This window comes from Triturus cristatus, chromosome 3_1, assembly GCF_964204655.1.
Source record: "Triturus cristatus chromosome 3_1, aTriCri1.1, whole genome shotgun sequence".
In the NCBI taxonomy this organism is placed as follows: Eukaryota; Metazoa; Chordata; class Amphibia; order Caudata; family Salamandridae; genus Triturus; species Triturus cristatus.
In genome coordinates this window covers 615,403,310-615,475,398 of record NC_140583.1, presented here as the reverse complement: position 1 = coordinate 615,475,398, position 72,089 = coordinate 615,403,310, and the positions used below count along the sequence as shown (strand labels likewise).

At 43.4% G+C, this 72,089-nt stretch overlaps 1 protein-coding gene across 1 annotated transcript; it reads left to right on the top strand.

Annotated features, from left to right (window-relative positions):
* The first annotated feature begins 14,687 nt into the window (after positions 1-14,687).
* On the top strand, positions 14,688-64,033 carry SNRPA1 (small nuclear ribonucleoprotein polypeptide A'). The gene is made up of 9 exons (XM_085644549.1): positions 14,688-14,850; positions 28,030-28,177; positions 38,238-38,316; positions 41,037-41,083; positions 44,227-44,329; positions 54,558-54,637; positions 55,051-55,126; positions 56,964-57,057; positions 63,804-64,033. The coding sequence occupies exons 1-9, from the start codon at positions 14,769-14,771 to the stop codon at positions 63,860-63,862; spliced, it is 768 nt and encodes a 255-aa protein (XP_085500675.1). The 5' UTR covers positions 14,688-14,768; the 3' UTR covers positions 63,863-64,033.
* The last annotated feature ends 8,056 nt before the right edge of the window (positions 64,034-72,089 follow it).

The following is a 72,089-nucleotide window of genomic DNA, read 5'->3' as shown; positions in this document are numbered from 1 at the left end:
GAAAATGTGTTTTTTTTGTCAATTTTTTACGTTTGCAAGGGATTCTGGGTAACAGACCATGGTGGGAGGCAGTCAAGTCACCCCATCCTGGATTCCCCTGGGTGTCTAGTTTTCAAAAATGTATAGGTTTGCTAGGTTTCCCTAGGTGCCGGCAGGGCTAGGGTACAAAATCTACAGCTAGTCACTTTGCCAAAAAAAGGGTCATTTTTCACTGCAAAACCACGTTGCGTTTTGCGCCGTTTCCTGTCGCGGGCACTAAGCCGACCCGCACAAGTGAGGTACCATTTTTCTCGTAGGACTTTGGGGAACGCGGGGTGGGTGGAAATTTGTGGATCCACGCAGGTTCCAGAACTTTCCATCACAGAAATGTGGGGAAAATGTGTTTTTTTTGTCAATTTTTTACGTTTGCAAGGGATTCTGGGTAACAGACCATGGTGGGAGGCAGTCAAGTCACCCCATCCTGGATTCCCCTGGGTGTCTAGTTTTCAAAAATGTATAGGTTTGCTAGGTTTCCCTAGGTGCCGGCAGGGCTAGGGTACAAAATCTACAGCTAGTCACTTTGCCAAAAAAAGGGTCATTTTTCACTCCAAAACCACGTTGCGTTTTGCGCCGTTTCCTGTCGCGGGCACTAGGCCGACCCGCACAAGTGAGGTACCATTTTTCTCGTAGGACTTTGGGGAACGCGGGGTGGGTGGAAATTTGTGGATCCACGCAGATTCCAGAACTTTCCATCACAGAAATGTGGGGAAAATGTGTTTTTTTTGTCAATTTTTTACGTTTGCAAGGGATTCTGGGTAACAGACCATGGTGGGAGGCAGTCAAGTCACCCCATCCTGGATTCCCCTGGGTGTCTAGTTTTCAAAAATGTATAGGTTTGCTAGGTTTCCCTAGGTGCCGGCAGGGCTAGGGTACAAAATCTACAGCTAGTCACTTTGCCAAAAAAAGGGTCATTTTTCACTCCAAAACCACGTTGCGTTTTGCGCCGTTTCCTGTCGCGGGCACTAGGCCGACCCGCACAAGTGAGGTACCATTTTTCTCGTAGGACTTTGGGGAACGCGGGGTGGGTGGAAATTTGTGGATCCACGCAGATTCCAGAACTTTCCATCACAGAAATGTGGGGAAAATGTGTTTTTTTTGTCAATTTTTTACGTTTGCAAGGGATTCTGGGTAACAGACCATGGTGGGAGGCAGTCAAGTCACCCCATCCTGGATTCCCCTGGGTGTCTAGTTTTCAGAAATGTATAGGTTTGCTAGGTTTCCCTAGGTGCCGGCAGGGCTAGGGTACAAAATCTACAGCTAGTCACTTTGCCAAAAAAAGGGTCATTTTTCACTGCAAAACCACGTTGCGTTTTGCGCCGTTTCCTGTCGCGGGCACTAGGCTGACCCGCACAAGTGAGGTACCATTTTTCTCGTAGGACTTTGGGGAACGCGGGGTGGGTGGAAATATGTGGATCCACGCAGGTTCCAGAACTTTCCATCACAGAAATGTGGGGAAAATGTGTTTTTTTTGTCAATTTTTTACGTTTGCAAGGGATTCTGGGTAACAGACCATGGTGGGAGGCAGTCAAGTCACCCCATCCTGGATTCCCCTGGGTGTCTAGTTTTCAAAAATGTATAGGTTTGCTAGGTTTCCCTAGGTGCCGGCAGGGCTAGGGTACAAAATCTACAGCTAGTCACTTTGCCAAAAATGGGTCATTTTTCACTGCAAAACCACGTTGCGTTTTGCGCCGTTTCCTGTCGCGGGCACTAGGCCGACCCGCACAAGTGAGGTACCATTTTTCTCGTAGGACTTTGGGGAACGCGGGGTGGGTGGAAATTTGTGGATCCACGCAGGTTCCAGAACTTTCCATCACAGAAATGTGGGGAAAATGTGTTTTTTTTGTCAATTTTTTACGTTTGCAAGGGATTCTGGGTAACAGACCATGGTGGGAGGCAGTCAAGTCACCCCATCCTGGATTCCCCTGGGTGTCTAGTTTTCAAAAATGTATAGGTTTGCTAGGTTTCCCTAGGTGCCGGCAGGGCTAGGGTACAAAATCTACAGCTAGTCACTTTGCCAAAAAAAGGGTCATTTTTCACTCCAAAACCACGTTGCGTTTTGCGCCGTTTCCTGTCACGGGCACTAGGCCGACCCGCACAAGTGAGGTACCATTTTTCTCGTAGGACTTTGGGGAACGCGGGGTGGGTGGAAATTTGTGGATCCACGCAGATTCCAGAACTTTCCATCACAGAAATGTGGGTAAAATGTGTTTTTTTTGTCAATTTTTTACGTTTGCAAGGGATTCTGGGTAACAGACCATGGTGGGAGGCAGTCAAGTCACCCCATCCTGGATTCCCCTGGGTGTCTAGTTTTCAGAAATGTATAGGTTTGCTAGGTTTCCCTAGGTGCCGGCAGGGCTAGGGTACAAAATCTACAGCTAGTCACTTTGCCAAAAAAAGGGTCATTTTTCACTGCAAAACCACGTTGCGTTTTGCGCCGTTTCCTGTCGCGGGCACTAGGCCGACCCGCACAAGTGAGGTACCATTTTTCTCGTAGGACTTTGGGGAACGCGGGGTGGGTGGAAATTTGTGGATCCACGCAGATTCCAGAACTTTCCATCACAGAAATGTGGGGAAAATGTGTTTTTTTTGTCAATTTTTTACGTTTGCAAGGGATTCTGGGTAACAGACCATGGTGGGAGGCAGTCAAGTCACCCCATCCTGGATTCCCCTGGGTGTCTAGTTTTCAAAAATGTATAGGTTTGCTAGGTTTCCCTAGGTGCCGGCAGGGCTAGGGTACAAAATCTACAGCTAGTCACTTTGCCAAAAAAAGGGTCATTTTTCACTGCAAAACCACGTTGCGTTTTGCGCCGTTTCCTGTCGCGGGCACTAGGCCGACCCGCACAAGTGAGGTACCATTTTTCTCGTAGGACTTTGGGGAACGCGGGGTGGGTGGAAATTTGTGGATCCACGCAGATTCCAGAACTTTCCATCACAGAAATGTGGGGAAAATGTGTTTTTTTTGTCAATTTTTTACGTTTGCAAGGGATTCTGGGTAACAGACCATGGTGGGAGGCAGTCAAGTCACCCCATCCTGGATTCCCCTGGGTGTCTAGTTTTCAAAAATGTATAGGTTTGCTAGGTTTCCCTAGGTGCCGGCAGGGCTAGGGTTCAAAAACTACAGCTAGACTCTTTGCAAAAAAAGTGTAAATTTTCAGTGTGAAAATGTGGTGTGTTCACCTTAGGTTTTGAGCCACTTCCTGTCGTGGGCACTATGCCTACCCACACAAGTGAGGTACCATTTTTCTCGGGAGTCTTAGGGTAGTTTAAATGTGTAAAGCAACTGTTATTACCTATTGATTTTTGATGCATTTCTCCCTTCCAAATGAAAGACATTGTGTAAAAAAAAAGTCATTTTGAAAAATGACCAATAATTGTCATGCAAATATGAGTATTCCCAATTTCGAAAATGTGCAAATATGCACTGTTTCTGAACTCTGTAATTTGTTCCCATTTCAGAAATACATAGGTGACTTTCATACCGATTTTTCCATGTATACATTTTCCCACAATAATTGCTATATACCCGGACCAAAAAAAAAAAACATTACAAAATGCTGCTCATTTTTCTACTCTGGGTTCGTTGGGCTCTTGGTGAACCTACAAGTCCTATATGTACCCACAACCAGGAAGGTCTACCGGATGTAACGGTACATTGCTTTCAAAGAGATGTCATAATTCGAAGAAGTTACAGGTAAAAACGTTGACTCAAAAGGCTGCTTTTTTCAACAAATTTTTAATTTTTCCTATATTTGCCTGTAAATTTCTATAAAGAAACCTTGATGGATCTACACAAATGACCCCTTGCTGAATTCAGAATTTTGTCTACTTTTCAAAAATGTATAGCTTTCCAGGATCCATTATTGTTTTTGTACCCTTTTCTACCGTTAACTGGAAGGAGGTTGAAAGCACAAAAAATAGCAAAAATAGGGTATGTCCCAGAAAAATGCCAAAACTGTGTAAAAAATGTTGGTTTTCTAACAACATTCTGTCATTCCCTAAAAGCTGGAGAAATTGTGATTTCAGCCCCACAAACCCTTTTTTGATACCATTTGCAGAGAAAAACCCAGAAGCTTTCATTTGCAGCCCGTTTTTCACATTTTTCACACACAAAAAAAAAAATTGCTGTATTTTGACTAATTTCTGGGAACCCTCTAGGAGAATCCACAAACCCTGGGTACCTTTAGAATCCCCAAGATGTTGGAAGAAAAGGACGCAAATTTGGCGTGGATACCTAATGTGGTCAAAAAGTTACAGGGGCCTAAGCGCGCACTACCTCAAATAGCCCAAAAAGGGCTTAGCACAGGAGGGGAAAAGGCCTAGCAGCGAAGGGGTTAAATTTATGTTTGTTTTTAATCGTTACAGGTTCCTCTCGAAAGGCGAGGGGCTCCACTTAAGGTGACATTTTCCTTTTATCCTCTAAATTCGGAGGAGGGAGGTTCTGCACCTAGGGATTATAGTGGTGAGAAGTTCTGAGGAAAGCCGGGTTATTATTTAGTGCTGGCTGAAACATGTCTTCATTTATGCAGAGTGGGGGGGGTTGGAATCTCATTATAAGCTCTCCAACCTGCCACCCACGTTTTTGTTTTGAAAATTTTGGACAGGGCACCTAATTAAAATTGTAATAAGGATCTCCCGGTACCATTTTCATATCACTTACTATCACTTGTTCTGCACTGTTAGCTCACCTATGGTTCCACTTCACATTGTGTGTTGTATTGTCTTCCCTTCCCTATTGCTCCACCTCCAGCGTTTGGCTGGCGCGGAGGTGTGTTAGCAGCCCTATGATGAAGCATGACACAGCTTGCTGTGTGTGAAGGCAGTTTTATAAAATTGGTGCATTTCGACACACTTATTCATCTCCACATAGCTTTTTAATCCCTCTTCTTTTTGTGATATTTAATTATTGAGCGGGAGGTCGAAGAAGGTTCATCCTCTCACCCCTCTGTACTTTGTGTGTTTCGGTATTTTAATGTCCCAGCTGTCAGAAAAATAAAGAAAATAGTCTAAAAACGATATTTTAACTTCTTATCAGCACATCTTAAAACGCAAACATAAGAAAAGACTTCAGAAATGAGTTCTAGGGCTGCCTTAATGAGCTGTGACTGGTAATTTAACTAAGGCAGAAAATAATTATTAAAAATAAACACAACCACCTTTTATATAAAGTTCCGTTTATCATGTCTCACCTGTGCCAAGAGTCAATCGACCTCACCACTCCTCCCCAATAAATCTGAAGCTCGTGTTTAGTATTCTCCGCTGGAGTCAGTACATATCGGGGAGAGGATGTATCCTTACAGTTAGAGCTGCTGACTATGGAGCTGGGGAACCGGGTTTGGGCGTGCAAACACTTAATCTCCTTGCGCCTACCAAATAATGAATGCGTCCTTGTGTAACATAACTGGTGCTCATATAAAGCGCCCCAATACCTTTGGGTCGAGTTTGCGCTATATAAATCTGCAAAAAAAACATACAGTCCACTTCTACCGCTCCTCCATAGTTGTGCCTTGTGTCAATGGCTTCAACAAACAGTGGAGGAGGGTGAACCCTGTGTGTGTAAAACGTGATCAAGACATTAAGAGGCACTGCCAATAGCGTGCTTTTATAATAGACAATTTGTGCTTGAGCAGATCAAGTTCACACAGGTGCACTTGCTGCAGCAAAAAACATATTGTTGAAGGTTGTTTCAGTATTCTTTTGAAAGGTTGTGATGGAGCTGTAATTTCACAGTAATTTCTCAATGCAAAACACCATTACCTCTTGTTTCCCACTCAAGGCGATGGACCTTTGCCACCGTGTTATGACCAAAAGGAGACTTTGCATAAACATGAGCAATTCAAATGCAAATAACTATTTAAGGCAATAATGAGAGTTGTAAGTAGTTTTAGAGGATTTTATTTTCCAATCAAAAGTCAAGGTTCTATGACTCTTTATTCATTGGTCAGATATCAATTAGGTTACAGAATTGAATATAGGGAGAAATAGAATTATTAAGAACATATTACAGATTGCATACAAAGTGCTCCATAAAGGAAGAAATCCCTATTTCTATGGAAAATGAGGCATAATGCCAGTCAGGACTCATAAAGAGCTCAGGAAATATAATGCAAGAGTGAGTTTTGCACAGCTAAATCAATAATTGATAATGTTAAAAATCTCCCATAAAGAGAAATAAATGCATAGGACAAGTAAGTCTTTACTAAGCCAGTTAGTCAAAGCATAAAATTTAGGGCTTTAGCATCTAATTCTGCCCTCGTTCCCTCAGCTGAGCTCTGTTCATCTCTGTTTGCCTCTCTGTGTCTCCCACAGAAGCTGCCCATGGGCCCCTCCTTTCTCTCTGCAGAACTCAAATAAAGGGTGTGTGTTTTTCTCCGCAAGCGTCCTGCTAAAAAATAAGGAAAAACCCCCACACCTCTCAGCTAGCAACCAGTATTTCTAACAAAAACACGTGACTTGATCTTCTTACTTTGTCCAATTGGAGTTTCAGAACACATCGACACCCAATGGGCTGACTGGACACCTCATCAATCAGGCGAGTTCTTGTAACACATTTGAATCTTGTGCTAAATGACTTCATCTCCTAACATCCTGAAACAATTACATTTTCTCCATCAAAAAAACATATTAATTATGCGGAAACTGAGAATACATATTATAAGAAAAATATGTGCTTTGCAGTTTTCACTCTACATTTTGAAGTGAATAAAGCTTTGTCTAAACAAACTGCATACTGATAAAAGTAAGCCACAGTAAATTATAAGAAAGGTCTTTTAATAAAGAAACAGAAATGGGGAGGACAGTCCATTCTTATCCGAAGGCCGGACAGTGAGCCTTCCAAAGCAAACTAAATCACGAGCTGTGTATTTCAGCTCTTCTTCTACACTTTAAAATGCATGTTAATTCAGCACGAAATATATACTACTTTGAAAGTTCAAAACACATTTTTCAAATTAAATGTACATGCTATAGTGAGGTCAAATCTAAACTAAACACATTCAAATCAACCATGAATTAATTAATTGAACATGGTTTGACATGATTCATTAGACTAAAAGCATCTTACCAGGCCTCATTCATTGTTTTCAGTTTTGATGCACCAAATGTCAGCGTGCCACTTTTAAAATGCACTTTATGTCTGAACCTCAAGGCAGCATTTGTCATTTAGTAATGCCTAAATCTATAGGTGAAATGTAAGCGCCATCAGTTGTGAACATTCATCTTCACCCTTAAACACACACAGAAAGCCAGATTCTGAATCTGGCGAACACCGTGCAGCATTATTAAATTACTGAACTCTCATATTGTGCACATCTAAGTGTGCAGCACTTGACAGGCATCAATTATTGAATACCTGCAACGGAAATGAGTACTCCTTCTCCACTTTCCCTCTCTCCCTTTAAGACATGTAGGTCAGCAATATAAAATGGGTAACAGTTTATTTTCCATCAAGTAAAGGTCAGTGCAGTGGCATTTACTACACCAGTGGGGTGGCACCCCCCAGACTCACATGGGGCAGAACTGAGGTAATGATTCACTGAGGCAGGCCACGTGATATGAGGCCGCAGCCGGGTCTCAGCTTCAATGAATCATTGCGTTGGGCAATTGCTGGCTGCTTGGTGAATGTCAAATTTGTAATTTGATCAGAGTATATCCAGACATACTAGACTGTGGCCAGGGAGTGTGGGTCTCATCTGCAGCGAGTGTGCAGAGCACTCACTACACTGCTATTAATGCAGCTCCTCTCCTTCAGAAGGTTACTCCCGGCTTGTGCCTAGCAGCGTGCAAGTGGTATCAAAGGTGCTAATAATACGTGACTATGCATTTTAGTACGGTGATGCCGACCACCACACTAAAATGTGTTTGTCTAATACCTGATGCGTGGCACATAGGGTTGCCACATGGCCGTTTTTCAATCAGCACCACCGGTATTTTAATGTCCAGGCCAGTACAAAAATAAGCAAAATCACCTAAAGACTGTATTTTAGGCCCTTATCTGTACATACTTAAAAAATAAAATAGAAATAGAAAACACTTTTAAATCTGTTCTAGAGCTGGATTAGAGATCCCTAACTAATAATTAAACAATGGCAGAAAAATCATTTTACAAATAAATACTTTTGATTTTGTTTAAAGTCCTACTTAGTAACATGTCTGGGCCTTTGTATGCTTAAAAAACAACAAGTATTTTTAGGTCTCGCCTAGGCAGCGATTGCGCTGTCTCTTCGAGACATGCTATATCTGGGATATGGGCTTGAAAAACCGTCCATATTTTCATTGGTTCCTCTAATTATACTTTCTAAAAGCCTGCTTTTCATTAGTTAATATGTTTAGTAGTCCCTCCTTTTCTACTTTTGTATCCTCCCATGAAGACTGCCTTTTTTACATGTGCTGCTACTCTTCGTGTTAATTTATGGGACTTGGAGAGCACTCTTTTCTTTTTGTTGCCCTGCCTCTGCTCGTGTGGTAACTTTACTTCACACAGAAGGTTCCTGGAAGAATCATAAACCAGTGCTTCACAGCCGATGCTCGTTCTGCACACGCTTTGTATGGTTATTTTGTGTTTATTGCAAACATTTACAGGCTTTGCGCTATGTTAAATTTTATTTTGTTTTGTTTTTGGTGCTGTCCTCACTCTTCGCTACTTCCCCTCAGTATTCATCGTTCCTCCTGGTCGTCGAAACGGCGTCAGCGCATCTTCCAGCTGCTTCTAATGGATATTTTTGTTTAGTTTATTGGCATTACTGCCATTGTGATCGATAGTCATGTATTTACATTTTATTTTTTAAGGCCCTACCTACGGCGAGAGTCGAACACGGTTCCCCAGGTCCAAAGTCAGCAGCTGAGGAGGTACCCCACAGCCTATCTCCTGCTTGTTTACTTTTGCTTGGTAAGTTCTCCATTTGTAATATCAATTGTGTGCGCATATGCGCTTTCTGAGTCCTACTCCCTTCAGCAGCTATCTGCATCTAAAAACAAACTCTCTTAGACTTCAGCCCGACCTCACATGATCGAACACAAAAGAAAATGTGCAAACAACGATCTCCTGCAGCTACTACATAATGCATTTTAAAGAACCCCATATATTCTCTATGTGCTACCCTGATGAAAGCTAAAACGTTATTCTACCAACCCTAAAGTTGAACGTTATATAGAGGAATACAAATGTAGAGCATTCTAGTCCCCTTTTAACATCCATACTTTTCATGCACTTATTTATTTATTTTACTCCAGCCATCGTTTGCATGCGAGGGTGGTGCCTGATCGGTGCATTGTTGTATCCTAAGCCTGTGCTCAACAGAACCAACTGTGCACCACGCAATGCTTCTGAGCTAAGTTGTGGTTCAAATGACACCAAACGAGGTAAAACATTCAGCATTAGTTGTCGTGGGCGGTGTGTATTTCCTACCCAGGGAAGGGAACGGGGCAATACAAAGAGAGCTGTACTCCTTACTTTCACCATAGGTTTCCATGATTGTCTGCTGTCCCCAGAACATCCTCACCTGCAGGAAAAGAGCGGTAACTTACCGGCATGGGTCTGCTTTCTTTTAGCACGGCCACCTCTGAGTGCGCTACTATGCTGTAGCGGACCTGCCCCCTCTTATTATCTACTTGAAATGCAAATTGGATGCCCTAGAACGCAGCACATCTTAAGAAAACGCCACTTATGCCATCGTTATTCTCACAATCCACCTACCACAAAAATGGCTTTCCAGCATGTTTCTGGTTATGAATGTATCTAAACTTAGCTCATACCACTGTTGTTTCCTGTGAAGGAATGTCAAATTACCTTTAGGTTATAGTCTTGTCTAAAGCACACTGGCCTAACAAGACGGTCCCATTTACAAATGGCGCTTGTGCTTAAGTGATGCTTGCCCCCACAATATATATTTTGCAACTTTAGAATAAATAGCTGATGATTAAGTCGCATATCACCTGTATCTAACAAGTGAAGTCAAATGTATTCACACTCTTCTATCTCCATGGAATTTGCAATCACTGTGCTTCACTACTATCTCTGATTTTATTTTTGTTTATGAAAAAAATTGTTCCCATTCATTCATAAAATACAAGCAGTGCCTGTCAATGTTAAAAAAACATTAAGCTGATATAAATTGTAATAGATTTAAAAAAATCTTTACTTGTTAAAGCTTTGTTTCCTATATTTCAGCCAACATTTTGTGTGATTCCCATGGACAATGGAGTTGCTGAAATCCTGCTTGCCAGCTTTTCAAGGAATGCAGACTTGTAGCGCCACATTACACATATGCAGTCTAGGTGCTGACATTTGGTTCACCTTTATTTATCTGTGCTTGCCTTGCCTCCTTTGATGTGAAGCACTTGTCCAGCTTCGTCCAAGTGCTGTAACACATTTGTTGTGAATGGGGCTCATTATCTATGCAGGTTCCCCTCAATCCATTCTAGCCTCTCTTCCTCCGCTGCTCTTTTCCCTGTGGGGAGGAGGCGTTCTTTTCATAACCACAAACAGTTAACGAATGGAGCGTAGGATGAAAGGATACCTGGACCAGCAAGTTCTGTACACCTTCCTAAACTTGAGTATCCTCTTTAGTCTGTATCCATATGTGTTAGTCCTCACTTTGACCATATCTATTTACTATTTTTAACTTTCAAAAGATAATGCTATTGATAGAGACGACCTGGAGTCTTTCCTCCACATTTTCAATGTAAAAAACTTACACAATTGTTTGTCCTGATTTGCAATCATTCAATCAATCAGGGGTTTGTATAGCGTGGCTACTCACCCCTTGAGGGTCTCAAGGTGCTGAAAAGAGGTGGAGGGGATGGGGGGGGGGGCTGCTGATCCGTCTAGGTGCTGTGGTTCAGTTGAAAAGCCAGGTCTTGAGATCCTTTTGGATTTGGGTCAGCGACGGGGATTGCCTGAGGTGGAGACGCAGGGTGTTCCAGGTGATAGCGGTGAGGTAGGAGAAGGATCTTTCTCCAATTCTGGTCTTGTGGATCCATGGGACACTGGCCAGGGTCAGTTGGGCGAAGCGGAGGTCAGGGCCGGACTGGCTGTAGCAGGCACCAGGCATTTCCCTGGTGGGCTGCCAGGGTGGGGGCCCGTTTTAGGCCCCTGGGGGCCGTTTTTGTTACCGGGGCGACAATATCGGCCGCCTGTAACAAAAACAACTGAAACCGTACCTAGCAAACAGGTCGGCCACACCCCGCCTCCCTCCCCAGGGGTGCCGGCCGAGCTGTTTGCTAGGGCCTGTTTTGGTTCCCAGCACGGCCCTGGGGGAGGTGTCTGGTGGGTATGTGGAATGAGAGGCGGTGGTTCAGCTATATAGGTCCTGCATCGTGGACGGCTTTGTAGGCGTTTGTGAGGAGCTTGAAAGTGATTCTTTTGTTGACTGGGAACCAGTGGAGTTCTCGAAGGTGTTTGGTGATGTGGTTGCGGCGCAGGATGATGAGGACCAGTCTGGCTGCAGCATTTTGAACATTCTGCAGTTTCCTGATGAGTTTCTGAGTGACGCAGGCTTAGAGTGCGTTGCAGTAGTCGAGTATGCTGCTGATGAGAGCGTGGGTGACCATATTTCTTGATTCGTGGGGATCTAGCTGAATGTATTTCACAGCAGGCGAAGTGTGTAGAAGCATGATGAGGATACGGTGTTGATCTGGCGGCGCATTGTAAGCAAGGAGTCCTCTATGATGCTGAGGTTTCGTCGTGGTCCGTGGGGATGGGGTTCCCAATGCAGCGGGCCACCAGGAGTCATCCTAAGCTGAGGGGTGGGCCCCAGGATGAGGACTTAGGTCTTTTCCGAGTTGTCTTTGAGGCAACTGTCTTTCATCCAGGTGGCCACAACCTTCATCCTGCTGTGGAAGTTGTTTCTGGCGGCTGTGGGTTCGTTGGGAGAGGTAATTCCTCATTCTCAGTCCTTTAGACAGTGCTGCAGCTGCTTCTCTGGTCCCAGGGGTAATTCCTCATGCTTAGTCATTAGGCAGTGCTGCTAGCTGTTTCACTGGTACTGTCAGTAAATTCTCTTTGTAAGTTCTCCAGGCAGTGCTGCAGCTGCTACTTCGATTCCGTTGGTAATTCCTCATTCTAAATCCTCTAGGCTGTGCTGCAGCTGCTACTCTGGTCCCAGTGGTAATGCCCCATTAGTCTTCTCTGCAGTGATGCTGCTACGTCTCTGTTCCCAGTAGTAGTTCCTCATTCTTAGTCCTCTAGCCAGTGCTGCTTGCTGCTTAACTGGTATCAGTGGTAATTCCTCATTCTTAATCCTCAAGGCCAGTGGTTCCCAATCTGTGCGCCGTGGCACCCCAGTGCGCCATGAAAAGTAGCCAGGGGCGCCGTGCACCAAGCACACAGATTGGGAACCGGAAGCCTTCAGTGTACAGAAGTGCACTCTTGACCGGTATTTTTGTGAGCTGAGAATTCTATGAAGTTTCTGCAATTAAATTACACAAGCACAAACCATTAAAAACACTGATGCTTTTTGCTTTTTCCTGCTTTTGTGTTCAGATGTCACATACTCATATGTATGCGCTTGCATGCATTCCTCAATAAATAAACAGATGTTTAGTTGGGCCCCCGCTTCCACGCAGCATGCTGAATGTTCCAGAAACCTATTTTAAGGACACCAACCTTTCCATAGTGAGGCACGGCTGCAAAGACCAGTGTTTGCCCCATGTGAAAATGTGATCTGTTCAAATATCTTTTGCAGTCTTCGAAATAAATGCTGCCAAAATCTGGGCCCTACGTAAACCGGCTTCTCTGAAAAATCAACATGCATTTGAGGTGCAAGGATTCATTTTTGTGGGAGATGTTAACATAATATGGAGATTTTGGTAGTCTGTTCTGCAATATGCTTTTGTAAAGTTTGTTTCTGTGGTCTGTTTCCATGTGCTACTCCAACAGTCAGTTTTCACATGCTACTCTGGAAAGCAGCAGAAGTGACTTATTTAATAGTGGCTAGCTCATCTAATGGCCTCAAAGTGTGAGAAGAGGGTGGCAAGGCCGTGGATAGTTTTTTGGCAATATTGTCGTTCCTAGCTGTGGTTCTAGTATCGGTGCTCGTGCTGGCAGTCTTACTAGTACCCAAGAAAGCCACACTAGTAAAGTCTGGACTTTCATATTTATCTGTAGGATTTGCATTGCACCTACAATTGGATTCCTTTTGTTATTACCACCACTACATTCCATTCTTCCAGAATTTCACAGGCCTCATTATACAACCTGCACCAGCACACTATTCAGCCGGGATGCCATATTTCCCCCATCTTTGCAAACAATGCAGTTTGTTGCATAGTTCAACATATGTTAGTGACAGAGCACCACACATGCATGAACACATACATGCAAAGTCTGGTGTAAAAGCAATAGTTCTTCAAAACTCATTTATGGGTCAAATGACTACATGCAAGTACTACCTAAAAGGTCTTACCGCGACCTGTTACGCACATCATAGCCTACCATTGACACACTTTCACAGACTCCACGACTTTAATACCTTCATCGGCTTCATCCCAATTATTTTCAGGGAGAAAAATGAAAGTACCCCTGAGGCTGTACTTACATCCCCCCCACTTGCCAAAAAAATGGAACATAATAGGGAGCCACGGCCAACAGCTCAAGGGAGCCGGGGGTCAAAAAAGTTTGGGAACCACTGCTCTAGGCAGTGCTGCAGGCTGCTTCTCTGGGCCTGTTGGTCATTCCTCATTCTAAGTCCTCTAGGCAGTGCTGCAGCGTTTTCTCTGGTCACAGTGGTAATTACCCATTCTTAGTCCTGTAGACAGTGCGGCTAGCTGCTTCTCTGGTCCTGTCGGTAATTCCTCATTCTAAGTCCTCTAGGCAGTGCTACAGCTGCCTCTCTTACCAGTGGTAATTTCTCATTCTTAGTCTTCTAAACTTCTCTAGTAAAAAAACAATATCATTTACAACGCCAATAGCTCTAACTTTAAAAAATGCGAGACCTATAACATTGCATATGCTTGTTCTCTTGGAAAGGTGGTAAAGTGTCACTCGAAGAGTCACGCATAGTTCAGAAAATGTGACACATGCAGGCTGAAAAAATGAAAATGGCACAAATGGGCTAACTAAAAACTTGGCACAGCTGGCACCTAATTTCCAGGGCAAGCTCTAACGCAAGACCGTTTCAACAGTTCTTGTTCAAATGCCAACCCCTTTCCCGTCTGAGCTCGTCAAATGCACAAAACGATCGCTTTCCGACAGGGAGCTTCTTAGACTATCTCGCGACATTGTGTTATTAGGAGTGAACTTCAACGCCCCAGTTCTCGCTATTAAATTGTGCCTCGCAACAAAGCGGGCTCAACATCAATCACGTAAGCATGGTGGCCATCTTGAAACGTTAACCACAGTATTGTATTCCTATTGTCTTGTTAAAAAAAATGCAACAGTAGAAGTCGTTTTTTGTTTCTCAATGAAAATTCCCAGGAACATAAATATAGATATAATTTTAGTATTTAACTACTGCTTGAGACTGCACTCGTGCCGCTTTAAAATCTAGCAAACACCGTAGATAATTCTACTTCTTTCAAAAAATGTTTTTATTTTACGACTTTCATTAATAAACAGTGTCGCGGTAGATATTTCGCGGTGCCATTGGGAGGTAGTTTTGTTTGCGTGACGTTTCTTACTATATCTCGTGAACTTGTCCTCTTGTGATGACGTAAATTTAGGACGCACGTATAGTGCGCGTTTCTCAGGCGTGTTTCTTGTTTTTGGCAGTGCCGTGGAACAGAAAGTGTGCACGATGGTGAAGTTAACGGCCGAACTTATCGAGGGGGCTGCACAGTATACCAACGCCGTGAGGGACCGTGAGTTGGACCTCCGGGGTAAGCATGTCACGGGGACGAGGGACAGTTAAAGGTGGATGGAGAGAGTACAGGCGTCTGTAGGGAGGACAGGAGAAGCCATGTAATTGGCATTTTGAAAATGAGTGGATGTGATTGGAGAGAGGTAGAGCTGTTGTTCAGGGAACAGGTAAACTTCCAGCAGAGAAATACCGAATCGAACTCGAAGGGATAAAAACCCTAGAATGAGCCGTAGTTTGAGGGCTGAAACACACCATTAGATTGAGACATCAACACGAGATGAAATAGTTGTATATTCTGTGGTGCCATTGTGATGATTGACCTGAGGGATAACTTCTTGGGAGTCCCCCCGAGAGGGCAAGAGGAGTGTGGACTTTGTTTTTTAATCTACGTGTGCTGCGAGCGAACTGCTACCGAAATCTACTTTCCTTATATAGGACTACATTTGTCCACTTACATCCTAGATCAATTAGAAGGCTGGATCAAACACTTTTTCTCTCTCGTATTTAAACTGTCCAGTACTGCGAATACTTAACAATCTGATAATGTGAAAGCTATTTCTTCTTACTAATTACTGTGATTTTTGTGTGTGACTTTGGTACATTTTCAGAGTGAATGTTTTTCACCTGAGACTCAATTGGTGTAGATAATGTCAATGGAGTTCCGTGTGCTATTTTGCTACTGCTCAAACCTCTAAAATGTTACGTGCATATTGTTGCTGTGTGTGCCTTGACCCACGTATTTAGGGTACCAATTACAACTTGTGATAAATTACATACAATATCTGCATTGTGTGCATTAACCCACTTATCTTTCGCTTCAGGATTAGACCTTAGTTTAAAGAAAATGCGACAATCGCTGCCATGGGTGCATTTGTTTACAATTTTGTAATTAAAATGTGTATGCGGTTAAACCCTCAAACTATCGCATCAGAATTGATACCCCTAAACGGCTACAATAGGTGCTTTTCGTTGGACATCTCAGTAACATTTTAGCAAACAACAAAGATGTCTTTAATATTCTTTTTCATTTTGCTAACCCTCTTTTCAAGCATGATTCCTAGGCCTGTGATTGTTCCTTTGATTGCCTTTCTGTTCTAACGTGCATGTTCTCATTTTCTTTACTCTTCACCTTTTGATAGTCTGCATTTACTTTTTTCTCCCTACGTAGTCTTTGCTCTCTTCCCATCTTTTCCTAATTCTTCTCTCACGCTCATTGGCAGTGAATTGCTGGTGAAGTAACTAATGAAACTGAAAAGAGTAGTGTGGGTTGTGTGTGCGTTTTTTTTCTCGAGCTCAAAATGATATCTACAGAGTGTAGATTGCCATAAGGAGAGCCTGAGAGCACAAGTTTGCAGACACAACCACATTCATTTCCTGCAGCGACATAGACAGTCTTCCATGAAACGCACAAGTTGATGGGAGGAATGCTTGCTATTTGTCTAACCACGGACAATCGCTTGGGGTAGCACCAATAAACAAAGGGGACCCCTAGTAAACTGATATAGGTAGAGAGTCGGGTGGGAAATCAAATTGAACACAAAATCCATACTCTACCCTTTATACTTTTACATGTACAATGTATCATATAATCAAATTAAGCTAAAGACACTCTGGCTGGATCAAAGGCAAATATATACATATATACACATATCCTGGATTTGAAAAAATCAAAAAGGAATGATATTAGATTTTTTTTTCTTTATTGTTATTATTTTTCCGAGAAAATAAATATATAAATCACATTTTTAGATGATTCAGGAAAACAATTCCAAAGAGACAAACATATCAAATAGGTGGAATTAGTATACAGCAACAAACTAAATAAATCACAATACACAAATATGGTGCAAAAAAGAAAGAGACAGGTTCCCAACAGAAAAAAGAACTAATCAATACACACACTCATTCGAACTCAAAACACATTCATACAATATCTAAAGTCCAAACAGCACATCAAATGCAGACTGACAATACATTCGGGCCCCACCAGCCTGGGACGCAGAAAAAACCCTGGTAAATGTTCAAACAGATATATAATAATGATATCTAAGGTTTCTGAAGTCACGGTTTTGACCAAAGTTCAATTGGGGTAGAAGGGAGGAAAGGGCCCTGTTCAAAGCGCCGATGCACGTTTCGGTGAAACCACTCCCAATAAGGAGTACCACCTTCTTCAGGACGCAAAGGTCAACACGGGTGAAAAGGGACCTGTATACGTACAGAAGAACTGTTTAGGGCATGCGTTTCCAAAATGTAGATCCACAAAAATCAAGAAAATAACTCTAATCGAAGTCAGAGAATAGAAGATCTAAATGTCGCGTAGAGCCAGATCAAAGGAGCTATTATAGGGGAACCTTCCAAGAGGTTCAAACATTTCGAGAGACCGCTTCATAGGGCTTGACTCTGATATAATATCGGAGAGATGTGCAAAGCGGAAATACCGACTTAGAGGATTTAATTTGGATCAAAACAGCGATTGAGGTCACAAATGCTCAAAGGATAGAGAAGGCGCCAAAACCGATCGACCGGCGTCTGAATAGGAAGATCATGGAAAGCGATCCAAACGGCTACAATTTAGTAATAGGTGCTTTTCGTTGGACATCTCAGTAACATTTTAGCTAACAACAAATTTGTCTTTAATATTCTTTTTCATTTTGCTAACCCTCTTTTCAAGCATTGATTCCTAGGCCTGTGATTGTTCCTTTTGATTGCTTTTCTGTTCTAACATACATGTTCTCATTTTCGTTACTCTTCACCTTTTGATAGTCTGCATTTACTTTTTTCTCCCTACGTAGTCTTTGCTCTCTTCCCATCTTTTCCTAATTCTTCTCTCACGCTCATTGGCAGTGAATTGCTGGTGAAGTAACTAATGAAACTGAAAAGAGAAGTGTGGGTTGTGTGTGTTTTTTTCCTCGAGCTCATAATGATATCTACAGAGTGTAGATGCCATAAGGAGTGCCTGAGAGCACAAGTTTGCAGACACAACCACATTCATTTCCTGCAGCGACATAGACCGTCTTCCATGAAACGCACAAGTTGATAGGAGGAATGCTTGCTTTTTGTCTAACCACTGACAATCGCTTGGGGTAGCATCACAACACATCGTTCTTTTGCCCACCATGCCACCTCAGTTTGGACACCGCGATATGCAAATCAGTCTTGAACCTGCTCCTCTTGGGAACAGTCCATCCCAAACTGCCATGCAGGGTCCTTTCTGAGCTGGAAAGCAAATAATCCATGACCAGTTTTGCCCTAGTTATGGGCTCACCAGTCGGGTACAGCTTGATTCCAGTGACACAGTGAGCATTGGACCTACAGCAGGCATACCTATACTATTTAGGGCGGTACATGAAACACACACAACCCATAAGTAGGGTGAAACCGATCCTAGGTTGCTTGTATTATGGTTCAGGGAGGACCTGACTTGGCAGTTCTGGCTGGACTGTTCCCTTGAGGAACAGGGTCAAGACTGATTTGCATATAGCTGGAACCAAACAGTGGGGATGTGGCGAGCAAAAGAATGATGGGTTGTTGCAAGTGCTAGACTTATTACAAGCAGCCTCCCATCACCTGTGTTTTCATATCACCTTCCATACTTCAGTTATCCAGTCTGGCTGACCTACTACACATATACATCCTGCACTGACTTAATTTCCTGATGAACCCCTCTACCTTGCAGAGAAACAAGGTCCCAAAAAACCCTTTTTCAGATACACATATCCACCCACTGGGCCTGGCCAGTCTCCTACTAAATATGTCCAGCCTCAAACATATACATCCCTTCATATGCGCACACTCTGCAGACACCTACCTTTTACCTGATGACCTCCAGATATACACACACCTTTCCCTCTCATTCTCCTGAAACATGGAGACGTAGGCCTGGAATGAAGAGGGACATGTTTAGTATTCAAACTGCTACCATGAAGGAATAATGCGTTCCTACATTTGCAGAGACTGCCTCCAGGGAGATAATGGATAAGTATTTCCAGATCCATTTTTGAAACAATGAGTTAATTAATTCTTGGATAAAACATGCAAGTGAAACAAATTAATAAACATTGGAGTAGCATGTTACAGGCAGAGGAAATAACATTCATGGAGAATCTTAAGGAAGTAAATACAATAATGTAATTAATGCGGTAGTCTGAAGATATCACTTGGAGATAACATATTGATTAACAAAAATAAATACGCTTCATTTTCTCTATTGGAAATATTACGTTTGAAGATATAATTAAGACTTCAGGATAGAATAAGGTGAATGAAGAGTGCTGCAATTGTAGTGTCAGATGTTGCTGGACTGTCTTACACTGAATATGTCTGATGAAAAGAGGGAGAGGTCCCATAAAGGTGGTAACTAGGCCAAGTTTCTGCGTAGAAGGGAGGCAGAGGGACTAAACTAGGTAGTTTCAATCTCTGCAGTGACAAAGGCAGCCTTGCAGGGGCACACACAAAACCATTCTTTGAGAGATGCATTACCCCGATATTCTGATTCAGCCACCGAAGAAGAGGGCCAGCACCAAGTGTGAGCCAAGGACATTTAACTGTTAGCCATGCTCATTTAACAGCTGAAGCCTGCAGGAGGGCAGCAATTGTGTATGGCCCATGGTGAACCAAAAGGAAGCAAAAATAGGGTGAGGGCTGTGGGACAGATAGGTTGAGCCAAGATCCATGGGGCCAGTGAGGATACATGCAACGCCCAAAAGGGAGCATAGGGCTTTGGGCACAAATCCTAGATGACCAGCTCGTCATCCTCCAGGCTCTTTACCAAACACTGTGGGTAAGGTGTGTTGTCCTGCTTCCTCAGTTGCAGCCCGAAGTTGCTCCAAGGTACCAGTGTGCGTGTGTATATAATGGCCTTCATCTGGACAATCTGCAAATTGTGCACACACCCTCAAGTTACTCCACGAGTGGAATCACAGAGCCCACTGCCAATCACATGCTCAGGCTGCTCCTTTAGTCGAAAGAAATACTTTCTTGGGGAGCAGGATTAATGCTTCACTAGGCCAAGTTTAAATTCTAATCCAGTCCTCCATTCACTGACCTTTACACATTTTTCCTGTTGATGGGATTTGTCAAAGCAATTCTGATTTGCTGTGAGCGCCAGGCTGCCAGTCATGTCCCTTCTTCTGTAATTTAGTTTTTTCTTGTCCTTCCGGTAAACTAGAGATTAAGGGCCTGATTTGGATGTCAGGTGGTCCAGTCACGGACAGGTCGTCGGTGGCGGTCGGACTTCTGTATGATGCAAGACTGGCGCCTCCGCCAGGATCCGAGATCCGGACGGGGCGGCAGTCTGAGATTCATCCCAGAATGGTGGTGATGCCAAGGCAGGCACCGACTTCGGGATTACAGTATCCTTTTCCGACAACCTTTTCATGGTGTTAACACCGCCATGAAAAGTTAGTCTGAAACAGATATCAGGCCCCTGTCTGTTGTGTACTTTGAAAGTGGCTCTTCAGTGCCCCCACACACCTCCATGTGCATTGGGCAGGAGGTGTTGCTCAGTGGAGGAATATTCTGCACCCCTTTTATTTGACCAGAGCATGCCCCCACAGCGTTTCCAACGTCATCTCGGTGGTCGAGTCATAATGAGACAGTCTGATCGCCCGTATGCATGTTGGCGGTCTCCTGACTGCCGCAGTAGTGATCGGTGGTCCAATCATCCGTCATCGTAATGCCCCAAGTCTTCTTGTCCCCATAGGAAATGTCTCCTCTCAGACGATACAAATTCCCCACCCCTGGGGCAAAAGGAAGATTAAAAGAAAAAAAAGTTGGGATCTGAAATGCCACCTCCATAATGTACTTTCATGACCCCTGAACTGCATTTATCTTTGAACCTATTCTGAACTGTGACTGGCACACCAAACAAGTTGTCATTGTGACGCAGGTTTCATGCGAGGAGCAAGGCTACTCTTAGAAAAAAATGGACATCGGCCAGTCCTCAAACACATCTCCCATCTGGCCTACCCATCAAGATACGGAATCTGTGAACCTACCTCTGACCGTGGAGACCTAGCTTTTTGACCGATGCCCGGTGGAGCTACTTGATGGATAAAGAGTAGATGGGCTGTGGACGACCCCTTCAGCTGTCACCTACTCAGCCGGTCTTTGGACAGAACTTACTTAGTCGCTCTGTTGTATTCTCCCTCCTACCCCTTTACTCCACCCCCTTTCTCCTTTACGCTCCCTTTATCCCTCCTCTTTGCTCTTTAACTGTTTTCCCGTTAAGACCTAGCTGTTTGGCTGATGCCCGGGGGAGCTACCCTATAGCTAAAGAGGAGATGGGCTGTGGACTCCCCACCCCCCTCTCGGCCGTCACCTACCCAGCCGGGCTTTGGGCAGACTGTCCTTCGTCTCTCCATCCTATCTACCTCCTACCCCTTTTCCCCACCCTCTTACCCTTATTTCGTCTTCTACTCCCCTGAAATCTTTTTCGTGTAACTGATGTAATTTTTTAATTTCTGTGGAACCTTATGTGAAGCACTCTGATACCTCCGGGTCTAGCCAGCGCTCTATAAACTCTCAAAATAAAACGGTGGGGGCAGCATACCTTGTTAGTGAATTATAGCAACCGGATTTTTGACCTAGGAGACCTGGCTGTGCACCTACAGGCGCATTGATCTAAAAGTTCTGCTGCTCACGATGAATTTATGATCCCTCCAACATTCCATGCACTGTACCTGTGCGTGTGTAATAGGATTGATGGTGTACCATGCACTAATACAAGTTTGCGGGTTCCTTTTTGGAAGCACACCGCTTGGACCAGAGTAAAAGGTAGATGCAAGGTTGCTTTCCACAGACCACATATGTGTATTGCTGGTGTCTCTTAATGGGAGGGCGCAACACCAGATGATATAGTAAGAAAGGACGAGATCGGCTTTCTTTAGAAATGCCAGAGCCCTTCCCGGGCAGAAGAGTAATTGGATTAGTCAGTAGAGGCCCCTTGAACTGGGCGTTCAAGCATTATGGAATGTGTAGTTGGAGTCTTTTATAAAATACTTGTCTTTTCGACAAGAGTAGTACCCCTGTACTAACATTGTTGAAGTGCCTGCTTGTGAGTCAAGTGTGGAAAGGGTTGTACTTGGCCCAGTTTGCAGAGCCGTAGTAAGACGGGCCTGGGTCAGCAATGGCAAAAGGCCTCCACCCCCACGGTTGTGGGCCCAGATGCCCCTCCCTGCCCTTTGACATGCACGGGGCTGACAGAATTCAGGTGTAGGGAATTTAAAAAAAATCGTTCCAGAGAGCAGCCTTGGAAGTGTAGGTACAACATTGATTTTGTGTCACTTCAGTTGGTTAACCTACCTTAGCAATACTTTTGCTAACTGACCGTTTTTGAATTGTTGCTCCAGAAAGCCAGACTCTCAGTATTGCTCCACCAGTTGTTGATAATGATACAGCTCTAACAAATGTTTCTTTGTTGTGAGAGCACTCCATACATAATGCCCTTTGTTGTATGCTGTTGCTGTTGGCAGATGCCTTTTGGCAGACCAAAGGATCCAGAGCCTCCACCAACCTGTGCTCGGGCTTCCCCACTACTGTAACGAAACAGATTTAGAAAAGCATCCAACAAAACTGTGTATCTCCTTGGTCTGGAGTAACTCTCATTGCTCTCTGTGAGAATCTTGTAGTCGAAGTCTGCCCCGATCTTCAGTGCTACAAGTTTTTTTTTTTTTTTTTTTTGCTGATTTGTTTGAGATATTGGGACCTCCTGGAACAGGGAAATGGCGTTGTCTTGAGTTAATTATCTTCCAGCATTTGCTGTTCCGTTGATGGACATGAGTGAACTCCAAAACCCTTTAACTAAGTTGCTTCGTCTTAGTCCTAAGTAACTTTCCCAAGTCTCATCCACACAGCTTCTAATGTCCTTTCCTCTTAGTCACAACCTGTTTACTTTTAAATCATACAAGTATCATACTTTATGTGGTTTTTAGGTCTCGCCTAGCAGCGCGCATGCGCTGCTAGGTGAGACTTACTGTACGGGCTTCAAAAAGCTCACCACACACTCGTGTGTGGCCTATTGCTTGCGGTTACCTGCACTGCGCCATATATTTTGAATTATTGTGCCCAGACACGTGCGCGATAATTCAAAACATATGGCCTGGTGCTCGCTCTCGCGAGCACCACTCGTAGGACGCTGCATTCCTTGAATTCCTCGTTTCCTTTTTTTAGGTCTCGCCTGAGCTAGTGCATGTGCTGCTCTGGCGAGACTTTTAGTTAGTGGGCTTCAAAAAGCTGACCACACGCTTTTTGTGTGGCCTAAAGCATGTGGTTACATGCACGGTTACGCGCACAGGCGCCATCTAGCTTTCCTCCGTCATGGCTCATTAAGTGCATCGCTCTTTCACAGCCGCGCTTGCTTTCTGCATGCCCCTGCTTGTTTAGGTCGAGCCTTAGGCAGCCTAAATGACTTGATGCGGGCTGATTTTAAATGCTCCTATACCTTCGGCTCAAGTTAGTATATTTAACCCATGCCCCAACGTGTGTCTCTGTAGCCGTGTCTGTGTGTGTGATCACATGATACCCTTGAAAGCATGCAGTGTTTTCTCGAAATGTGTCCTTAAACATTTGTATGCCAGTGTTTGTGAATGTGTTTGTTCGTCCTTCCCACTGGACTTTTATTTTTAGATTTGTTAGGGTAGGGAAGGGGCAATGGGTTGCAACCCCTTGATAACATTATGATTAGGACGTCATCTGTTAAGCATTTTAGATGCAACAAGGTCGGATTTATTTTTTTTATGCTCGGAAGGATTAGGTGATTGGTTGCCCAGAATCACAGGATGTTGAGCCGCCTCCAGGATTCTAGCTTCCTTCCCCAGTTTCAAAGTCGACTGCTCTGGCCTTTAGGCCTCACCGGAAGTCCCCCTTCGAACAGTCTGCAGTAAGAACGTGTGCACGTTTCCTGACACTACTCTGTGAGGGTTAAACTTTTTCAATCATGCCTGCGATGTGATTTTAGTGCTGCTATTCAGCACGGGACAGTGCACAGCTCAGTCAGCCTTGCAGCTTTTTTCCATTTTTGACGTGCTTCATTTGAAGTCTGGGGAGAGATAGGCGAATTGAGGAGCCCTGCTAGGCGGCTGCATCTGTTCTTTCGGGTTTGCAGTAGATTTAAGGGCTGCTCTTTGTTTTCAGGTTAAACTAGGAAGAGCTTTCACAGAGTGGGTCCGTCTGAAGAACTCTTGAAGGACCCTGCTCTCATTGAAGCACATTATGCCTTTATTTGATGTACAGTTGTAATGCCAGTTTGTGTACCTTACCCTTCACGACTCCATCGGAGTCAGGAATAGTCGGGCATTCCTTTCGTGTGATTCATTTGTGATGAGCTGGAAGCAGTAATTCCACCAGGCTGCTGTGTGGCTCTGCTTCTTTCGAATCCGAGCATTACTGATTTCTGCCCCCTCCTTTTCATGTGTCACCTGAGCTTCAAAATGTCAATGTTCCAACTCGTATTTAAAGGGAGAGCAAAGTCTCAAATATATTTTCATGCGGTACTTTTGATTATGCCTTTTCCATTAATAAATGAGGGACTGGAAGTGTCTGAATGCGAAGAGAACGACAGCTGGTTAAGCTGCTCACCCTGGGCCTGCAGCAGCGTGTGATCTTCGCTTTACATCAGACTTCTTGTTCGCCTATTTATGATGAAGTGTCTTTCAAACGCAACCGTCAGTTCTGACAACCAAAACTACAGTACCACTTGAAGAATCTCATTACCACCCTCAGCATCACGCTGAGATCGGCAAAAGCCAATACCACCATCAGCATCACATTACCACTGCAAGCACCGCACCATCAATTCACACTACTATCCCTTACTGATGCACTACCACCCTCCGCATTGTACCACTGCCAGCACCGCATAATCAATCCACACTACTACTTCTTACTGCTGCACTACCACCCTCCGCGTTGTACCACTATCTTTTGGGATAGCCACTCCCTCCAAGCACTGCACTTACACAAACTGTCAGGGACCAATCTGCCTTTCCACCACAAAAGTTCCTACTTATTTTGTCCATGTTTATTACATTTTCGGTATGCTGGTGAAGCGCTGCAGGAGTGGGGTATCATAATGTGGGAAGGTGAAGTGTGATTCTGTTACAGGAAGGAGTAAACCTGCAGGGATTTGGACATGTAATGTGACAGGGTGCAGTACTACCAGTAGCATCCTAGGGGGCTCATTCACCATGACCCTGGTGTACAGGACACTTATTCACCCACTTGCCTATGCACAGGTACACACAGCCATCCGTCCGCTTACTTACCCAAACCCATAGGCAAGAAGACACATAATCCCAGCCAACAAACATTGGCAGAGCCAGCAGGTCTGGCATTGGCTGCCAACATTTTTGCTATTCTAGTTTTGCCGTAGTTTTTGCAAAACTTTATTCTCCTCTTTTGCTTATACTTGTAACCATTAACAGTATTCCATAACTGCTTAGTAGATCATCATGTTATCAAAATAGTGCCACAACCCTAGAAAGAGTGGCTCAGCAATTCCAGAATCCATTTATTGGCTGATGGGAGGGGCAGATAGTTTAAAACACAACTCTACTTCAGTCCAATAAATCATGTGTATTACAGGTAAAAACTAAAGGCGCTTTCCCTGTAAGTTCAATATTCAGGCTAACCACTGACTGTGTTTGAGTTATTTTTATTTACCTTATTTTATATTGATAGTCTAATAATTTGTCATAGATCCTACGGGACCTAAATTAGACTCCCCAGCTTTGGTGTCATTTATCTCTCCATCCTACTTTTAAAGCGCATAGCCTGGCATCATGGTCCTATAGCTGCTGTCGCACCCTGTCTCACAGCTCAACAAGCATTTGCAATGCAAAAGGTCTTGCGTTTGCAAAAGTTTGAGCTGTCGGCATTGTAAATTACAATGCCTTTTATTTGTGTTTTGAAAACATGCAAGCAGTGCGTAAACATGCACTTTGTACTTGTAGTCCTTGCTTACGATTAGCAAAGCTGGCAGTAAGTGCATCTTTTACTGCCAGCCTTGCTTCTCATAAGTAAGGACTATAAGTACAAAGTGCGTGTTTACGCACCGCTTGCAAGTTTTCAAAACACATAAATAAAAGGCATTGTAATTTACAATGCTGATAGCTCAAACGCGAGACCTGTTGCATTGCAAATGCTTATTTAACTTGTAATTCGTAGATTTCATAGACCAGTGTTATTGTTCCTTGCTGTTGGCCAAGTACACCCGCCGCCCTCCCACACAAGTGCCTTAAAATTAATTTGGGGTGCAAATCCATCAGATTGACACACTGGCGAACTGTTCCGCATTCAGCGGACGGGGTAAATATAAGGCAATTGCAGTAGGAAGAGTCGGGAGGAGTTGGCTGAAATGGAATGCCTTAATGTTATTTTAGCTCGCAGTCGCCAAAGATGCGCCGTATTTCATATTTTTGTCACTGTTTTTATATCTCACTCAGCACCAGAGTGGCTATGATTTTACAGTAGGTAACCTCGACCAGTGGTGTGCGTATTTCCTTTCAAATATGCAGTTTTCGTCATACTGTGGTGTTACACCCTCCCATCAAAAATATATAAAATCCATCTTCCAATACCTAATCATGAAACGCTGAGACCCACTCACTGTTTCAGACTCAAGCAGTCCATATGTTAACTGATGATGTGCACAGTGTACTAAATAAACAGTGATACAGAACCTAGGAATACTGCTTCTTCCATATTGCGTGATATCAGTGGAATTGGGTTCATGGCCTTAGTAGTTAACCTATGAAATACATAGATACATTTTGGGAGTTTGTTTTAAACCAAGGGCATGTACACAGGAGCATGGTGGGTTTCAAATACAAATACATTGTATCAGTCTTACCTCTGCCATTCCTTCCTTAAACTTTACTTTTTTTGTTACTTTTTTTAACTTTTCTTTTGTTTCCTACTTTTTCATACATTTCTCCATCTGCCCTTTCTGATTTGATCCTTTCATTACTCCATTATCCATGTACATGCTAATTTATTTGTCTTCATTTCTTCTGTGCCAATTTCCATTCTGTCCCCTTTATAATTAGCCACTTATCCTTTCTTCCCCTTGTTCCTCACTTTTTGTTCCTTCTGCATTTTGTTTTGCAATCAGCCTAATTTTCTTAAATTCCTCTTCTAGTTTTATTTGCCTTTCTTTTTTCATTTCCCCTTTTATTTGCTCTGGTTTCTCCATTTCGTTCCTCATTCCTTTAATTGCTGTACTATTTAACTCCTTTTTTCCCTAATCTTCCACTCCTCTTCTTTTTTTAATACCATCCTCCCTTTTGTAACTCCCATTTCTTTGTCTTCCTACATCTGTACTCCTTTTCTTTTTTTTTTTTTTTTTTTTTCTTCACTATGCTTCCTGCATTCCATCTCATTTGGACTCTGCTCCCCATACCATTGCATACCGGGACCCAGTAGCACCAGTAACTCTGGGATTCATAGTAGTGGCTTTAGAATTATCCTCTACTTTTAGCCAGCCATTCAAAACTGAGTAGGTGCCCTCTTCTCATCATGTTTCAGCTGTGGCGTTGAATGGGAAATCTGTATTTCTCTCTTTGAAACGGTGTCTTCCTTGTATTTTTCTGACCCTTGCTCTCTGCTGTTTATCCACGTGGTTGTTCTCCCCTTTCTCCGCCTGCCACAAACACCTTTACCCACTGCTGTCCACTGGTTGTTGTCTCAGGCCTAGTCTTAGAGCTGGGGGAATTATACTCCTCACGTTTTGCATTTGTGTAAATGCTAGTTTTCGTTTTAATTTCTGAGCATATATTGATGGTGCCCCCTCTCCTTCCCAAAAATAAAAAGCTCTGCTGCTTCTTTGCTGCTACTTGTGAAGTTTATTTGATGGCATCCCTGCAAAGTGCCTAAGTATACTTTATCTGAACAAGTTATCAAAATAATTTGTTCTCTATTTACACGTCTGCGGTGATGAATCCCTTCAAATATAAGAAAAACATTGTGTGTAGGGTTTTGAGTATTGCTGGTTTCCTATTTAGTTTTAAACCACAACTTAAGCAATGCCATTCCTGAATAGGGCTTCTAATTGTAGACCTCAGCATGGAAAACAAGGACAATGAAGACATTTGAAGGGATGAAACGAGAAATTAGTCCTCTTCAGTTGCTTTTAAGTTGTTTGGGCTTTAGTAAAAAGTCCATACAGCTTCCTTAAGGTAACCTTTACATTTCTTCTTTGCAGGATACAAGATTCCAGTTATTGAAAATGTGGGTGCAACTTTGGATCAGTTTGATACAATTGATTTCTCAGATAATGAAATCCGGAAAGTTGAAGGATTTCCTTTGTTGAAGAGGCTTAAAACATTACTTATGAATAACAATAGAATATGGTAAGTGCTATTGTTGGGGACATGCCATTACTTATGCGTGTAGGACATCTACTGGTTTTTTTTTCTTGTGCGTGTTCTTTGTGTTTCTTTTTACCCCTCCTCCATGTTCCGATATTGGAGTATACTTTTGATTTCTTTTTTTTTTTTTTTTTCGTATAACATGCAACACTGGAGGCATTTAATGTCCAGTGTTTTTTCCTGTCCTTTTTTTTTTGTTTGTTTTTTCCTCAACATGGTTTCCATTGTTAAACTTGTCTTTCCTTAAAATCGCTGATACCTTACATTATGGTGGCCAGATTTGGCGAGTTTTTGCTTGAACAGTGAAAATGGCAAATGTGCAGGGTCACTAGAATTATGTGTTTGTGCGGTCACAGATTTTAGCATAATTATAAAATTGTTGCATTTGCCACATAATTCATCTGCTGCATAATCTGCAGATTCTAACAAATTGTTTCTAGCTCAAATTTTACAAAAATTCTAGCAACGCGTGTTGATGCGCAGTTGAAGGCCCCTTGCAAAGGTTGACTGATCACCTTTCTTTTTCTTATTGCTATATTTGGATGTAAAACTGGTACTGATTAAGTGCACCCAATGCCCAGACAGTGTAAAAAAAAATGAAGTAATATCACAATACGTGCCTTTTCTGGCTGTTTAATTTACTCTACACTGCTGGCAATCTCCATTTAGCAAAATACCCTTAAATGCATAACGCATGTCTTTGAGTGTGTCTGGTGCAGAACTCTTGCCTTTTTTCTTGCACCTCTTAATAATTAAGCCCTTACGTTCAGTAGTCACTCATAGCAAAAAAAAGTCACACCCTCAATGGTGTTTGTCCATTGTCGTTAAAGGATTAGACATTACCCTCTCTCTTTGGCTTACCTGTGTTACCAGGATCGGACACATTTTAAATCATTCAGCTTTCTATCTCATGATGGGCATTCCTCACCTCCTGTATTGAAAATGTTAGCACTTTAATGTGGAAAGTCAATATAAAATTTAAGGTACAAGAACGTTTGTGCCACCGTCTGATGGGCTGCCAACAATACCTATTTGTGATTCATTTGTTCTGTGTGGTAGCTTGGAGCTGTTAAATGAAGGGTTAATATTTCTCTTTTTTTTTTTTTGTTGTACTGCGTGTATCATTCTGTAGAATTAACATTTTTCCTATAAGATCTTTATTCCTTCTTATGCGGTCTCTGGATTGCTGAATAGTCCTTGATGTATCGTGTTGACCTCTTTGTCACCCTCTGGAGCAATTTTGCTTGCAGTGTTGCTTTACAGATTCTTTTTTTTTTTCCCCAGTCAACTTTGCATAGTCCAGGATCGCCAAAGACTGGCAGGCCTGCACTCTGATATTTAGTTTCTGGCTACAGACCTCTTTAACGGTCTGTTGTGAGCCCTAATCTGACCTGTAAAGGGTCACCCCATTTTTGCCGATAATTACACTGTGCCATTGATGCTTTGATGGTGTGGAAAAGTAGTATGTGACTTGTCACAGCCAGTGCAGATCAGTCTGCAGCAGAAACGGCTTCTTTTCTGGCTGTGCCTTCAGGTCATAGGCCTGCAGCCCTACTAGTTGCACCCTTCCAGACTCCTCCTGCTGATTGTTGTTCTCTCCTAACTTTGCAAAGCTCTTCATACAGTGCAAGCTGGGTGCCTTGGCTTTGACAGTACTTGTTATTATAAAGCATACATGTCTTTGCTTTTTGTGGCTTCATCTAACACATGGGTACTCACAAACTTTCTCTTGGGGGGCCAAAATTACAGTCTGGTTTGTGGCCAAGGGTCTCACCGATTGGCCTGCGGGTTCGGCCGGGCGAGAACAACAACAAACATATCTGCGCCTTTTCAAAATATTACTAGACTATGCTTTATTTGGAAAGCAGGTGTAACTACAAAGCGAGCATTTTCATAACAACCTTTTATTATCCGACAATAGCAATCTTAAGAGGCATTGCATGGTGATTCTCATTAATCTGATTTTCAGCAAAGGCCCAATGCAGCACTGGTTTAACGGAGTCAGAAAAATAAAGACAGATATACTAGGTACTTATTTTACACTTCATGTCTCCGATTAGTGTTCTGTAATCTGGTACTTTGTCTGAAACTGCAAGTCTTAAGATCTGATCCAGATGCAAGTCTGTAAGCTTATTTCTTAGTTTACTCTTTAGCTTCAGCAGTCCCATTGTGGAAAAATAACTTTCACAAACGTATGTTAAGCCAAACATGCAAATTACTTTCTGGGCCACTGTAAAAAGAGGAAATTTGTCATGAGGTATAATTTTCCCGATTTCTTCTGTAGCCTGCCCCAAAAAAGATGCTTCAAGAGCTGAATTGTGCTGCGGTGACGCTCTTAACTGCTTAGATCACCTATTTTTGGATGTTTTCACCCATTGCCTCTATTCTGCTTACACATGTGGAATCAGCTGTAATGCACTGATTTCCTTTAAAATGCTGCTGGCTTTATTAATAAGGGTTTTCAAATAAAATGTCAGCTTCTGAAAGGAAACCTTTCTTCACCAGCTCTGCCTAGGGGATTTTTTTTTTTTATTATTGATTTTTTATTATTGATTTTTTTATATATATATATATATATATATATATATATATATATATATATATATATATATATATATATATATATATATATATATATATATATATATATTTGGCAAGCAAGTAGCATATTTGGAATGATGCTTCTGTAACCGCCTCAGATTCCTTCATCTGGCAAAGGAAGAGCTTCTGCTGGGAAAGAAGTGATTGCTTTAAAACTGCGTTTGGCAAAAGCATCATTGAGTGCAATGGGAAATTCTCAGTATAGCTGGAGTGCCGAGTTTTGTGGTGCCGTTCCAAGTTATCTCTTACGGAGATTTACTTTCTCCTGGCAAAGCAAACTGGTGGCTTTCTCTTTTGGGCATTCTACAAACAAGTAATCTTCTTCCCATGCTGCCTGGAATGCCCTGTGTTCAGTCTGTATGGCTCTTCATATTTTGCAAGGCTTGGTAACTGGACTGTAGGCCATTGCGGAGCTCTCCAGCTTGGTTGTTAATGTAGGCCATTGCGGAGCTCTCCAGCTTGGTTGTTAATGTGCAATCAGTAACTGATTTTCTGCCTCACGACCGATGGACTGACACCGCTTCACGACCGATTGACCAACTCCTCGGCTCACGACAAAAGACCAACAATGCTTCTCACTACAGACTTCTGTGAGCAACACCAAAGTAATGTTATTTATTTAACCATATAACCTGATGTGTAAAAAGAGGCATGCACATTGTAGTTCAACATTTAATTCTAAACGCATATTGATCTTGTTCCATTCCCAGAGAAGCATGTTGCAAAAAGCAATTTTTTGCAATTATGCCTGCAACAAGCCAGGTATCGTAGTTTGATGGCTAAAAGGTACCCCACTTGGCCACATCTAGTTGTCTGCCCTCCCCAGAAGTGAAAGCCGCGCCAAACTGTATAACCCAAGAAATTGTTTCTTAAATGTGTTTAGAAGCTATGCCTAAAAAGCCATTTAGGAAATACATTTGTTTCTCTTTGAGGTAATTTGGGCTTGTTTTGACTCTGAAAACTCCACACCTGAGCACTTGCACAGTGTAATATGTTTATCAGCCAGGGCTGCTCTGCTTCTCTAAACTGATTTCCAATTATAGGATGTGTCCGGCTAGCTCAGGATACTTTTCTCCATGGATGGCTATTTCTCTTGGAGGAAATCTGTTTCAATTCAGACAGCAGGTATGCTGTTTGGCCACATTCATTCAAATGTGAGGGTGTAATTCATAATTCCAAGCTGCAAGGAGGTAATCGCTAATGGGCACAAAACCAGTTCTTTGAAGCCTGTCTCTTGCTGGGCACACGTGACCTGGTGTTAAAGACTCCCTAAAAGCCATCTCCGGTTTTAAGGGTCCTGCTAAACATTTCTAATGGGATATATGTATTTACTCTAAATACATTCTATTCAAATTTTTGCTGAGTTCTGTGTGTTTCTGACTATAGTTTGCCATCTGTTTTGTTTTGACAATCACCCAGTTCCCTGCTCTTGGGTCTTCAGTTGCGCAGAGCGGATCTACCACATGGTGATCGGCAATAAATCTTCTCTCTTACATTAAGTTTTCGGGGGGTGATATATCTTCAGCTAATAACTGAGGGTGCCTAGGTGGCAAGTGTTCAGTTGTCTGTGTGTGACATGTTTTCAGTGTGCTTATGTGTGCCATTTCGTACATATGTGTCCTACTTAAGAGTGACACTTTACCAGGGGAAGAACAGAATGCCCAGTCAGACACCACCGGGAAAGAGAGAAGAGATGGCAGAGCTCGAAGTGAGCTAAGGGAGGAACACAGTCCATAAAGGCAACTGTTCCATGCAGTGATGGCCCAACACAATGAACTACAAAACAGTGCAAATATGAGCCAGCACCCTCGGGTAGAGCAAAAACATATACAAATTAGTCTCTACTATCAGATGTCCACGGCAAGGACACATCTCCACATCTATAAACTAAAGGTCATCTCTAAGACCAGCTTTTGTCCATTGCCCAGGCCTAACAATCGCACTTCCAGGATACACAAATATCCGGAAGACTGGTGCAGAGTCTGATTTGTAGAGGTATCTTTCACCACTGATGGCCTGGTCCACTTGCACATGAATGTGGTTGTCCATAGACAAAGACCACTTAAATGCATGTCATTTATATAGCCATCTGCACAAGCGGTAGGAAGCTGGCTCTGTATATACTATACCAAAGTAAGGTATAGTGTGCACAGTCCAGTGGAACTCCAAAGGTAGGCAGAGTTAGAAGTAGATAATACCTTACACTCGATTTGTGGTAGGGTGGGCAAGCAGTAAGGCTTTATCAGAGGGTAGTGTTAAGCATTAATTGTACACACTCGGTCAAACGAGGTCACACGCTCAAAGACTAAATTCTGACCAATTTGTATACATTTTTTTTCGTTTGCATTTTATTTTCTAGAACCAAGCCATGCCTGGTAATGTAAGTATAATAACACTTTGCAGGAATAATGCAGTTAAAGACCGTTTGAATGCAATCGGATTGGTTCCAGGTAAGTCATGTGTTTGTAAAGCCATTTAAATTACTTTTCATTTACTTCACAGATTACTTTTTAAGTTACCTTTTCTACTGAGTGATATGGCCTAGATATCACACTGGGACATCTCCTAGACAAAAGGTAAGTAATTCAGTTTTTACACACTTGCAGTCTCAGGGTTTTCATACAAACCAACTCCACACTTATAAGATTTTTCACAGAAAAGCAGAAAGTGCAGTCCTATAGGAGAACTGCGTTCTCTGTTTCTCTGTAAGTTCTTAGGTTTTGAAGTTGGTATTCTGGGGTTAGAACCAGTGTTCCTCCAGGGTCGAGGATGCACCCTCAGCGGCACTAGGACAGCTGGATGCAGAGTGCTGAGGCCCAATGTTTTCCAATGGGGGATGGGGTCCTCTGGTTGGCCACAATGTTGTGGGAGCAAAGCTCCTGGTATTAGGCTCAGGGCAAAAGGGGATCCGGTTTAGCACCCAAGGAGCACCCACAGTGGCGCAGGGTGCTGTTTTGGCGTGGGGTGTCCTGTTATCAACGGGACTTTCCGGTTTTGGTTTTTAGCTGCAGGCTCGGTCCAGTAAGTCTTCCAGGATGAACCAACAGCTGCGCAGGTAAGTAGGAGGGCTCTGCGACATTGGTGCACCTCTGGTTCTCTTCTCCAGGGTGGCTGGATGCACAAGTGTCTTGAGGTCTGATTTCACCTTATCAGGCCACTCGCGGTTGGGGGACTTCTCTGTGCAGAGGCTGCAGGCGACGTCTGGGAGTTCTGCAAGGGTCAACACACAGTGGACTCTGACTCTGGAGTACTGGGGGAGCCTCGCTGGGACCGGTGGGCCAATCGGACTCTGGCCGTAGGCATCTGTTGCAGTGGTGGTTCCTGGTGTCTATTTTTGTCCTCTGCAGCCTGAGTCTTTCTTGGCTGTTTCTATTGAACAGAGCTGCTGTTCACAGGAGATCCAGTCTTTGCTGAAGTCAGTCAGTCCACCCAGGGGTTCTGGAGGTCGCTGGCTGCAGGACCAGGTGACCTTTGGAGCAGGATCTCTGGAAACTGCAGACGGGCTGGTAGGGCTGGGGCAAAGTCAGTTCTTCTCTGCAGTCTCTTCTGCTGGATGTCTTTTGTCCTTCGTAGGTTGCGGGAATCTGCCTTCTTGGTCCAGGGCTGCCCCCTCAATACTGTATTTATGGGGTGTTTTAGGGGCCTCAAGGTCAGTTACCAATGGCCCTAGGGTGACTACACCCTTGGTGTGCTCACCCTGTGGCACAGGGGACACAATACCTAACCCTGATAGGAGAGTGCCTGCCATCTGCAAGATGGCGGGCACTGAAGAGTGGGCTTTACCTCTCCTCCCCCCCCCATCTGAGGGGTTGAGTTAGCAGAGGTGGGCACACCTGGGCTGGCTTATTTTTCCTGCCTGTCTTCCTGTAGGAAAGGAGGGGGAGACAGGAAGGGGGCCTGCTCCTGATAGCAGGAGAGGCTGGGTGTCACGTTACAAAAGTGGCAAGGCCTTTGAAGTGCCCCTGCCACAGATGGCTCTTCCTGGCCTGGGGGAGTTGTGAACACCTTTAGCCAGGAAAGGCTTTGTTTCTGGGCTAAGGGAGCAAAGACTCCCACCCCAGGGGTCCAGAAACATGTCTCTTGGTGGCAGGCTGGTGTTTACCAGTCAGGAAACCCACCACAGGCTGGTCGTTTTTTTTTCTCCAGGGGGCAGATCTAAGATTCCCTCTGAATGCATTATATAATAAATCCCACACTGGCATCAGTGTGGGTTTAATATGCTGAGAGGTCTGCTACCAAGCTTCCCATAATTCAGCCATTATAATGCTGTGGAGTTCGTAATGACAAACTCCCAAGTCATATACTCTTTATGGCTTTACTGCAATTACAATGTGTAAGAATGGACTTTAGCACTATAGGGGTACAGTGCTAATGCAACTGTACCCTCACCAGTGGCATAGTGCACCCAGCTAGAGGGGTGTCTTACCTATACCATAGGCAGTGTGCTGCAGTCCTTTGTGCCATGTTGACTCTTCACTTTTCTCAGCACACACAGCCTGCCATTGCAGGCTGCATGCTTCGGTGCAAAGGTACAGGACTTTTACGGGTGGCACAATGTGCTTCAGCCATTAGAGGCGTTCCCTGGTCACAGTGCCCCTTATACCAATGGCACCTTTTACAAGGGACTTGCATGTGGCCAGAATGGTGCCAATTGGGGGTACAAAGGTACAGTTTTGGGAAAGAACACAGGCCCTTGGAACTTGATTGGCAGGGACCCATGGCACATCAAGTCAAAGTGCATCATAAATCTGGCAAAGTGTGGGGGGGTACTGCAACAGAACCCAGCTTCCCACACACGCTTTAACTCCTTTGCCTTATTTATAAGGTGGCATAAGCCACCTAATGTGGCTTAACGCTGTCTTGTATCTAATGCCCTTATTCGGGCAGCATTCGATGTACAATTGGTGTTTCAAAACCCATTGCTTTTTGACGCTGCCCCATCTTTACAAAGTATGGGGCAGGGCCAGAAATACCGCCCAAGAATACCTGGTGTTAAGCAGGCGATACAAGGAGAAATGTTTTGTTTCTGCTCGTATTGTACTTTACACATGTGCTACACAAAATTGGACAAATCTCCTGTAAATAGTTTTTATGCAGCAAGGTGTCCCTTCCTGTACATAAACAATTGCACCAGCAGAGCAGGCACCCTAGCAAAATGGCAGGGTGCCTGTGCTTAGCAACATTTTTAGCACCAGCGCAATGGGTAACGCAGGGGTGCACAGCATTCTTGTAAATATGGCGCTTCCCTGTGTTTTGAAACTGTCGGAGAACAGCGTTTCAAATTATGGAGCAACACCACGGGCCACCAGTTTCTTTCAGGGGTGTAGCTTAATAAATTAATTTTGTGGTCAATATTTGGGTGAAGGTGCTTTCACTTGGGTTTGGGGAGGTGTCTGATTTCACCAGGCATCGTCTGTCTGTGTGTGTCTGTGTCTGAGGTGCACTCAAAGATCAAAGCAGGACCCCATTATTTGCAATAAGGTCCTTTATTTTATTGCAAAACTGCATTCATTTCAAAAGCTCAGTGTGAAAAGGTTCACGCGTTTTGAAGCTCCTGCTTCTTGTTCACAGACCGGCACTGTGATTGATGGCAGGGATCACGTCCTCTTTGCAAGTCCCTCATTTTAATGGCCATTACCTGCCCCCAGGTGGGCTGGCTCCGGTGCTCAGTTCTTAAGGCATCCTGGGACTTGTAGGTTTTATTTCGCCAATATTTTTCCCAAAGGTGTCTGCCATGCAATCTTGTTCTTGGTGCAATTATTAACCCTCCAGTGGGTTTTCAGAAAGGAATCCGGTTTTAATTAAAAGCAGACTTTGTATTTCCGCGTTTGCGAGATTCCAGTATCTCGCTGCAGCCCATATATTTTTCATGGCGGTGCCAACTCCACGACCTAGGCTGGCCGTATTATATTTCAGAATGTGGATACTGGAATCTCGCAAACATGACTTGTTTCTCAAGTCATGTCATGTTTAAAAACTATCACTAAATACATACCTGAAGCATGAAGAGGTAGCACACTTATTTGCAATCAACAGATTTTCCGTGGAAATGGCCACAACATTTACTGATATTACTAAATGGTGTACAATGTTTGGAAATCTAGTTTCTGCAAATGTTGTTTGCACGTTACCAAGTACATAGTTCTGATTTGTTTTGCTCCTATTTAATTATTTTTTTTCCCATCAGACTTCTGAATTCCCCCCCCAAAAAATCTTGTTATATTCCTGATGTATTTTAAAATACTTGTACTAGTCATTTACAAGCTGTTTTAGAAAAAAACCTGAAAATTAACAGCAGTTTTACCATGATTGTCAAACCGCTCACTTGACAAAAAACTGTAACTTTAATGAATGAAAGAAGTAAACACCATTTTTCAGTAAAGAGCAACAATTAGTAAAAAGACAAACTGACATCTGACCGCTCCTTGAACAGACAGCAAATGTCCCGATAATAACAAGAATTCAAGGCGTCTTTACTGGTCATTCACTTTCTTAATGAACAGAACACCTGTTCTTCAATTTTAAGGTCACTCACCAAAAGAACAAGTAGTTGCTAAAATTAGCTTGACCTGATCAAATTTGACCCGTCGTAGCGAGTGGATTTTTTGAGTCCTGATCTTCTTCGTATTTGATCACCGAAAAGGAGACATTGAATGATCTAATGGCTGTTTGGTCCCCCCCGTATACACTAGGAGATTTGTATCTTATGGCTATAGGTAGTATCTACAAACACCGCAAATTATTTATCATGCAAGCTCCTAGCAGCGACTGGTGGCATCTCTTCTTGGGGAATCCACCTACAGTGGTTAGTTTATAAATAGTTCCTGAGTGACTGGTGCACAACATAGCTTCCTCTGCACATTCGTTTTCTCTTAATTGAATTTGTTCACCAAACATTAATTGGAATTCACTAGTTTTGACCCCTCACTCTTTTGTTTGCTTCAACAATAACTTTGTCCCTTGGTGCACCTCCAGCTTGCTTAGCCATTCTTCTCTAGAAAACGTCCCACATATTGGCATAAAGTCCCCTATTAGTGGCAGAATCCAGTTATGGAGGTGCTAACTAGATTTGGCAAATAATTTAGAAATTAAAAATGTTGTGACCTCATGGACTTGAATGAGTGGGCATTCCAATCCACTGACTAAATTGTTGACCATGCATAAGTATAGATTTTAATAGCACAGTATGCCCCGCATTTAGGATCATGTGAATTAATACACCACCAATAAAGCCCTGTTGCATCAATAGAAAATTTACCTTGCTGGGTTCAAATGGTAAGAATGAACCAGTTGCTGAGATCAGTTTCAGGGCTATCCACAGGCTGATACTCCAATTTAGTGCTTTGACACCTTTTGCATTCGAGTGCTAAACTAACTAGCACTTTGAGGTCTTGATTTTCTATTTCGTGTTATTTTGTAATTTGTATTATTCTTGTTTCAGTCGCATAGGTGAAGGACTAGAACAGGTTTTGCCCAACCTGCGAGAGCTCATTCTTACCAGCAACAACCTTGTTGAGTTGGTGAGTATTTTTATTTGGGTTCACTGGGGATGGGTGTTATCATTTGCTACTGATGATTCTGTGACGACGTGCTGGACATTGAGGAGACATTTGATAAATGTATATCCGTTGCCTGCTCAAAAAATACACATCCCTTAATGTGCTGCAGAAATCCTACACAAAGGCGTTTACAATGAACCCCTCCCTCCGTATTCCTCGGGAGAATGCACCACCAATATCCATTTCAAGAGCAGCCCGTGTTATTTATGTATATATGAATGTCATAGCTAAAAGACAATGCTATTGCAGTATTATTTATTCTTACTGCTTACGCTGTGCGTATTCTATCTTGCTTACTGTCTAATGATTGTAACAGCTCATCTCTTACACGAGAAACAAGACTGTCCAATAAACCCTTTTTATTGAAACGCTAGTCTATTTCTGTGTAACTCTGAAGAAACTAAGCATGCACGATTGACTGAGTGAAACTGTTATCTATTGTTTCAAAGATTCTGAGACTCGTTCCGATTCTAAAGGGAAACAGTTGTCATGTTTATGCGGTTGTAAGAAACTTCTCCCTTGTTTGTTCGAGAAGTTTCTAGTGACCTCTGAGTTAGCTGGCACACAAAGTAATTAAGTTTAATATACTCGATAAGAGGCATACTGACCTTAGTCCTATGCAAAAACTATAGTGTATATTATTCCAATGCGCAGAGACTATAAGGGAAATAGGAACTACACTGCAACACAATTTTCGCTTCTGCAGGTTAGAGGTGGGGTGAAGTCAGTGGGCATCCTCCTCTTCGCCACAGCTGTTCAGTCCTTCTTTTCTTCTAGTTTCATGTCTGAGTTCTTGGTTCGGGCTGACCCCTGAATACTATATTTAGGGGGCGTTTTAGGAGTCTCTGGGTGAGTAGCCAATGAGCTTCTGACCTTAGGATGACTACACCCTTGGTGGTCTCACCCCATGTGGGGGAGTGAGCACAATCCCAAATCCTGATTGGGGAGTACCTGCAATCTGCAAGATGGCAGGCACTGATGAGTGGGCTTTACCTCTCCTCCCCCACCTAAAGGATGGGGTTGGCAGAGGTCGGCTCACCATCTGGGCTGGCTTAGTTTTCCCGCCTGCCTTCCTGCTGAAAAGGAGGGGAGACAGGAAGGAGGCGGGTCCTAATAGCAGGAGAGGCTGGGGGGGGGGGGGGGGGGGAGGGTCGCATTACAAAGGCTGCAAGGCCTTTGAAGCTCCCTACTACATTGCTCTTCCTGACCTGGGGAGGTGTGAACACCTCCACCCAGGAAAGGATTTGTTTCTTGGCTCAGGGAGCGAAGGCTGCCATCCCAGGGGTCCAGAAAACTGTCTTGTGGTGGCAGGCTGGTGTGTACCAGTCGGGTAACCCACCAGAGGCTGGTCGTTTTTCAGGGGGCAGATCTAAGATGCCATTAAAGTGCATTTTTGTTTAAATACCATACTGGTATCTGTGTGGGTTTAATGTGCTGAGATGTTTGATACCAAAAATGGCTTTACTGTACTTGCAGTGTCTAGGAATTGGTCTAGACACTATAGGGGATACAGGGCTCATGCACCTGTACCCTCACCACTGGCATAGTGCCCCCAGCCGAAGGGTGGCTGACCTATGCCAGGGCAGTGGGTTGTGGGCATGGCACACAGGGATGTGTGCCATGCCGACTCTTCACTTTGTTCTGTACCAAAACACGCAGGGGTGTGTGCGTCTGTCTGTCCTCCCTCGAAGGGTGGCACAATAAGTGCTGCAGCCCTTAGAGGCCTTCCCCGGCCACAGTACCCATGGTACCTTTTACAAGGGACTGGCATGTGGGCAGAGAGGTGCCAATTGGGTGTACAAGGTACAGTTTTGGGGAAAGAACACAGTACCTACAGATCATAAGTTAAGCTTTTATTCTAGAGCGTGAGTTTTATTTCTGATTATGGGTCCAGACCCTCTGAATGAGGGGTAAGCCACCGACTCAATGACTGTACCTAGAGTTAGACAGTTTTATGCCATGTTTTTCCTACCAAAGAGTTTTCAAGAAGTTGCCAGAATGTCGTACAAAACTTGTAATATCTACTCTGATGGAATCCCATCTTTCCACAATAATCAGGATCACAATAGGTTACGTAATAAGTACATACGTATTTGTTTAATTGATGTTTCATTTGTTTAGAGTTTTGTACAAGTGTGAACCAGGCTCCAAGGGGTGTCTAAGAAATGTACATTAATTTAATAAATGCAAAACAGCAGTGAAGGAGGTAGGTAATCCATTATTTAATCTTGCGTAGGAGTGCCTGGGTCTAGCTTCATGGTAAGACATTGCCTCAGTTTTACCAAGTAGTTCTTTGTTGCGGGAGCCTACACTTTTCCTTTTTTTTTTTTTTTAAGCTAAATTGTGTTTGGTAAATTACTAGCAAACCTTTTAACATGATATGCAATAAGGATTACAATCTGAGTTATGACCTAGTTAAACTTGTTTTTTTTGGCCCTGGGCAAGAATATTTTTTCTTATCATGAAATTTAAAATCACACTACTGGATGATCGCTGGTTACTCCCAGGCCAGCTTTTTGCACCCTAGAAGGGCAATAGGTTGTACTGGTTTACTGTAATTTCTTCATATGATTTCTACAGTTTATGCTCTAGTCTGTGCTAGATAAAAAAAACACCCATTCAATTGGTAAATTGCAGTGCAATATGATTAACCGCTGTGATCTTCATTTTGTCTTTCATAGGGTGACTTGGATCCTCTTGCATCTGTTAAAACTTTGACATATATGAGGTATGTAAAGGTAACCTATATATTTAGCAGGCAACTCTTTACATCCCTTTACACAAGGTTGACCTGTAAGTCTTGGCTTACAGTTTGGGGATGTCTGATCTGAAACCCATGTTTATGCATGGTGTGCCTGCCCAGATTTGTAGTTACTGTTGGTAATATGTGGCTGGATGTGAACTTGACAAAAGCAATTGCCAGTGGCTGCGATTATCTCGGTCATTCCCTTAATTATCCTTTTACAATCTGCTTGATTTAATTTGATGTTGTCGATGGTGGCACTCTGATCAGAGTTGCTCGGGTATGTGAGGTCCAATCTAAGTTTCATTGCTACAGTCTTATTCGTTGTACAGTTTGGGCTTCCAGTTACAGATGTTTCTCCACGACATAAATCCACAGGAGACTGCAAGAATGGAAGAGAAAAGTGTGATTTTTTTCCAGGGTCATTGTAAGTAAAGTACATTCTCTAATGATTTGAGACTGAAAACACAGCCACTTGGAAAACCTTCCCTGGCTACAAATCCTACCGGGAAGTAATTTCCTTTGTCTGGAGAACATCAGTAGAACTAGAACTGTGGTTCTGTTGGGAATTAAGTAATTTCAGTACACTGCACTAAATTCATATGATCAATATTCAAGTGTTCATTGAATACAGAAGTATATACAAGTATGTATACACACACACACAACAATTTGAAAGACGCAAAAAACAATTTTTCTTTTTGCTATATTTGAATCCAACAAATATGCTGGAGAGCATCAGTAGCAGATTGCTTTTTTAAAAGCAGACTTTCATTCATAATGCGTCCTACAGTGAAAGTCTTTTCAGAGTGAACTGAGTAACATGGCTTGTGCAGCTCAATCCCTCCTTTAAGAATTAGACTGTAGCGCTGGGGCCAACTGCTTCCCCAATAAAATGTGCTTGCAATGTTTGGTATCACCAAGCCCTCTGCCCTGGAAGGTGGAAGCAGATATCTTCGCTTTACAGGTGCATTTAGGGATCTGTGCATTTGGTGGTGGAAACAATTGCCTTCTTTTTTTAAAGAATGAGTAAAATATGGACAGTATCGGGCAGTCACAACCGGGAAGAAAGTATTGGATATGATCCTAAGAGTGCTTCATTTACTTTCAAATGCTGTATCTGGGCATAGCTCTGACCAAATTTGAAAGGAAAGACTGTGGAGAAGCTTATTTATGAAATGGAGGTGCTACTCCATAGGAATAGAATGCTCAACGAGTAGTCCATCTCTCTTTTGGACAATTGTTCAACCTTTCCGTAAAGTCCTCCCTCTGCTTCCTTTCCAGGCGAGGAGAATCATGGTTCAGGCCCTGATACTCTCCCGCCTGGACTATGGAAATGCTCTATACCTAGGGGCTCCGGCATCAGTGACCAATAGGCTTCAAATCACACAACTGTGCCGCTCGATTACTATTTAACATCCCCCGTTGGCAGTCAGCCAAGAAAGCTCTAAAAGAACTGCACTGGCTCCCAATGGCCGCCAGAGCTCAGTTTAAGGCTATGTGCATTGTGCACAAATCCTTCCATTGTACAGGCCCTGCCATTCTGTTCCCCTTACTTATGCCTTACGTTCCATCTAGAGCCCTTCGCTCTGGTTCACTGCACCTAGCAACTACAACAAAAATCAACAAAGCCCGATGGGGTGGCCGTTCCTTCTCCCATACTGCCGCGAGACTCTGGAATTCCCTCCCCTTAGCTCTCAGAGAAAATAATAACCGGTTGGCATTTAGAAAGGCTTTGAAAAACCCACCTGTTCGCAAAAGCGTGTTAGTCTCACCCTGCGGCCCGCCACAGTGATCAATTAAAGCGCTGCGAGGCCTCCGGGTAGTTACGCGCTATATAAATATAATTTTTCATTTCCAAGTTTTGCCTTAATGCAAGACTTATGTTCTCGCTAGAGAGTGGGCTTTTGTTATATTGACCAGTATAAACAGTGTGAACTTTCATTGGATAACCATGTCAACGTACGGTGTGATTTCATCTTCATCAAACCTCAGCATCTAGTTTGATTTAATTTGTTGTATTTAATAAATGTAATTATATGCGCCAGTATGTTTTTTTTTTTTCTTGTTTATTTGTTTCATCTAAATATTAATTTTTTTTTATGTATGATGCAGCGAAAAGACGCCCGAAACGGACTTTAATTTTGTAATTTATATATCGTGGAATGATTAACTTGTCAAGATATTCATTGTGACAGACTAGAACTCTGTGATGAGGATCTGTAATGTAACCATTTGTTAGGAAGCCTAGATTTGTACCCGCCTTAATGCGAAATGCGCAGGTTGTGATCACATGCTTGTATGGAGTGGCACGTGTTCACTGTGCAGCAATGTACTTGCGGTGCATTGAATGTACACTTCTTTTCATTTTTTCACTTTAGGTATTGCACTTGAAATATTGATTTACGGAACACCTTGTTTATGCCATGAATAAGTGGCAAATACATGTTGGCTAACAATTTATAAAATGTAATTGTACCCTGGATACTTGTGAACACAACCTGAATCGAAGTTTGAAACTGTCCAAGAAATGTATTTTCCTGGAAATCATCAAGCTCTAGTATCTCTCATCTTGTGCCTCCATATTTGTTTTTCTAAATTGCATTTGTTAATTCTTCAGGTTTAAGAGGGTTGAAGTGGAGTTAGTTTAATTCCTTGATTCATTGCGTAGTAACTTTAGGGCTTGCATGACTGTACTTAACTGAGAGAATACTCTAAAAGGTTTTCTGTTTATGAAATGATTAGCTAGAGATATGCCTTACTCTTCGGTTGGTGAGATTTTGAGATGCACTGTGACAGTTTTCGTTTTTGCTGACTTTGTCTTTATAGGCGAATAGGAAACATTGCTGATTTTCTCCCGTGTGGAAGCCCTGCACTCTCTCCCATTTCATATCCAACCAAAAAAAGGAAGTGTCATATTGGGATTTGTACTCCTTATGTACCATTCCAATATTTTGTTAATGGGGACAAAGAATAGCCATGTAGCTACAAACAGGCGCTCACCCCGCCCTTCCCCCCCCTCCCCCCCCCTTTTTTTTTTTTTTTTGCTTAACCTAACCAGATACTACAGGTGAAATGGATGTTTTAACAATGGAAATCTAGATTTGTGTTTTTTTTGTTTTTTTCAGTGTTTTGAGGAATCCAGTAACCAACAAAAAGCATTACAGATTGTACATAATTCATAAGATTCCACAGATTCGGGTGCTGGACTTCCAGAAGGTGAAGGAGAAGGTAAGTAGGATAGGGCTCTATTACTGCCTCATTCTAAACCCATATTGTGTCTTAGTCAATGACTGAGGGAACAAATGTGATGCAGTTTTCTTTAGTAGTATTTATCACTTTAAAGTTTACCTCCATGTTGATTCCTAGGAGAATACCTTTTTCTTCTGTTGTAATACTGATGACGTTACGGTGTCCAGTTTCACAACTGTCTTGAATGTTCAGCTTTGCAGTAAAGGTGTAGGAAGCGCATTTGCAAATGACTGCCCTATTTTGCTTACTATCTGAGTTTCTCGTTTGGAAAGTTTTGAAAAGCTGCATCTTCCTGGCCTCATCTAGTTAATAGTGTGTGGTGCCAGAAAATAAACTTTTCTTATTGCTGTGCTGATTGTTGTGTAAGATGTTTGTCTCGAGGAATTGATGTGCCAGATGGTTTTTCAGCTTTACATTTTTTTTAAAATCCATTAACCATACTTTCAACAGCAAAGCTAAATTGGCCCACTAAAACCCCATGTTAGGTACCATGTATCAGGGGTGTGGAATTTAATAAAATATCTACTTGTCCATGGGGCAGGTTACTTCATAAATCTACTTGTCCTGTAACAAAACCCACTTGTCCCTTTCGTGCGTGTAATGCGGTGACAAATTATGGCAGCAATACCCTTATACAAGATCTTCGAAATAGCCTCTCTGAATATGCCAGGGCTCCTTCCATAGCAGGGTATGAATGCTAGCAATTCCCTAATGTTGCCACATTTCTGCAGATCTACATGCTGGCGCTGAAGTTAAGCAAAAGTATCAGGGTTGGAATGACCTTTTTGAGTCTGTGCAAACCTAACTTGCATGTTTTAAGGGTTTTCACCAACTCTTCTCTAATCTTTTCCCATACTGAGAAAGGTTGGATATTTACTCCTGACAATGGCAGACATAAAACTTCTTCCTGGGTTGGGGAAAGAAGTGGTTTGGAGGGGAAGTAAACTTGCAAACGCTCGGATTTTCGCATGAGCAAATCTACACATGCATATTTGCTCATGCTAAAATGCAGTTCACAAATTTTCCAGGAGTACTATTTCTTGGCCTACTTCTGTAAGGTCTTGTGAATTCAGGAAAGTTGTATATCTGCACTTAATGCAAGGACATAAGTGCACTTTTGAGACTTTACTTAATTGGCCCCCTAATTAGGTCTGGCGTTAACCATTACATGTTGTGTTTATTAAAATGTCTGTCAGTTGGCTAGCTTCACTGTGAATGACAGCATTCTGTTCTTTCACAAGGAGCATAGCTGACAGTCGTTTTGTTCAGTGCCAGGAACGACTGTGGCAATGTGTGCTTTTTGAGACCGAAACCATTTTTGCTTTTGCCAATGTTTGTTATAATGATGAGGGCCCAGCAGCACCCACACCAATAAGGTTTTACAAAAAACATGCCAAAACAAGTCACACATTGATAAAACCAAAAGACTGACCAACAATTGCAGACCAATTGGCTTTACCAATGCGTGTTTATTTTTGTTTCCCATAATCTTTTTAAAACTGGTTACAGTGATTTTCCATTATGAATATTTTTGGGAAATACTAGCATGCATCAACACATTTTACAAAATGATGCTGCAGAAAAACGCTACCTAAAATGTTACAGTAGTTTAGCTAAATGTTTTTGCTTTTTTTTGTGAACATTTTATCTTGAAAGCTAAGAATAATCAATCTTGCTTTCAAGCGTCTCCATATATTTGCATCTAATCAGAGAGTATTCTGGGAGCAGTATGCATAGCCTCATAGTGCTAAACAATGAAAGCGTTTGCTCCCATTTTTTATACTTTAACCACTGTCAGTAGTAGTCTGAGCTTGCAACATGTACTTAGATCGCTCACCCTAATAACTGTTATGCATTTATGAACCACAAATACAAGTTTGAACAGCGTTAAAACATGGAAACAAATATTACCTTAACCGCAGGCAATGCTTTCCCTGATCTATCATTTGGGACTTTAAACTGGCAGTCAAAGGGTTTGTGATGTAGGGGTTTGGGCCTACTTGTCCCAAGGACAAAATACACATGGAAACTTGTTGCCCTTGACCCCAAACAATATGTCCCGGGCGTCAGGCTATAGGAATTCCACATCCCTGCATGTATGAACGAAGTGCTGTGTTTCTTGCATTTCCACTAATGCATATAAATCTAAATTAGTTTTCTAGTTAATGATCATCTCAAGCACTCTTATAACAGTAGCCTCTGATATTCAATAATTGTAATGATCAATAAGGCCCAGCAGTTGGCCCAGTTTTATTTTTCTAATTGTGCACATGCGTCTATATTATGATTGCTTTATATTTCTGAGTGATGGACCTTGTCCAGGTTTCTGTGACCAATGTAATTTCTGATTTTCTTTACTTGACCCTCTTTTACTGTTTGTATAGTAAGTTGATATTGAGAACCTGGTTCCTGTAGCAGTTTTTTAGGTTGAGCATTCAAGACCTCTTGTACATACTTTAGTATTTACTACTTCGTGGGCTTACAGCCCGTCTACTGATTTTCATTTATTGGTCTGTTTCAGTGTCCTTTAAAAATCCTTGCTTCCTAGTGGTCAGTCCTGCCTCTTGGTCCCTCCTTTTTGGCCTTTAGTTTACTCCCACGGCACAGGGACCAAGTACTGTATCTTTACTCTTTAGTGGTTTATCTATCGTTTGGGGGACTATTTTTCTAATTTATTTTGTATTTCTTCCCAGCTCGTGCTACACTGTAGGTGTGTCTTGTCCAGTTATTCATTGCCCTTTTGGTGTAGCATGTCACACGTTAGTTGCTCAAGCAGTATATAAAGAAATCTTGTTGCTGGAGTGTGCTTGTACGTGTGTGTGTGTGCGCGCGCGCATTCATGCACCTACGTCTGCGTTCATGCACACATGTGTACTATAGGGACAAACCACTTTTCTGGCGACTGCCACCCCCACTTGGAGTTCAAATAGTAAGTTAACCCTTAATTGAAGTTAATGGCAGGTCCCTTGGTACACCTAGCTGCATGTGCAAGCACCAGACTGAAGCTTGTATGATGGCTAGTGTTGATGTGATACTGGCGAGATAGAGCTTGATACGCTGTGGTTGTGTTCAACCCACATGAGACGTGCAGGCTTTCAGGTGAGACTGGAGGGCTACGAGTAGGTCAGTGGATTACCATTAGAAAACCTTGCTCCACAGAAGAAACTCTAGTGGCAGGTAGGAACTTGTTCCTAAATGACTAGTTGTTTCTGTTGGTCCCATGGACCAGTAGAATCCCTCTGCTTTATTTTCTGCTGAACATGCAGGGGGTCCAAGTCCATTAACCCATATCCCACTGCGGGGCCCAGCAGCAACCATTTGAAAAGGTTAGAAATTCCATTTGACTATTTTACCTTGTGACGTTACATGTATGTACTCTCCAGTCCAATGTCTCTCCTTAGAAGGTCAGTAGTTTCCACGCTTGTTCCATTACCCTGAAGCACAGTGGTTACCCCGGACCCAGAAAAGCTTCTGCAGAGACCACACACTTTAAAATACAAATCTAGGAGTGCAGTCCTCCTTGTCCTAGAGTATTGTTTGATGCTGAGAAGTGCAAATACTCTCCCATTAAAAGCACACTGGAGCAGTACAGTGGTATTAATGAAGTGCAGGTACCGAGTACCAGAAAGTTTCGGCCCATTTAAAGCACTGATTACCGGTCAATTTCACTTCTTCAGTTTCCTCTCAAGAGCTTGGGGGAAGTATGTTAACAGGGTAGCAGCGGCCTTTTTGGATCACAAGTCCATTCTTCACCCTGCCCAAGGTCTACAGGTCTTTGAACAGAATGGAATCTGCTTCGTTGCTGCTTTTCATACCATCCTGTATGATGCCATGCTTATTAGTCTATATGAAACTGGAGACTGGGCTAAGGCCTTAAGCTGCACCCCTCAACCCAGATGGTCACTTTGTAATATTACACCTCCTTAAATATTTTCCTTGGCTGCTTGTAGTCCAGAAGATTTCCTTCAAGGCACTCTGTCGCCTGCTTGGCCATCTATTGCACTACATTAGTCTTCTTAAAACACCAGCTCGGCAGCCAGCACCATGAATTCTCCCAGCTCCAGACTGGTCCACTTCTGATCATCGCTAGCTTTAGTAAGTGCTACATCAATGGTGTATCCTTTGTGGTATACACAGCGGGTCTACAACTCTTTAGCAGTTTGTAAAGAAACTTTCACAACAGCTGGAGTTCTAGACAGTTTTGAGACGGTGACTGTTTCCCAGCAGCAGACCCATGCCATCTATGCAGCTGATCAGCACCGGAAGCCGACTCCAAATGCATATCTTTGGGCAAACGAGATGTGTATCACCAAGCATTGCTCTAGGTTCATCATACCTATCTGCCCCATGGAGCCACAAGACTGGAACGTTCTTCGTCCTTCAGCCTAGCTTCAATATCATGATCTCTTCCTTATATTTTTTTGTTCCTATAACAAGACCTGCTACTAATTTGGCCACGTAAAAAGGCTTTCAGGGTCCCATACTGAAGTTATTGAGGCAGCACCAACGTTCACTTCCAGAAACCATTCTGCTTCTTGTGAGAGAAGGGAGACTTTTACCTCCTCCAAGAGTATGGCTCGATTAAAGGACCAAGTCCTAATTGAACTAGGGGCTGTGCCACCCATGCAATGACCGTACTGTTACGCAAGACGTCCCGTTCTACACCTCTGCTAACAGACTACCTTCAGTGAGGCTGGAGTGAATGGTTGTATGTTGTGCATCTGACCCTAAGAACTCTGGTTTGCTTAGGCAGGGATCAAATTGTTGCATCTGTCACATTCAAAATAGTGGCAATGCAGTTCTTTTTGCATTCTACACTTCAGAGTGGGTCTACATGACATGTGGTAGATCTTTCAGGCTCAGTACCCCCTGAAATTTTGCAAGAGAAGCAAAATAAGGTCAGTGGATTAAAAGCCCAGCTTTGGGAAGCTAGTAAGATCTCCCACTTGGAGTACGGAGAAGGAGCAGGTAAACTCCTTGCATGGAAGAGTAAATCGGACCTAGCAAGGAGTTCTATTAAGGAGATCAGAAATGAGAAGGGCATTTTGGTTACTTATGAGGAAATTCGGGACACCTTTCAGGCCTTTTTTTCAATCTATTTACCAGGAGGATGGCAGCGTAGATAACCATAGTGCACAGAGGTGGCTTGGAGATATTCCGCTTCCCTCCCTTTGCCAAAAACAGCAATATCTAGACAGGGCTTTTTCCCGTGCCGAGGTGAGGGAAGCTATCCTCGATGGCAAGAACGGGAAGGACGCAGGGCCGGATGGGTTACCAGCCGAGATTTACAGAGTAATAGGGAACCAGGTTATTCCTATCATGACTAATCTTTCTAACCAGATCTTGCAAGAAGGACTGACCCCACCAGATTCATGGAACAAGGCCACTATAGTCCTGATTCTGAAACCAGGGACAGCGGGATCTAATAGTGGGTCTTATAGACCCATATCTATACTGAATGCCGACTATAAAGTCTTCACCTCTATATTGGCAGCAAGACTGGGTATAGTGGCAGGGGACATCTTGCATTCAGACCAGAAGGCCTTTGTAAAGGGCCGCCAGCTATCACATCTAACGTATGATCTGATTGGGGCAATTGATTTGGCTTCCACATACTCCATCCCCTTAGCAGCTATGACCTTAGATGCCACCAAGGCCTTCGACAGGGTGAATTGGACATACCTGTCGGAGGTCTTGGAACAATTCTATCTTGGTGAGAAGTTTTGTCATACAATACAATCTGTCTATAGGAGACCTTCAGCTAGACTTTTAGTAAATGGCACTACCACAGAGCCCTTTAATATATCTGGGGGTACCAGGCAGGGCTGCCCACTCTCCCCTCTCCTCTTTGATTTATATATTGAGCCATTTGCTTAACGGCTTAGAGAGGATTCCAATATTAAGCCTTTCATGTATGGGGAGTGGGAGAGGAAGGGAGCCCTTTATGCCAATGATATTTTAATTTTAACTGCTGATTTAGATATGGCATTTCCAGCTGTCATCAGTCAAGCCCAGGAGTTTGGACTAGTCTCAGGTTACGAAATTAACGCTGCTAAGACTGAGATAATGGTTTGGAATCAGGCGGCAAATCAATATCAACACCAGATAAGCCCCTGAATGGTATATCTGGGGGTAAACATTGTGCAAGACATAGCTAAGATGGCTGAAATAAATTTGACTATGGTGGCAAGAGTGTGTAAAGCTAATGAATACCTGGGCTTCGCTCCCCCCCTCCATCATTGGCAGAGCCAACTTGGTTAAAATGTCAATACTCCCGACTTTTTTATTTTTTAATTTTTTTTAAAATTGTATTCCTCTTCACTTTGAGACGTCGCAAATTGATAAAATTCAGAGGGATATAAACTCATTTGTCTGGGGATACAACTTCACGAGGATAGCTTGGAAAAAGCTAAGATGTAGGAGGTAGAAGGGCGGTCTTGCCCTGCCAGATATTCAGCTTAATGCTTGGGCCTTCCAACTCTCCCATGCATGTATGTTATTGAAAATGCCGGTCAATACTGGAGCTGGAGGGATGTTTTTAGCAATGCTTCAGGGGCCACATTTACCAGTGGAGGGTTTTTTGTTTAAGTTTGGGGATGTTACGTTTAACAAAAAAAAAAAAAAGTCAGGCTCCAGGTTTTGCAGGGTCTGGGTAAAACATGGGCAGATTTGAGGAAGTCGGTTGCTCTTGGATACTTTTCAAGCATGGCGCCCTTATGGGATTCTCCCGGGGGTCCGGAGTGCCTGATGGACAGTTTGGCGGCTCCTCTGAGGGAAGCCTGTCTGGCAGTTTGGGAGGGGGGGGTGAAAAATTTCAGACAGTACCCTAGTGACATGGGAACAACTTAGGGTAAGGGTTGGGGCTGGCCTTTCCAAATTTAAATACCTTCAGTTGGCCAGCTGGGTCCAGTTGCACTTACAAACAACTCATGGAAGTTTATTAGGGGGAGGCAATGATCTGGAATATAATCTTGTGACTAGACTCAGAGGGAAGAAGGAAGTCTCCTTCTGGTATCAGGCAATCCTGGAGGAAGTGGATGGTGACTTTAAACTTGCCAAGGAATTGTTGGGAACTTCTGTACCAGCTCAAGACTATGACACATTGTGGAAGTGTTCGTGTAAACTCTTATATGAAAGCGTAAAACCGGCATGGTTAAAAAGGAACCATCTTTTCACCATTCACAGGGCTTATTTTACCCCACTGAGGCTTTCCAAAATTAACGAAGAGTTGCCTGTATGCTGTAAGAAATGTGGACTGGCCTCAGCTTCCGACATCCACATGTTCGAAGAGTGTCCAGCTCTGACTTCCTTTTAGGATAGCATCAGGAAATTCTTGTCGGGCACAACAGGAAGCCCTATTATTGACTTGCCCTTGATTATTTTTGGCTTGCAGGATAACGTCAAAGGCCCTGTAAGATCGTTATTTTTTTATGCCATGCTCCTAGCTAGGAGACAAATGTATAGCGGATTGAGTAGGTTTTTTCTTTTCTTCCACCGCCCCCCCCCCCACTCTCTTCGGGTCCTATGGTTAAGCTGCCTAAATACTCTACGGGCTGGGTTGGAGACTTCCAGTAAAATGCTGGAATTCTTATGACCAAGCCATCTAGCTCATGGAGGTTGTGAATAGAGTTCTCAGCTGGTGTCTTTGCATACACAAGTTAATCTAGATGCCAGTAGGCGGGCTCTCTTAATCCTCAGTTGTCTACGCCCCTCAGCTTGCTGATTGTGGATATGGACTACTTGAGTGTGTATTCGAAGCGGGTGGCAAATGAGGACAAAAAAAAAAAGACGAACATTCTTCCAAACTTCGTGCATCACACTAAAACTTCCCACATTGGCCAAGCTATATCCTACTCTCATCCATACACAGGGTAGTCTCTTTCCCGACTGATCTTGGCAGTAGTTTGGAGTACACCACTGGTATGAAACTCTAAACATGTGCTACAGTACAAAATAATCAAGTCGACTGGAGTTATGAGATTCTGTGATTATGGCGTTTTCCGCATTCTCGTTTTGCTGCATTTGTCACATAATACATCATCTGTTGCATAAACTGCAGATTTTAACAAAAATAAAAAAATTTCTACGTCATAAGTATCAAAGTAGCCAAAATCACTGCAACCTGTGTTGCCACGCAGTGGAAGTCCCTTTCAGTTGCAAATTACTGTATCCATTTGCTAAACTAGTACTAATAAGGTGGCCCAGACAGTGTTACCATGTGAGGGAGAAAAAATTACAAAGTTATACAATCACAAAATGTGCCGCATTACGTCGCATAATTTCTTTTCTTGCCATGTCAATATTTCCAGTGGCCCTGAATACAGTGGATTACAGTAAAATACAGTCATCCCCAAGATAGCTGCTTGTGCACCCGGTGCAAGAGGCTGGCTGCATTACCTGCAATTAACCGACTCTGTCCTTGTGACCTTATCCCATACATTTTTGCTACAAAGTTTTTATATAGGCTTATCACCTATACATTTATTTTGTCACAGATAGTCTTGAGGAGTTCAGAAGTTTGCTTTGCAGTGGCAGGAACAACTCCTAATTTGCTTGTGCGCATCCTCAGAGGAACTTTACAGTTTAAAATACAGTAACACTAGTTCTCCATTTTGTGCATTTTAAATGGGTATTTGAGTTTTGTGGGTTTTTTTGGTGTTTATTTAGGAGCTTGATCAGTTTAGAGTTTTTAGTATTTAATGCCCTGGTTGAACGGGCCTCTTATCTTATTTCACTAAAACATTTTTTCTTTATTATTGCGTATAAAAGCACTTCCAGATATAGAAGTTCAGACTGCTAGTTGAACCAAAAAAAACTACTTCCTATTGCAGTGTTATAATGTACACATTGGTGTCAAAGCTTCTTTGTTAAATACACTTTTATGAATTTTGAAGAAACATTTTATCCTATTTTGATTAAATAGCATGGAACCCCATGCTTGGGCGAGTGACCATGCACCAGTGGCATATGAAGTAACTGTAGATGTTGTAGCACTCAGAATAATGTGTTACATTGCTTAATACTTATAAGGTCCCAAAGACTAGACCTATTAGCTATGCCAATGCTTATTTACAAGTGGATTAGGAAATAACATTATGGAAGCATGTGATTTCTATGGCGACGCCCATACTCTGACTGGGTGCAGGTTTGTGGATATTTACGCTTTGCACTCCAGTGATCGAGTTATTATAAGCCGTTACTTGACGGCTCCTGTTTTTTCAGGTACAGACTGAATTGCTTGATTTGTCAGCTCTACTTAGTATGTTTTAACCAACGGCAGAGGCTTACAGTTACATAGTTATGAAAAGAAATGTAAAGTGTTGGTTATGTATAACGGTCTTTCACTTGTATTTAATGGGTTAGCTCCGTGTTGCAGCATTTTTAGAACTTTCTTCACTTGCTCAACTGGTGTTTGAATCCCTTGGTGCTTTTGCCTTATTTGTTGTGTTCCTACCAAGTGACCATCACTTATGGCTTTCTCATGTCTCCTTTCCATCTTCAATTATCTCTTCAACTCTTGACTAGGATTCCATTAGATGTGAACCTCATTTGGAGGATGCTTGTTTCTCTTTGTGCTTTTATTTTGCTTCATTTGCACATGGAGTGTGACACGTCCCCATCCATGTCAGATTTTTAGGCTAGCCACCTACAATACATTTACATTCATTACTCTAAACAAAAGTAATTTACATAGCTATTCCTAAAATCTGGCATGAAATCGGGTCTCTGTGTCCTGTGTTGGGCACCTCTGATGTAGGCTTGGGCTGCTCATTCCACAGTAACCAAGTGGATATTTGCTATTAATGTGCCTTGTTTGATTAAAGCAGGAGTCGTACCAAACTTTCTGTTGCTGCCTCTTATTCTCTTTCACCTTCTTCAGCTTTTCTGTGCTTTCCTTCTATCACTCTTATGGTTGTGTGAAAATGATGCAATACTATTAGACATCCGCCATACTTGCATTTTATTTGCAATGATTGGCTTAAAGGAGCTGTCGGTTAGAGACTTTCAATTTGGGCTGTCATATTTTTCTTAATTCATTTCTAGTCTTAAGTGTATTACTACTGTATAGATTCCTACCCAAAACATGTTTTTAGTAGAGCATGCTGTTACCTTCCTATCGGGTTTCAAGTTGGAGGTAAAGACAAATGAAATGTCTTATTGTTTGGAGTTTTTATATTAACCTTTTATGTGTATGATATCGCTGCAGGAGCGTGAGGAGGCAGCGAAAATGTTCAAGGGCAAACGGGGTGTGCAGCTTGCAAAGGATATTGCCAAGAGAACCAAAACGTAAGATACAAAGATCTAACTTCACATGAAGTTCACCTTCCAAAACACCCTGTCTTGGAGCACTGTTAGAAACAATATCGTGGCTGTCCATGACTGTGTGAAACCTGTTCTTTAGCCGCTATTTAAATATTTAAAATGGTTGAAGCAATACTAACTAATTTTGGTACTTACACATTTTATCTTCTGCCCTAAGGGTAGTGGTGGCGGGATGTAGTGGTGGGTTGATTAAATAGCCTACCTGTTCTCCAAGCCATGGTGTTTCTGGAGAAGATTTTGCTTCATTGTATCAGTTTGTTAACCAAGATAAGATACTACACTGGTTTTGAACTGATCTCCAAAGTTTATCTTTGGAAGTTTCGGGAGGCATTAAAAGCCAATGTAATTGAGTTAATATTTTATTTTTTCCCTTTAAGGTTTAACCCAAATGCTAGTTTACCAACTGACAAAAAGAAAACTGGTCCGTCCCCAGGAGATGTTGAAGCTATAAAGGTATAAATTTTGGGATTTATGTAGAACTTTTCCTATCTGTTACACTGGGGGAGTTCACTCACGGTTCACTTCTATCTTTTATGCTTCATAATTGTAAAGAGAACAGGAAGTTGTGGGCTTTGTGTCCTGGCTGTCTGGCATGTTCTAGTCAAATAACTTATTTGGATTTCTTTTTTTAACTGTATAAAAAAAAGAATACTCTACTCCAAGCAATGGTCTAAAATTGTACAACAATTTAAATTGTATTCATCGCTATTGTTTAATTGGAAAACAAACTGGAGTCGCTGTCATGGTTGTCCAGACAGTTCATCGCACCTACACATTTTATACTCTACAGTTGAGTAATTTCAAGGCTTTCTTCATGTTAGAGATCGAAGTTAAGCTGGCTTTAAGTATTAAACTCTAACTAAACCACTTATGATATGAAAGTAGATATGCTCTATATCGGTATTTCCTCCAATACAGCAGTTTCACAACCTTCTCCTACACTCTGAATGTTGCCAAATCTAATTTGTGTTTGGATCTATGTAGTTAGGGCAAACATGTAAATGTTTTGTGAGGTAAAGCCAGGCAATCCAAATCTATAAAGGCAGTGGTTTGAATGCAAACTATCGTTAATTGAATTAGATTCTTGAACTTCATTGAAGCAGTTAATTTTGTAATAGCTGTCTATGCTTCAAAAATGAAACCCTTAATCCTCTTATTGGAAATGTTCTCATAATCCTGACGTGCTGTGAAGATTGTCTCCTCATAAAAGTGATTTCATTGAAAGTCTAGGTTTTAAAAGCTTTTTACTTATTTGCAATCGACGCAAATGCAGATCTTTAATGCATATGAAGTAACTCTTCCTGCTCACCTCACCCAAGTCTCATTAATAAAGGAATCAGACAGCCACTTTAAGGTTGAAGGCTCGAACTAGGTGTGTGATGGAATTGAAACAATGTTATCTTAATCATCCTAGTCATTTTGTGATTGGTTTAGCTTTTTTTTTCTTGCAAAAGTCTTTTAGTTTCCAATAAAGACCGCTTTTAAAATGTCTACCCACTTAAATATGTAAACTTGTCTCCAATCGTTAATTGGATTGGCACCTTCTTCCGTATGCATTTTGACAACTGATCATAATTACTCTCCACATGCCTTTAGTTTTATTACCTCTGTGAATGTTTAGCGCATTAAGTTCTTTGTGTACGTTCTTAGGCCAGTGACAAATTGGTGTTGGTTGGTACTAACCTCTGAAGGCTATCGCTATCACCCAGAGTTTTAGCGGCACCTATGGCAATTGTCGTCCGGTTCTTGGGATTTAGTTTTATATAGTTTGACTGTTGAGAATCTTGCAACAGACTTGGCTTATCCCCATTCTTTTCCATTGAAACAACCAATCACACGAACAGTGGTTCTACCTAGTTAAACCAAGTCATCTAACAAACGTTTTGTCATTGTAGTGGGACATTGGTGCTATAGGGCAAATTTATCAAGAGCGGCTAATAAGAAGCTGATCTTGTAATGAGCCAATAATTCAAAGCTTTCATTTGGAATAACCCTGAGCTGCATTATGGGTTGCCGGTCTAAATTAGAGACCGGTCTGTAGAATACAAACTTGATTTGTGGCTGTTGGATATGTGGCACCTTTCGGAACTGAAATATGTGAATAATTGTTTTTGTCATCTAATTTATTTTTATTTGTTGGAAGTCTACCAATGTCACCACATTCTTATGTGTCTGCCCCCACCCCAGACCCCTTCCAGAAGTTTGAAACTTTTTTTTCTGAAGTTAAGTGTGATGGTGATATATTTGGTAGATTCTTCTGTTTATTTGTGTTATTTTGTACCGCTTACAGAATGCTATTGCTAGTGCCAGCACACTAGCTGAAGTCGATCGACTAAAGGGCTTGCTGCAGTCTGGTCAGATTCCTGGAAAAGAGAAGAAACCAGGTATGTTTTTTTTTTTTTTAGGTCTTGCCTGCCAGACAAAGCAATCTGACTTGTTGTGAAAGACCTTGTATTGGCTTTACAAGAATGCACTATGGGATTACAGCCCACACTTTGCTTATCATTGGCTGTGTACATATGGTCCCTCTTATTAGCTTTTTTTATTGTTTGCCTTGCCTTCCCCTTCTTGTTTGTCCATTCCATGGAGCGCAGACCATTTTTGACTGACTTGTACACTTCCACTGCCCACTTTTAGGGCACGCTGTACCTCTTTTGCTTCTCGCCTACCCTATGTTGCTCCCACCCGTGTGCAGTTTTATTTTTATTCCTCCCTCACACACTCCCTGTTACTTCCCTCTACCCATGCTCCTTAATTGCTTCCCAGCCCCCTTGAGGACCTTTTCAGAATATTTTAGTTTTAATATATTCTTTGTTTTGGGGGATATGTCAGTTGCCATTTACTGCAGGTCTGCAGAGCAGAAAGTGCTTTTGTGTAAAAATGTTTATAAAAAAATATGTCCGAGGCATGTGTACTGTTGATGCACATGCTTTTCATACTCCTGCCATCTAGTGTTGGGTCCGGATGTTTGCAGTTACGGGTTAAGGTGACGACTCCTTTCAGTGCTAGTGCGCATGGGCATCGACTCCATTGTTACTTTGTGTGTCTTTTTAGTTTTTTTCCGGCATCTGGTCCGGACATGCATTGCTGCGTTCCGGTTCGAAACAGTTCTTCATTTCCCCGTGGTGCGCAATCCACTCTACCCTCGACTGTATCGTTCTCAAACCTGTTTCGTGTTTTCTGGTTATCGAATCGATCAAGAAACTCTGCCTTTAGTCGGAAGCAATGGGGACGGCCCTCAAGCCTAGCCGCATCGGTCCACCCTTCCATTGATGGAACAAACTCCATTCCAATTCTGTCCTCTGTGCCGTGCCTAGTACCCTCTCATCGACCTACATCAAACTTGTAACTTGTGACTTTCCCTGCAGCACAAGGAGTAAGAGTACAACGCCTGTATATCGTTTCATTCGAAGAAAACTACATGATCGTTGGGCTCGATGACGTGAAATGCAACACCAAAGCATTCAACACACTCCAGACATCTTCGGCGAAGGTTTCAAACATGAAGAGGTTGAAGCGTTGGCGTCAGAAGAGGCTATCTCCGTCCCAGAGTCTGATTTGAAACTCTAGATCGACTTGGACTACGAAGACGTGCCTCCCGGACAAGGTGCCACGTGTACCGAAGACCCGTTGCCCCTCAACTTTTTCCTAAAATTCATAAGGCTATGGCACCACCTCTGCCTTCTGGCCAAGGTCTGCACCGAGACAATGTTTCCAAAGCCCTGCCTTCTGGCACCAAAACAAATCGTCGGGACTGAGTCAGCCAAAATTAACTTCTGATCCGAAATCCTCCGGTTCGAAGGACCGATCTGATTTGGAGCCGAAACCCTCCGCTCCGAAACAAAAACATGCTTTGGAGCCGAAACCTTATGTTCTCAAAAGCAAATCTATTTTGGTGCCGAAATCAAAGGACAGCCTCTGAGCCTCCTGAACCAATTTTAGTCTTTCTCAAGGCTAAATTGGACCCTAAACAAAAGATTTATATCCATCCTGATGCAGGACATCTTTCTTCCAAAGCACCAGTCAAACACAAACTTCCTTCAGAGGACTCTGCAGACAAAATCCCTCTGAAAAAGGACATGGCCACCAGCCCTGTTTATCCTGCCCTGCAATCCCCTCCACCATTTCTCCACATCTACCACAAGATCCCTTACACATAACACCTCAGGGATCTCCACATACACAGCCTGAAGGGGATGATCTTGATGAAGAAGATGCTCATTTGCCTGTAGACCCATGGAGTGACTACACCATTGACCCTCCGTTCGATACTGACCCATACCTCTACACTGCAAAGCCAACCCAACAGGACGATAATGTAGCTCATCAGGAACTTATTGCTATTCAATTGCTCGAGCAGCAGAGTACCATAGGGTGCCCTTGCATAAAGAGTCCTTAGAGGAAGACTCTTTATTTGAAACTCTTGGGTCCACACACAGGTCAAGTCAAACACTCCCTTTGCTGAAAGGCATTATGAGGCATTCAGATGACATCTTCCAGGACCCTGTGCAAGCACGTATTTTTAACTCTCAGAGTTGATAAGAAATATAAACCTTGTCCATCTGATCCTGGGTTCATCAAAGCACAATTAACTATAGATTCCTAGTGGTGTCCAATGCTTGCAAAAGGGCTAATTAACAAACCGCTCTTGAAGCACCTCCCCAGATAAATAATCTAAGCTTCTAGATGCCTCTGGGAACGAGGGGCTGCTCAAGCTGCTAACCACTGGCACATCGCAAACGCAAGGTACGACGTGGCACACTGTGATGAAATGGAGCAACTGCTCCAATATCTCCCAGACCAACACAAAAGCAAGGCACGAGTTAGTTCAGTAGGGCAAACTCCTTTCTAACTAGTCTATCAGATGTGCTCTAGATGCCGCTGACACAGTGGCTATGGAGATGCATACAAACATTCTCCTCAGAAGGCATGCATGGCGTAGGATTTCGGGGTTTAAACCAGAGGTTCAGCAATCCATTTTAAACACCCCTTTTGAGAAGCAACACCTATTTGGTCCTGAAGTCGATCAGGCTTTAGAAAAAATGGAAAAGGACACACAGGAGGGTCCAAAACCACATCTCCAGACCCAAATGCTTCCTCATATAAAGGCAACACTCAATCCTCTCCCTCTAGAGGTTTTTATAGAGGAGTCTATACAGTAAAGTATTCCAAAGGTAGGGGTAGAGGTGCCACAGCACGTAACTGCCCAGCAGTGACTTGCCACTGCTGGGCATACCCCCACCCCCAGATTATTTAACTGTTGTCGGGGGAAGACTTCAATAGTTTCTCCCAAAATCCATAACATCCAACAAATGGGTGATCTATCTTATCCGGCATGGTTATTGCCTGGAGGATGCCACCTATCCTCCAAATATTCCACCTCGCACTTACAAACTGTCATCAGACCACTTACAGTTTCTCAAACAGGAAGTACAATCTATTCGAAAATGGAGCTGTAGAACCAGTTCCATTACAGTACCAAGGGAGTGTTAAACCTGTACATACACCAACAGGTGCTTCCACTTCTACAACAATGTCCACACTAGACTTAACCTCTTCAGTGCCCATGACGAGCTGGACTCGTCATGGGCCGCGGTAGCGCTGTGCCCATGACGAGTCCAGCTCGTCATAGACCCCGCCCGCTAATGCAACGGCCGGCACAGGGCGGGGAAAGGGGCGGGCACTGAAGGGGTTAAGACTCATACTTTCATATTACGGTCCATCCAGCACAATGCAAATATCTCAGATTTCTGATAGCAGGCAAACATTCAGTTCAAAGTACTCCCATTCAGAGTAACTACTGCTCCTAGAGTATTTAACAAATGTTTAGCAGTAGTAGTAGCAGCAGCTCATCTCAGAAGACTACAAATTCACGTCTTCCTATACTCAGATGACTGGTCCATTAAAGCCATCGCACATCAGAAGTGTCTAAAACACTCAGCCCACGCTAAACTTACTCCACGGATTGGGCTTCAAAATCATCGTGCACAAGTCTCCTCTACAGCCTTTACAAATAGAATCTTCTCTGGGTGCAACTCAACACTTACACGGCTGTAGCCTCTCCCAGTGCAGCCAGAATTCGCAATATTCAAACTGTTAATATAGTTTCAAGCCAGTCAACCCTTAACAGCCAAAACTTTTATGCAACTCTTAAAAATGATGGTGTCCTGCATAGCAATAGTGCCTCTTGCAAGACTACACAAGCGTCTTCTACAGGAATGCTTAGCACGTCAGTGGAATCAGTCACTGGGTCAATTAACCGATCTAGTGTTGTAGACAGCCACACCCATCGCTCTCTGCAGTGGTGGAACCCACAAAAAATGAATCAAAAGGGTTGCCTTTTATAGACCCTATTCCACAGATCGTGCTGACAGCAGACTCTTCTCTCACAGGTGGAGGTGCTTATCTCCACAATTACACAATTCAGGGTCTCTGGGACAACACGCACAAACGTCTCCCTCAACTATCTAGAGCTTCCAGTAGTATTTCAAGCGTTGAAAGCTTTTCAGTCCACTCTCATAGGCAAAGTTGTCCTTGTCCGCACGGACAACATAACAGCCATTTACTATGTATAAAAACAAGGGGGGGACACATTCTCTCCAGCTGTCATGCCTCTCTCAGACAATCTGGAGCTGGGCAGTTCATCTCAAAATTAATCTTCTGGCAGAACACCTTTCAGGGGTCAATAATCAAATTGCTGATCTCCTCAGCAGAAGACCGCAAATACACGACTGGGAACTACATCCCCAAGTTCTCCTTCCATACTTTCAACAATGGGGATTCCCACAAATAGATCTGTTTGCCACAGTAGAAAAATGTAAAATGCCAAAACTTCGCTTCCAGGTTCCCACACCCTCGCTCCAAAGGCAATGCCCTATGGATCAATTGGTCAAAGATTTTTGCCTCCGCTCTTCTGCCTCTCCCACTCCTTCCGTTTCTGATTTTGAAAGCTGTGGCAAACATCGCTCACACTTATATTGGTAGCTCCCAAACGGCCCGGTCAACCATGGTACACCACACTTTCAAAAACTGTACCTCAATTACAGCGTTCTCACTCGGAACCGTGGATAAATCAGACGCCCAAACCCCAAGGAGCTCAACTTAGCGATTTGGCTCCTGAAGTCCTAGAGTTTGGATACTTAAATCTGCCGCAAGACTGTAGGACTATTCTAAAAGAATCAAGAAAGCCCACTACTAGAGCTTATTATGCAGCAAAATTGAAACTATTTATTGTAATAAAATTAATCCTCTGGATGCTTCTGTTCAAAATATTGTATGTTACCTTCAACACCTACAGCAAACTAATCTTGCTTACACATCTATTCAATTGCATCTTGCAGCAGTGACTGCATATTTGCAACACAGACAGCATTTATTTATATTTAAACTCCCTATAATGAAAACCTTTATGGGAGGCTTGAACAGAGTAATACCACCCAGAATACCTCTGGCACCAGTATGGAATATCAACATTGTACTTGCAAGACTCATGGGTCCACCCTTTGAACCATTACCCAATTGTCCGTTTACAGTTCCTTTCATGGAAGGCTGCTTTCCTCATTGCAATCACTTAATTAAGGAGAGTTGGTGAGCTTCAGGCATTCACCTTAGAAGAACCCTTCTTTACGCTTCATAAAGATAGGGTAGTTCTTTGCACCAACCCAAAATTCATTCCTAAAGTAGTTTCTGCTTTTCATTTTAACCAAGTTACCTGTGTTCTTTCCTCAACCTGATTCTGTAGCAGAACAAGCTCTTCACACACTTTGTCAGAAGAGCGTTATTGTATTCTTTCGAAGGGACAATTTTTTTTTTCCCTCGTAAAACAAAGCATCTGTGTGTTGCATTTGTGCCACCTCACAAGGGCAATCCTATCTCTTAATCTGGCATTTCAAGATGGGTTGGTAAATGTATTCAATTTTGCTTTGTAAAAGCTAAAAACTTTATCTATACCCATAGAGCACATGCCACTCGCAAAAAAGGGACATCTCTTGCCTTTTTTGGTAACCTTCTTATAGCTGACATCAGTAAGGTAGCAACATGGTCCACACCACACATATATTGAACACTATTATGTGGATGTATTAGCATGTCAACATGCCAATGTAGGGCATGAAGTGCTAAAGACACTTTTTCAGACAACTGCAACATCTACTGGTTTGCCACCGCTTTGCGAGAATATTACTATATATTCTATAAAAAGCATGTGTATCTACAGCACACATGCTTCGAACGGATTGTTACCCAGTAAGCATCTGTTCTTGGCATGTAGAGCTGTAGATTCACATTCACCCTCCCACCTCCCCGTACACCTGTAGTTGTTGCAGTTCTCATTATTTACATTCCATACGCAAGGATATCTCTTTACTACACTCACCCCACTCTCACCCTCTTGCGTGAAAATAATCTAACAATGGAGTCTATGCCCATGTGCATTATCACCAAAAAGAGGATTCACCTTACCTCGTGACTGAAAAGACTTCATCAAAGAAAAACAACTTGCAAACTTCCTGACCCAACACTAGATGACAGGAATATGCAAAGTATGTGAATCTACAGCTCTACAAGCCAAGAACGGATGCTTACTGGGTAAGTACCATAATCCTGAACGATCCTGGTGGCATCATCGACTGGTAAACAAAAAAGCAAATGGCGCTCCCGTTGTTCCGCTGGATCGCACATGTATGGTGCCGCATGTGTACGAATGATGTGACCGACATTGCACCTTAATGCTTTCCATTGCGAAAACTCCCTTCACCCTTTTGGTAAAATACTTTTATACATGAATAATCTCATTATGTCACGGTGTTCATGCACCAAAATATGGTAGTCTGGCTGCTGCCAACATGTTTCTGTATTTCTCAGTAACGAGATGCCAGGGGACATTCTACTAATTCAACTCTGACATGCTCCCTTAAATATCAGGCTGAAATTAAAATGTTAGGCGGCTGATTTAGTCCCAGAGGTTAAGGACCCAGGAATCGTATTATGAATGCTTTTTAAATGTATTTTAGGCTCTGATTTGTGCATGCCTGCATGTGTATTAGACCATTAACTAGTTTCTTGCATTCGAGCGGGAGACTTTCTGTGACCAGTATGTTTTATGAATGATTCTGTCTTTTTCTCTGTACAGGCCCAACCGTGGATGTTGCAGAAGAAGATCTAGAAGAAACAGTAACTAATGGATCATGAGGTGTTGAATCGCTTGGAAAGTGTACAGTACTGCAGTCGGAAGCGTTTTTTTTTTTTTCCTTTGTTTGGCTCTAAAGATGGTTTTGTTAACAGTGGATATTCTTTGTTTTAGAATTGAAACTGTGATGTAATTGTAAATGTTCATTTAATAAACTTCTTGTATTTTCCTTATTTTTGAGTCTGTTTAGTGGTGAGCATTTGAGATTATATTACCCATTTAACCTAAACATTTTTGCAAGGTATTTTAAATGTACCTGGGCAGTAGACTGTTATTGCATTCTGTTACTCACAAGGCCCTTGCTTTCTGTTTGAGAGGGTCACGGCATTGGCTATACCAGAGTTTCTATATTTAAATTTTTCGTCTTTGCTATATTGCTACTTCTACTGGGATGTCATGGTTGTCCATTCATAATTTTCTCTGAACAAAATGACCTCCAGGATTTTTGCGTCTGTTAACTGCTTTGATGGTCACAAATACTGATTGCAGATTTTCATAAGATAAAACGCCTGTAGTTGTGGTTTTGAAACATGATTGTCTTATTAATGTACGTGGTATATTCTGTGCAGGTCCAGTGGAACCAAAGGAGACTACCTAACGTATTTAGACATAAAAATTGTTAAATATAATTCATTTTCAACTAAGCATTCACGCTGAAGCTACCTGCGAAAGTGGGTGCAGCTTCTTCAAAGGGGTAGGCAAAGTTTATTATCTTTAAAGACACCCATGGTGGAATACTACAGTTTCAGATAAAACTCGTCCAAAAAAAGTTTATTTCAATTAAATAAAAACATAAACCTTTTACAGATCAACAAAATGACATTTCAATCCAGTTAAAAAGATTAAATAAATGCGGTGTGGGTCTTAAGAACAAATGTTTGACTAAGTCCAACAATAATTCTAAAATCGTGGAGCGTCTTTTAGTGCTTGATGATCATTTTAGCCTTGTTATCACTCCTGTGTTTCTGAAACTGAGTGCAAAGGTGTAAGTGCAAACTGTGCTATAAAATGCAAATTTGAAACTTGAAGTGAACTGGTACAACTGGCTCGGTTTGTTATTTTACTAAAATCTAAGCAACTGTTTACCGATTTGCTTTTAGCATTACTTTTATGAAAGATGCAGTTACTTGATGCGTGCGGGGGGGTGGAGTCTCCTTTTATGCAAATGAATAATGTATGACGGCGGTAGGAAGCTGGCTCTGTATAGACTATACAAAAGTAAGGTATAGTGTGAATAGAGTCCAGTGGATCCCCAAAGGTATAGCCGAGGCTAAAGTAGATAATACCTGACCCTTTTGTGGTAGTGTGGTTGAGCAGTCCTGCGTATCGGGAGGGTAGTGCTAAGCACTTGCTGTACATACTCTGGCAAGAAGTGTTGTCACACAGTCTGAATCAAGACCAATTTTTTGTATAAAGTTTTTTTTTTTTTTTCTAGAACAAAGATTTACATTGTAGCAGGTAAGTTATACTCGTTTTGTAGGAACATTAAGATTACTTTTGTAGTTGGAAAAATGCTTTGTAAGCTGTTCAAAAAGACTTCACTACTTCTAGCTTACTTTTAGATTATTTTGTAATTACTTTTCTAGTTTGGCATGAAACCAACTCAAAACACCATCTAAGCAACACAGGACACTAGGAAGCAGTTAAACTGTGGTGCCTTGAAAAGAGTTAAACTCTTTTCGAGGCACTGGGTTACTTTTGTTGCCGTACAAGACCGCTCATTCAGTCCTATAGTGAAAAGGAGGTGTTAAGTTTACAGGTGAGCAAAATTGTTTACAGGTGAGCAAAATTGTTTTAGGATTGGAGTTTTTTGGGGGGTAAAACCAAGCTTCAGGTTGGCACTCAAGGAGCACCACCAGCTGCACGAGGGCAGCTGGGTACAGGGTGCCAATGTTAGTCAATGGGGCTGGGGGCACCTTGATTGGGGTCTGCTCACAGGCAGGCTATTCTGTCTCAGGAGCCAACCTCCTAGAGTTAAGGTCAGGACAAAGGGGGTCCCATGTCGGCACCAAACGCACACAACCAGGGGCGGCAGGGTGGTGTCAGGAGCCCAATGCAATCCTATGGAGGTTGCCGGTTTGAGATTTTGGCTGCAGGCTTGGTCCAAGAAGTCTTCTCTGAGTAACAAACAGCTGGGCAGGTAAGTTGGAGGTTTTAGGGACGTAGGAGCACCGTGGGTCCTCTTCTCCAGAGCAGCTGGATGCAGGCGTCCTCTTGATGTCTGGTTTCACCTTACTGGGCTACTCATGATTTGGCGCTCTGTGCAGAGGCTGCAGGTGACGTGGTGGACTCTAACTCTGGAGCACTAGGGGACCTCGCTGGGACCATTGGGCCACTTGGACTCTGGCCGTAGTTGAAGTGTGCAGTAGTGGTTCCAGGCTTTGAGTTTCTCCGTCCTCAACAGGCTCAGAGCCTTTATTTGGAGTTTCATTTTAGCAGAGCTGCTGTTCGCAGGAAATCTGGTCTTTGTTGAAGGCAGTCAGTCCTCCCAGGGGTCCTGGAGGTTGCTGGCTGCATGGCAAGTCAACTTTTGACACAGGTTTTCTGGAAACTACAGACTGGCAAGTAGGGCTGGGGTCAAGTCGGTTATTCTCTACAGTCTCCTCTGCTGTGCGACTTCTTACATCCTTCGTAGGTTTCAGAGATGCCCCTAAATACTGTATGTTCGAGGCATATGAGCTGCAGATTACACACTGTGCATAGATCGCCATCTGGTGTTGGGCCCGGATGTTTGCAGTTGTTTTTCCTCTTGGAAAGTCTTTGGCAGTCACGAGGTATGTGACTCCTCCTTTGGATCGTATTGCGCATGGGCTTCAGCTCCATCCTCAGATTGTTTTTTTCCGCCATTGGGCTTGGATGTGATCTTCGCGCTCCGGTTCTGACCCTTCTTCAGTTCTTCTGATCGGCGTGCAATCCTTCCCTCTCCACGGTATTGTTTTGATCGCGATCTCGACACTTGACGCGACTCATTGTTCGAAGTCTTCGATTCTGGTCGTCGACTAAGGCCTTCGGGCCTACCTGAGCTCCGGTCCTGGCGGATGGAAAGGACTCCATTTAAGAAGTGTCCTCGATGTGGGTCAGTTTCCCCACACCGATCTCCATGAGGTGTGCAACCTCTGCCTCTCCCCAGAGCACGAGACTGTCCGGCTTGCAAATCCTTCCGGTCGAAAAAGACCATTCGGGACCGGAGGGCGAGGAGAACCATGGCACACTCGTCGACTGCAATCCCCGACGACATCTTCGGAGAAGGCGTCAATGTCCCCGAAGACCAGCACACTGAAGAGGGCCTCGTCAGCGCCTCCGAAGCAGATTACTCCGATGTCAAGGACATCACTCCGGCACAGAGGGGCGTGAGTACTAACATCGATTTCCCCACCCTTGACGGCATCAAAAAAGGCTTCGGTCACGCATTCGCCCTCTGACCTAGGCACGACCAAAGACACTGCTTCACATACCTTGCTTTCGGGCCCAGTAAAGAAGCCCATCAAGCCTTCTGGCAGCTCTGGCTTGAGCCAGCCTGCCGTCGGTGCCGAGAAACACTCCTCCACACCGGCACCGAAAAAGAAAAAGGCCTCCTCCGCGCCGAGCTCCACACCGAAGCACTTGGCATCCAAGACCAGCACTAGCTCCTCTGTACCGACACCATCCCCGGAACCGAGCAAAAAATCAGCAGCCCTCGACACCCACACCTCGAAGCCATAAGTCATCTCGGAACCAAGGAAACAACTGGACATTTCTAAGCCACACAGTTCAAAACCACTAACCGATGCCGACTCCAAGACTAAAAAAACCTACGGCTCCGACACCTTCGGCGCCGACGGATCGGACCCTCCCAGACTAACTCTTTTGGCCCAATCCAATACAAAAAACACTTGTCAAAGACCCTAAAACTGGACATTTGATGCTCAGCATCAAAAAGAGACCGCTGGACAAGCCTGCCCCAGCTCCACCTCCAAAGAGAAGAGACTTTGCTACCTCCCCTTTGAGACTAACTTCAACCCCTCCTCCACCTCCTCACTGTCCTCCGCCTTCCCCACCTCATCATTCCCCCACACCCTCTCCGGATGATGACGATGTCTGACGACACAGGGGACGGCACCCATGGGACGACTACAACGTCCCGCAGGACGACCTTTACCCTTCAAGATCGTTTCCCCCCCTCCTCTCCCCCCCCCCCCCCCCCCCAACCTTTGACACTACACACAGGGCCACTTCCATTCTGCCCATGCTTAAAGGGGTTATCAAGCACGCGCCAGAGGTCTTTAAAGACCCGGTCAGGGCCAGGATCATCAACCCTCGCATCGAGAAGAAGTATAAGGCCGCCCCTGCAGACCCCACCTACATCAGAGGGCCCGCACCACTAGACTCTTGTAATCTCCACCGCATGGAAGCGTGCAAACTCCCAGGCGAGGCACCACCACCACCTGATAAGGAGTCCACATTACTGGATGCCTCTAGCAAGCGAACTGCATCCCAGGCTACCAACATATGGCGCATTGCAAACACCCAAGCGCTATTGGCAAGATATGACCGCACATAATGACGAACTAGAAGCCCTAATGCAACACCTCCCTGACAAATACAAGAATAGAGCCAACGAACTAATCAGGAGGTAAAACCATCACCAACACCTCCATTCGCTGCGCCCTCGATGTAACTGACACCGCCTCTAGGGCAATTAACACCAGCGTCATCCTCCGTAGGCATGCCTGGCTACAAATTTTGGGTTTCAAACCCGAGGTGCAGGCTTCCATCCTCAACCACCCCCTTGACCAGGAACATCTGTTTGGCCCAAACGTTGACGTTGCCCTGGAAAAAATGAAAAAGGACACCGACACGGCAAAGTCTATGAGAGCCCTACAGTTGCACCCTCCCAGGCGCTCCTTTCGCCGCTCTTCCTTTCGAAGCACCTCCAGAGGCTACTCCTCTGAGAGCGCCTCCACTTCCTATAAAGCCCCTACCCAAGCCGCCTTCACTAGGGGTTACCAGAGAGGTGGCTACAGGGGTAACAACAATAAAGGCAGAGGCAAAACTAACACCTCCCGCTCTACCTCCACCCCAGCCCAATGACTTCCCTCCACTCCACCCAGACCATCCCCCTCCAGTCGGGGGCAGACTCCACAATTTCCCTCCTGTCTGGACTACTATCACCTCAGACAAATGGGTAACACAAATAATTCGGTCAGGCTACTGCCTCGAACTAACATCTACCCCCCCTCCCCCCCCCAAACATTCCACCCAAACAAGGCCCAATGTCACAGGAACATTTGTCACTTCTAAAGCAGGAGGTAATCTCCCTCCTACAAAAGAGTGCGATAGAACTAGTTCCTGCCCACCAACAAAATATGGGAGTTTACTCCCTATATTTTCTCATACCAAAAACAGGACGACATCCTGGACCTCAGACCCCTAAATCACTCTATACACTCAGACCATTTCCACATGGTCACACTCCAGCAGGTACTTCCCCCTGCGCTCCCAAAACGACTTCCTTGCCACCCTAGACCTCACGGATGCCTATTTCCACATTCCTGTTCACAAGGCTCACAGGAAATTTCTCAGATTTGTAGCGGACGGTGAACACTATCAATTCAAAGTGCTCCCATTCGGAGTCACAACAGCACCATGGGTGTTTACCCAAGTGCCTTGAGTTAGTGGCAGCACACCTGCGAAGACAACACATCCACGTCTTCCCATACCTAGATGACTGGCTCATAAAAGCCAGCTCCTACAACCAGTGTGTACAACACACTCTCGCCACTATCCAACTGCTTCACGAACTGGGCTTCACAGTAAACCATGTAAAGTCCCATCTGCAACCGTCGCACGTAAAACAATACCTCGGTGCCACCATAAACACCTCAAAAGCGCTAGCCTATCCCAGTCCTGCCAGGATAGCAAGCATTCCGGCTCTACGTGCCAAATTTCAACCGGAACACACTTCCAGCTCGAGTGTTCATGCAACTTACAGGAATGATGGCCTCTTGCATACTCATAGTACCTCAAGCAAGACTCCAGATGCGTCCTCTCCATGAGTGCTTAGCACGCCAATGGAACCAGGCCCAGGGTCAGTTGACAGATCTGGTGTTGGTAGACTGTCGTGCCCATCGCTCTCTACACTGGTGGACCACCAAAAACCTTTCCAAAGGGCGACCGTTCCTGGACCCGATTCCTCAGATAGTATTGACAGCAGACGCATCGCTCTCCGATTGGGGAGCTCACCTACTACATCACACCATGCAGGGCAGATGGACACCTCAACAAAAGTTACTCCACATCAACCATCTGAAGTTACTAGCCATATTCTTAGCCCTAAAGGCTTTTCAAACACATGTCTCGGGCAAGACCGTTCTAGTCCGCACAGACATGACAGCCATGTACTATACACAGAAACAAGGCGGCACACGCTCCGCAGCTCTCTCAGCTAGCACAGAGCATATGGAGATGGGCCATACCCCAAAACATCTTTTTCCTAGCCCAACATGTCCCAGGAGTCCAACACTCTGGCCGATCTGCTGAGCAGACAAACACAACAGATCCACAATTGGAAACTCCATCCACAAGTTCTTCACCCCTACTTTCAAATGTGGGGGCATCTACAGATAGACCTCTTCGTCTCCCACGAAAACGCCAAATGCCCAAACTTCGCCGCGAGGTATCCACACCCATTGTCCAAAGCCAATGAGATATGGATGAACTGGTCCGGCAGATTTGCGTATGCCTTTCCGCCTCTCCCACTCATTCCACTAGTGGTGCGCAAACTACAGCAACACTACCTCACTCTTATCTTTGTAGCTCCAACTTGGGCCAGATAACCGTGGTACACCACACTGCTGGAACTCTCTGTAGTACCACACCAAAAGTTACACCTCTCTCTCTCCACACCTTTTAACCCAGAACCATAGAGAGATCAGGCACCCGGACCCAGCTCAGCTCAACCTTGCGATCTGGCTCCTGAAATCCTAGAATTCGGTTATCTTATTCTTCCCCCTGACTGTAGAGAAGCTAGACGACCTACCACTAGTTTTTGCTACGCAGCCAAGTGGAAACGTTTCGTGATCTATTGTCACAACAATAACTTCAATCCCCTAGATGTGTCCATTCAACAGATCATAGGCTATTTACTACACCTACAAAGATGCAACCTAGCTTACACCTCTATTAGACTGCACCTTGCGGCCATAGCAGCTTATCTACAAAACAGGCAACATCTATCACTCTTTAGAGTACCTGCCATAAAAGCCTTCATGGAAGGCCTAAAAAGAATAATTCCCCCCCCAGAGTGCCACCCTCACCTGTATGGAACCTAAACATTGTTCTCACAAGACTAATGGGGCCTCCCTTTGAACCTCTACACAAATGTGAACTTCAATTCCTAACATGGAAAACTGCTTTTCTTGTAGCCATTACTTCTGTAGTAGGGGATCTCTGTGTATAGTCATAATCTAGTGAATAGTCCCGCCCATGTGCGTGGACCCCGGAGCAATAAAAAATAATCTCTAAAGGTGACAAATCATGCAGACCTGCATACACCTTTAAGAGAGAATTTAATTTAAAGACAGATAATGCAGCCTATACCCACAGGCTACACTGTCCAGTACTTCAACTAGAATTCCACCAACATCCACAAACAGCACTGCCTGTCTAGTTTTTCTCCATATAGGAAAAAACCCTGCCTCTACCAGCAAAAGCCACTGGAATGATAGTGAGGAAGGAGTGGACAGACAAGCCCCATAGGCTGCCATTATGTGGCTTAAAACAGGATACTGTGCCTTTAAGAAAACTTTCCAGGTTTCCAGAACTTTCCCCAGTATCCCAGAATGTCCAGCAGGTCCCATTTACTTTCAGTTCTTTTTTCCGACTCCTGCTAGCAGGACCCTGGAGCATTGAGCTCTCCCCTTTTCAAGGGTTTACTGGAGATTTTGGCAATTTGTCACTTTTTGCTAGTGTTAGTAGCTGGTACTGTCAACATGCCTGGCTTGTTCGACAAGTGCCCGGAATGTGGTCGAAAGAAGGCTAAAACTGATCCACACGAGGTGTGCATAGGTTGCCTTCCCCAGTCCCACGTGCCTGAAAGCTGTACCATCTGCCACTCGTTCTCAGCCAGGACCCTGAGGGACAGAATGAAAATCAGGCTTCAAGTTCTGGAGGAGAGAAGACTGAAGGCATCAGGTGGGTCTGGAGGGGCGGATTTGGCCCATACTGAGGCCCCTGGGGGGCTCCCCAGGG

What these genes read in the sequence shown, in the direction of transcription:
- SNRPA1 (XM_085644549.1), top strand. Translation starts at nt 14,769, where the DNA reads ATGGTGAAGTTAACGGCCGAACTTATCGAGGGGGCTGCACAGTATACC. An exon ending in AAAACTTTGACATATATGAG is followed by an intron (nt 41,084 to 44,226) that starts GTATGTAAAGGT and finishes TGTTTTTTTCAG; the next exon opens with TGTTTTGAGGAATCCAGTAA. An exon ending in GAGATGTTGAAGCTATAAAG is followed by an intron (nt 55,127 to 56,963) that starts GTATAAATTTTG and finishes TACCGCTTACAG; the next exon opens with AATGCTATTGCTAGTGCCAG.